This window comes from Aegilops tauschii, chromosome 4, assembly GCF_002575655.3.
Source record: "Aegilops tauschii subsp. strangulata cultivar AL8/78 chromosome 4, Aet v6.0, whole genome shotgun sequence".
NCBI lineage: Eukaryota > Viridiplantae > Streptophyta > Magnoliopsida > Poales > Poaceae > Aegilops > Aegilops tauschii.
This window is the reverse complement of record NC_053038.3, coordinates 22,298,065-22,370,153: the sequence shown is the minus strand read 5'-3', so window position 1 is coordinate 22,370,153 and position 72,089 is coordinate 22,298,065. Positions and strand designations below refer to the sequence as shown.

Sequence of the window (72,089 nt, the reverse complement as noted above, 5' to 3'; positions counted from 1 at the left end):
TTATAGGAACAAGAATCAACTAGCATAGGAAGGCAAAACAAGTATAACTTCAAAACTTTAAGCGCATAGAGAGGAAACTTGGTATTATTGCTACTCCTACAAGCATAGATTCCTCCCTCATAATAATTTTCAGTAGCATCATGAATGAATTCAACAATATAACCATCACATAAAGCATTCTTTTCATGATCTACAGGCATAGGAATTTTTCTACTCTTCACATACGCAAAATTCTTCTCATTCGGAATAGTGGGATCACTAATTCCCAAAGTTGACACTCTTCCAAACCCACTTTAGATGATGGTATTATGCATACTCCAAAAGATATAAGTGAAGTTCATGGAGCATTCTACAATTAATATAGACTAACCAATATCCAAGCTCAAAATGTATAAGTGAAGCACACGAAGCATTCTATAAAACCATACTCAAAAGATTTAAATGAAGCACAAAGAGCAATTCTATAAGATCATAATTAAAAGATATAAGTGAAGCACATGAAGTATTATATAAATTTATGAAGGGGCATCTCATACTAGCATGGTTCTTAAAGAAATAGAAAAAGACAAAGGACACAAATCATGTGAACAAAACAAAAACCGAGGTATATCGATAATTGTTGAGGAAGAAAGATGGGATGCCAACCGGGGCATCCCTAAGCTTAGATGCTTGAGTATCCTTGTAATATTTACTTGGGGTGCCTTGGGAATCCCCAAGCTTGAACTCTTGCCTCTATTTATTCTTCTCACATCAGTAACTCCTCGTTCTTCGAACACTTCATCCACACAAAACTTAACAAAAACTTTGAGATCCGTTAGTGTAATAAAGCAATCTACCACTTTAAGGTACTGTAATGAACTCATTATTTATTTATATTGGTGTTAAACCTACTGTATTCCAAATTATCTATGGTTCATACCCCCCGATACTAGCCATAGATTCATCAAAATAAGCAAACAACACGCGAAAAACAGAATCTGTCAAAAACAGGACAGTCTGTAGTAATCTGGAAGTTTAGTAAACTTCTGTAACTCCTAAAATTATGAAATAAATTTGAAAATTTGAAAACTTTTTACATAAGTAATGTGCAAAAAGTTTCAGACCCATTTGACCTTCCAGTAAAAAATGTAAATTCATGCACTACAGCCAAAGTTTCTGTTTTTGTTCTGCACATAGTAAACAAGCAATCTAATCATCCTAAAACCAAAGCTTGGCACATTATTTTTATAATACAATGGATATATACAAGGGTATAATTATTTACAGAGAAAATTCCATGAAAAATTCTACATTGTTTCCGTTAGCATGAACACAAGTGCTCAAGGTCGACCCTCACTTCTTCAATGCATAACTTTCCAATCACTTCTCTTTTTGAAAAACTTTTTAGGCATGAGAGGCAAGTAATAATTTTTTAGTATTTTAATTATTTAAAAAAAAATTGTATGTTTCACCCACAACTAAACAGAAACAAAAAAGGAAAAACAAAATCTACTTAGTGAAGAAAGCAAACAAGCACACACGAGAATATCAACCCCACGCTATTGCTCCCCGGCAACGGCGCCATAAAAGAGCTTGATAATCCCCATGTGTAGGGAATCATCGTAGCAATTTCCAAAGGTGGAAGTGATAAGTATGGAGTGTCGAACCCAAAAGGAGCTAAAGGTAAGATCAATATTCTCTCAAGCCCTATCTGCCACTGATACGACTCTACGTACACCGAACGTTTGCTTCCAACTAGAAACGAGAAATAAAACTATGTTGTGAGTATGAAGTGGATAACTTTGCATGATATAGGAGAGCTAAAATATAAAAGTAGTTGCTGTTATCATAAAGTTAGAATATACTACTAAATATTATATATAGCGAGTGTGGAATAATGATGGATCGGTGTGCGGAATTGTCCTAGGCAATTGTTAATAAGACCGATAGTCGTCATTGCAATTTCATATGAGGGAGGGGCATAAGCTAACATACTTTCTCTTCTTGGCTCATATGCACTTATGATTGGAACTCTAGCAAGCATCCGCAACTACTAAAGATCATTAAGGTAAAACCCAACCATAGCATTAACATATCAAGTACCCTTTATCCCATACGCCACAACCCCCTTACTCGGGTTTATGCTTCTGTCACTCAAGCAACCCACTAAAAGCGAATCATGAACGTATTGCAACACCCTACAGCGGGAATCCCTCACGCTTGCGCGACACGGAGGGCACAATAGGACAGCACCAAAATAAAACATAGAACTCATACCAATCTAGATCATCAATCAACCCAAGGACAAAAGATATCTACTAAAAACATCATAAGATGGCAACACATCATTGGATCATAATATGTGGCATAAAGCACCATGTTCAAGTAGGGATTACAGCGGGTTGTGGGAGAGTGGACCGCGTAAAATAGATGAGGATGGTGATGATGATGGTGATGTTGATTAAGACGATCACCGCGGCGATGATTCCCCTCCCGATGGCACTCCGGCGCCACCGAGAGAGAGGAGGAGAGCTTCTCCGCCTTGTGCTTCCTCCTCCATGGCCTCCCCCTAGATGGGGAGAGGTTCTCCCTATGGTCCTTGCCCTTCATGGCGATGATAACCCCTCCGGGATCCTCCTCCATGGCCTCCGGTGATGATGGCCCCCTCCGACAGGGTGCCAGAGAGGGTCTAGATTGATTTCTCGTGGCTACAGAGGCTTGCGGCGGCGGAACTTCCGATCTAGATTATTTTCTGGGGGTTTCTGTATTTATAGGAATTTTTGGCGTTGGTTTCAAGTCAGGGGGGTCTCCGAGTCGTCCACGAGGCAGGGGCCCACGCCCAGGGGGTGGGCGCGCCCCCCACCCTCGTGGACAGCCCGGGACTCTTTTGGCCCAACTCTTTTGCTCCAGGGGCTTCTTTTGGTCCATAAAAAATCAACAAAAATTGGCACGTCAATTGGACTCCGTTTGGTATTCCTTTTCTGTAAAACTCAAAAACAAGGAAAAAACAGAAACTGGCACTGGGCTCTAGGTTAATAGGTTAGTCCCAAAAATCATATAAAATAGCATATAAAACATCTAAGATGGATAATATAATAGCATGAATACTTCATAAATTATAGATACGTTGGAGACGTATCATGGACGAGACTGTTGGTGAAGCCCCAACGGCCTCGGGGGGCGGAGGTGCGACGATGTGCTCGGTGAAGTAGCCCCGGTGAGGCGGGAGACGGCGTTGGTGAAGCGGAACTGATGTGGTGGAAGTCGGTGTCTGTGAGGCACGTCGGTTGCGGCGGCCGACCTTGTCGGTGGACCACCCGGTGCGGTGGACGAGGACGTAGATGAGCTAGCTCCGGTGCGGTGGTGAAGCGCGACCGCCGTCGTCGTCCGGCACAGAGGTGGGGAAAGAGACGATACGAGGGGTGATTCGAACTTTGCTTGGGTTGGCGGCGAATTAGGGATTTGAGCAATCTGGGCGCGGAAGGGGACGGTGGAGAAGGTAGATTTTGCTTGGGGCCGCCAGATATTTCAATCCGAAACGTGGAAGCGCGAATGTATTTTGGGGAAGGAGGGAGGGGGTAGGTGGCTGGGTACTAAGCGTCCGTACGACACACACGACCACCACGACACGACCCTGGTCTGCCTGGTGCACCTACATTTGAGAATGCAAACGAATCTTCTTTCATTTGCAAACGAATATGTATGTATTACCATGCCCGTGTTTTCCTTGCACATAATTAGTCATTTGAAATGAGATACTATAAATTAATTACTGAGGAGTTATTTGAAAAAAAATCGAAACGGTATCCACGGTATCCACGCTAACGTGGATTAGAGTGTGTGTCACATAATTAGTTATTTGAATTAGAGTGTGTGTCACATAGCGATCTCCAATTCTAACCATGGAGTCTTCTAGATTGTACATGTGGCAGAATCTGGTGAAATGTAGATGATATCCAACTGCCAGTAGTGCTCGGATTTGCCATCTCTGTACCGTCGGATCGACTTCATCCAACGACCAACTTTCCAAGTTATTCGCACACTATATAGGGGTATAGATTAAAAAACTGAGTTGGTGGTGATGGTGTGCCTTCCATCTTGCAATATAGACCGTCCGATCTATATCTCACGGATAGAAAGCAAACTATGACAATTTTGCAAAAAGATACCCGCACCCCTCTCCACATTTGCAGATAAGGACTTCCCTCGTTCATCTTCGTCTCCCATATAAACAGCTCATATAAATGCATCTTGATGTTCCATGCAACGCATTGGCATCTTGCAAGTAAATAGCACAACAATCGAGTCAATGTCAACTTTTCCAAACCTAGTATGGCACGAATTCGAAATAATTACCCATATGCATGGTCCTCAGTTCAAATCTTACAATGTACACCGAATTGAAACATTGATATTAAGTCTTGTACTATCTACATTCAAATGTTGTTTTTAGCCCCCCCCCCCCTCGGCACACACGCTACATACTTCCTGTATCGGTCAATCTTCCTCTCCTGACCATATTAGGAAGCTATCGGTTTCCGACACACGTTAATTCTTTCTCTCCATGTTTCGATCTCTAACTCTCTCAACTACACAACCCCTTTTTACACTCTGTTACCAAATGTATTTACCTCACACACCCGCCATTGCACCCCATGCTGAGCTCTCTCTCTCTCCCTCCCACCCTCTCTCTCTAGATACATGCATTGCCTATCTAGCCCCCCAACCTCTCGTGCGCACGCACGCACGTTGTCTATCTAGGTCACTCCTCGAGACTGTCTCACTCTTTCTTACGCACGGCGGGCCACACTCGCTCAATCTCGCTCTCTTTATCTGAGTCTCGATTAACCTAGTTTTCTTCCACACACAAATGATATATCTCCTTGTTCGGGCCTCGATCGACACACTCTATACTCTCTCACGCAGATTGTCTATCTAGGTCAGTCCATCCAAACCACCCCCGCTCTTTCGACCTCATGGCGGGCCACGCTCGCTCAATCTCTCTCTCTCTCTCTCTGTGTGTGTGTGTATGTCTCGATTGACCTCACTCTTTCTTGGACACAAAAGATATATCTCCATGTTTGAGCCCAATTCGACATATTCATATTGTACACTCTCTCACTCACATTGTCTATCTAGGTCACTCTCTCCAACCCGTCTCACTCTTTTGATCGCACGACGACCCACACTCGCTCAATCTCTCTCCCTTTGTGTATGTAATCGATTGACCTTGCTTCCTCCCACGCACAAAATATATCCAGCCCTCACTCTTCCCAAAAGCTCAATCGGACAATATCTCTCCAGAGCATATATATCTTTTCAATGAATGTCGGACCACACTCACTTTGTATCTCTATCTATATGTCTCTCGATTGACCTCGCTTTCTCACGCCGTATCTTCTAGACATTGAAGGTACCTCTCCATCCCTCGCAAAGCCGGAGATATTTACATTGCGAGGGGGACTCCAATCTTGTGTCGTGGTTTTGTCACGGCAAATGTCCTAGAGAAAGGACTTAGTCGTGGAGCCATCGCGACGGGTTAGCTTAAAGGGGTTAAAGTGGACAAGGGACGCAGAGAGTTTATACTGTTCGGCCCCTTGCGGTGAAGGTAAAAGCCTACGATCCAGTTGTTGTGGGATTGCTAGGTTTCGATGACCAGGGAGCGAATACGCTTTGCCTGGGTCTCGAGTTGGTCTGTCGTCCTTAAACCGCCGCCGGGTCGTCCCCTTATATACATGGGTTGACGCCCGTCGGTTTACAGGGTCCCGAGGCCGGCTCATAAACGTGTCCGGCTCGGTCTCTGCTCTTTCTATCTTACAACACAAGTTTACATATCAATGTCGATTTATCACTACAGGTCTTAATCCGCCTTTGGGCCCTGGGCTTACTTAAAGCGCCATCATCTTCGTCTTCATGGGCTTCAAGTATAATAATTCATTATGGGGATAACCCGGCCTCTCCGGGCCGGTTTACGCCCTGTAGTAATATCCCCAACATTAGGCCCCAGATTGATTTGAACTGGTTCATGTCAATCCTCAATACTTAAGAAAATTTCTTCTTCAGCACCTTCGCATAATCTTGTAAACCGTCGCGACGTCACTTTCCAGGACCATGATAAATCGCCATGACGTCATCTGTTATTAAAAACTACACATAACCCACCTTCATTAATGAGCCTCCGACAATCGAGGCAACAAAGCTGTCACATATCCCATTTTTTGGGCTCCTCGGTTCTCGCGCCTGCCACTTATCCATTCACCTTATAAATAAGGCCGAGGGGTCGTTTTCACTTCTCCCCTTCGTGCCCCTTCACATCGTCCTCTTCCTCGCAACGCCCGACCATTGGAGCTCTACCACCTCCGTCGTCCTTCGCTTCCACCCCAACGACGGCCGCTGCATCAACCTGACCGCACCAGAGAAACGCGGCGCTCCTCCGCTGTTCCCTCAGCATCAGTAAGTTCTTCATTTCCTCGCTCTAGATCCACCATTAGGGTTTCAGTGTTCATCGGAGTTTATTGAAGCTCCGGCGCCGTTCTTCCCTGTTCTTCTTATTAGCACAAACGACTAGCTTGGATCTGATATTTCTTGTGCGGCTGTAGCCATAATCCATTTTTTCCTTATTGGATCTTCTCCTTTATATAAAACTCATCTGAACTTGCTGAACTGTTCAAGCACTTGAAATTAGGTCTGAATACTTTCTAGTTTTCTGTCACACTGCAGAGCTGAAATTATCAAGCCTTGCTGTGAAACTTGTTTTTCCTTCACTTATGCATCTTAGATCTGTATCTTCTATATCAGAGTAGACGGTTTAATCTTTATAGAAAAAGTGATAATCCGGTAGGTACCATTAGTCCCCTGTTGAACCGCCAAGCAGCTTTTACCGCTGTACATCTCCCATGACTGATTCCGGTTTAACAATGTGTACATATTTCTGTCTTCTTCTGCTCTTGCACCGCTTTATACTTATTCAATATAAACCTTAAACCGACAATAATCGTGTTTCAGCTTTCCATTGATATGGCCAAACAAGTCTATGAGTGCAATTGGGCTCCTTCCCGAGTCACTGAAGATCAATTAGACAGATGCGTCGCAACTGGCGCTTTAGCCAAGAAAGAGGTCATCCACTGGAGGGCCCCCGGTCCGGAAAATCCTCCTGAACCCAAGGACGGAGAAGTAGTTGTTTTTGTTGACCATCTGGGTCGAGGCTTTAGCCCTCCTGGTTCAAAATTCTTCCGAGATGTGCTTGCTAGCTTTCAGCTCCATCCTCAGGACATCGGTCCAAACTCTGTGTCCAACATCTGCCATTTCCAAGTCTTTTGTGAGGCTTATCTTCAAGAGGAGCCCATAGTTGAATTGTTTAGGGACTTCTTCCACTTAAACCGTTGCACAGAGTTCACAGATGGACCCAATACTGAGCTCGGCGAAATGGCGGTTCAAAAGAGGAAGGAAGTCAGTTTCCCTCACGCCAAGCTTCACAGTCACCCCAAGGAGTGGAACCAGACTTGGTTTTACTGCAAAGATACATCTCCAATTGATGAAAATCCTTTGCCGGGTTACCGCCCTCACCGTCTTAGCAATACACATCCCTTTCCTCAGAGGTTGACTGCAAAGGAAAGGGCCACTTATGCTCCACAACTGTCAAAGCTTAGAGCCTTTATGGCGAATGGTTTAACAGGTGTTGATTTTGCTCGTTGTTGGATAACTTGGAGCATATTGCCCTTAAGCCGACGCCCCGGTCTAATGTGTGAATATACCGGGAGCTTGAAGGACCCTCAACGACACATTGATATCCAGCTTATAGATGCTGAAGTTACTGAGGCTGTGAAGATGAACCGGAGGCTGTGTGTAGCCAGACCGGATTAAGTCCTTTCTATGTTTCCAACAAACCTCCAAAGGTAAGGGTCACATAACTTTTTTTTGTTTTAACTTGCTTCTTTCAAATATTCTCTGAAAATTGTGTCCATCTTTGTCAGGGCGATGATCCGTTCTGGAAGAAAAAGCACATGATAAACCGGCAAAACCGCAAGATAAACCGGCAAAGCCACTTCGCCCGAAGACCAAGGTTGTTAAAAATACCTGCCAAGAAAAGGACCACTGCGTCTTCCGAGCCAAATGCATATGCCGATGAGGCTAATCTGGACTCAGAGGTAGAACTTGACTCTCTTGGTTCATTTTTTATACACCTCATTGACAATGACTATTATCAGGACGACGCTGAAGGTAGTCAAGCTGATGACGTTGAGGTAATTATTCTTTCCTCCGATTCAGATCCTCTGCCAACCTCAAAAATCCGTCGAGCAAACCGGAAAGTAAAATTTTCTCACCCCCTTGCTCACTTGGACCCAAACTTTCTTTTGAAGACGCAGCAACACGAAGCTCGCCGCACAACCCGGCACAACGGCCAGGTAGTTACCTCCGCCGGTTAACCGAACACTCCGGTTCGGAAACGCCGATCAGAGGTCTCTTATACTCTTGATACTTCTTGCCCCAAGGCGGGTTGTTTCCGGCAGCCTCTTAATCCGTCTGATTCAAATTATCAGGGAACACCTCACTCATCCTCTGGCGAGTCAACCGCCACACAACTTCCAGCCCTCAAGACAGTTCCTGGGTGAGTCATGCCTTTAAACTTATTTTCAATGCTTTATGTTGTACATAACTTATTGACTTTTATATTTGTTCTTCAGTGCCAAGCCAAGACCCAGCAAGAAGGCTCGGTTAAACAAACCAGCTGACGAAAATGTGGTTGTTGAACCGGAGAAAACCCCAGACCCAGTAGAAACCAATGCTGAATTTTTGCTTGATGATCCGCCGCAACAAGATTATGACTTCGTTGTTGAACGAGTAGAAGTTGACACCACAGGTCATACGGACAAACCGACTAGTCCGGCTCGCACAGATGATAAAGCGGCCAGTCCGGCTAAGGCTGCTGATAAGCCGTCCACTCCAGTGAAGGCCACTGATGATAAAGAAGACGATATTATGATTACTGGTGTCAGCCACACTGCTCCTGGCAACCCGGTCGCTTTATCCAAGCATAGCGCCAAGGATGAGCTTTCTGCTATGGGCAAGGGTAAATGGAACACTGATTTATCCAGCTACACCCATCTCAACGCCCAAGACATTCACTCTGGCTTCTTGAACCATCTGTATACTAGCCGCGACTATGAAGCCGGTTTAGTAAATCTGATGAAGGAGCGATATGAGGTAACCACACAAATGTTTTCTCCTATGTCCAATTTCCAATGTCAACTCTAGTAGCCCCCAAGGGCCGGTTTATGATATCAATCCAAACCGGGACTTAGTAATAACTTTATATTTGCAATACTGTATCTTTTCACAGGTGTAGCCCCCAAGGGCCGGTTTAACTTTATAAAGATGAACCGGGACTTTTTTTTAAAGAATTTCCATGTCAGTATTTTGAGCAAACATACCTTAGCCCCCAAGTGCCAAGAGTAATACTTGTATTGTGCTTGGGACTTGTAGAAATTTCCGAGAACAAGCAAATATGCATTAGCCCCCAAGTATCAGGTGCATAACTTGTTATGTGCTTGGTACTTCAAATATATACCGTCAACTCATAATATGTCTGTTTCTTATAGGCTGAGCTGAGCAAAAAGGAATCTCAAACCGCCGATCTGCAAGAAAATATCAAGTCCCAGCAAGCTGAAACTTCCAAGGCAAAGGATGAGCTGACTAGCGCTTTAGCCGCTATGGAAAAGCTAAAGGAGAGTTTCAACAAGGAGCGGGCGGATTGGAACACAGAAAAATCCGCTTTGCAGAAAAGAGCCGAGGACGCAGAAGCAGCTCTTAAACCGGTGGTAGACGAGCTGACTGGTGTAAAGCGGCAAGTACATGCTATGATTGTTGCTGTGTTCGGTAAGCCTCCTATCTTTAAATCCTCATCATATCATCTCATTCATTGCCGATTTACTGATGTTTGGAACGATACAGGGACTCGCATTAGCCACCTGGGCTCTGATGTACAGAAGAAGCTGAAGGCTGCCTATACTCTTATAGAGCAGTTATATACCGGCGCGCAACGGATTATCTGCACCGCTTCTCACAACAAACCGCCCCCAACTTTAATCAAAGAGACCTTAGAAAGGCTGTCAATGCTGCCTGCCCGGGTAGAAGAGTTAAAGAGATCTGCTGCAAGAGCTGGTGCTCTGACCGCGCTAACCCGGGCAAAAGCATGGGTGCCCGATCTTGATCCGGAAGATGTCAGCAAAGGCTATCGAGCTTGAAAGAAGACGGATCAGAATTTGGCAATGAGGACCTCCGAGCCATAAACCGGGAAGTACGTCCGCTGGCTTGCCAATTAGGTGAAGAAGCTGATCTTTCACATTATCAGGCAAGTTATGACGTTAACAACAAACGGGTGGCCGCACCAACTCCTGAGGTTCAAAATCTCATCCCGCCAATTCGTAAGCACACGTATGCCCCTGACATTGAACCGTCCACCCTTATAAGCGACGAAGCTGTGTTCCAAGCCCTAACTGGGATCGACTGGACAACTATTGACTTCCAGCAGCTGGGTAGAGACGAAGAGGATGAACCGGTGCAAGATGATCCGCAGCCGTCAGGTCAAGCTGGAGACGAATCATGATCCAGAGGCCGGTTTAGTCTTCCACGTGCTGCAATGCTTATTAAGAAACAATTATCCTTTTGGGCACTGAAACGCCTTGTAATAGGCTAGTTAAAACACTTGGTCTGTTATGCCTTCGTGCATATTTATTTGTGCCTGACACTTGTTAATCCGCCATGCTTAAGACATATTATGTTCATAATCCGTAGCGATCTATCCCTGCACATAGAAAGTTGATAGTGTCCTGGCGGTTTACCGTCGGACGGGTCATGATGCCCAGATATATAGCCAGGGTTTATAACCAAGGCTGAAAAAAGTTAATCAAATATGAAAATAATTGATACCTGTGATCTTGAACCACAACGTTGGCTGACCAACGTTGGTAGTGAGGGTGATAACCCCAATCTTGAGTAATGATAACTCCTTTCATACCGTGCCGGTTTATGATAAAACCGTGCCAGGTTGTGATAAATACCAGTGTATTCAATGCTGGCGACTTAGAGTCGAAACCAGACCGGGTTAAAAAACTCTGGATTATAAGTGATTACGTACTGACAACTTGTAGTTGACAGCCTAGCCGGGTTGATGAACACCGGTTTATCAAAAAACATCATAAGTCTTATCAAAAGAGAGAAAAACGTGGCAAAAAGCAAATGAAAACTTGTAGTCGAGGCTTTTCACGGGCTGCCAGGCCCCAATATCGAGGCTTTTCATGGGCTGCCAGGCCACTGAGTTAAACCATTTCACAAAGCCTTTTAAGATGGTCCCCAATCCTTAACCAATCGTCGTTTTAACTTTGACAAGTTCAGGGTCTCATATAGATTGACTTGTCATAGTTCGACGGGTCATACCAGGTTTACCTGGACGGAGTGACTTACTTAAAAAGGCAGGCTAACCCGGGGTTTTAGGTGTATACACCAGGCTTCCAAGCCGTGGCTTGATAGCCTATTACAAGTGTAGATTCTTTGTTCATTTTCGATAGCAAAGAATCCCCAAGCAATATTTTGAGCTGTGCTCAGTGGGTGCCTATGTGTGAGTTGTTCTTTTGCAACACTCTCTTTGGCCCCTAAATAATTTTCTGGCGTAGCTATGGTTCGAACACAACCAAGCCCCCAAGTGATTTTTCTGGTGGCCTTGCGCCGATCAAGAGGTGTAGCTATGGTTCGAGTACGACCAAGCCCCAAGTGATTTTTCTTTGTATAAAGCTTTATAAGCTGAATCAAAGGGTAAACCGGAGGCCGCTTTACAAACAGAAGCCCCCATGTAACCACACATGATGTAAAAAACAACAGATACCCTGCTTTAGCTGAAGCTCCGGTTTATTATATTGATCATAATATATACATTGTCATAACTATGTACATGAGCAAAGCCTATGGCTTAAGTATAGTAAGGCCGAAGATGAGCGATATTCCACGGCCTGTGGGTCTCCTCCTCCGATTTACGTGAGTCTTTGCGCTCTCGAACATCTATAAGGTAGTATGACCCATTATGCAGATTCTTGATGACCACAAAGGGTCCTTCCCAAGGTGGGGATAACTTGTGCATATCCGTTTGATCCTGTATGAGTCGGAGCACCAGATCGCCTTCTTGAAAAGTTCTGGTTCTAACCCGGCGGCTGTGATAACGACGCAGATCTTGCTGATAAATCGCCGAATGGGCTACTGCAATGTCACACTCCTCATCTAACAGGTCAAGTGCTTCTTGTCGTGCCTTCTCATTGTCAGCTTCAACATACGCCGCTATACGAGGTGAGTCATGACGGATGTCACTAGGGAGAACCGCCTCCGCTCCATAAACCATGAAAAAAGGCGTGTAACCCGTCGATCTGTTGGGTGTGGTATTGATGCTCCATAACACAGAAGGTAACTCCTCTACCCAACAACCCGGCGTCCGTTGCAAAGGAACCATAAGCCGGGGTTTGATGCCTCTGAAGATCTCTTGATTGGCCCTCACCGCTTGACCACTGGACTGGGGGTGAGCCACAGATGATACGTCAAGCCGGATGTGCTCACGTAGACAGAACTCCTTCATGGCACCTTTTGACAGATTGGTACCATTATATGTTATAATGTTGTGCGGAAAGCCAAACCGGAAAATCACCTTCTTGATGAATTGAACCGCCGTGGCCGCATCACACTTACTAACTGGCTCTGCCTCCACCCACTTCGTGAACTTATCAACCGCCACCAATAGGTGGGTCTTCTTGTCCTTGGATCTCTTAAAGGGCCCAACCATATCCAGCCCCCAAGTTGCAAACGGCCAAGTGATTGGAATCATTCTCAATTCCTAAGCCGGTACATGAGCGCGTCGTGAGAATTTTTGACATCCATCACACCTTTTGACCAAGTCCTCAGCATCAGCATGAGCCGTCAGCCAATAGAAACCGTGACGAAACGCCTTGGCTACCAGAGATTTTGAACCGGCGTGGTGACCACAATCTCCTTCGTGGATCTCACGCAAAATTTCACGGCCTTCTTCAGGAGATACAAAACGCTGAAACGCCCCTGTCACACTGCAATGATGTAACTCTCAATTGATAATAGTCATGGACTTGGACCGCCGGATTATCTGCCTGGCCGAAGTTTCATCCTCTGGTAACTCGCCCCGGTTCATATACGCCAAATATGGAACCGTCCAATCCGGGATAATATGAAGAGCCGCCACCAACTGAGCCTCCGGATCAGGAACAGCCAAATCCTCTTCGCCAGGGAGCTTGACGGACGGATTATGCAGCACATCCAGGAACACATTGGGTGGAACTGGTTTACGTTGGGAACCCAAACGGCTCAGAGCATCCGCCGCTTCATTCTTCCGCCGGTCAACATGATCGACCTGATAACCTTTGAAGTGACCTGCAGCAATATCCACCTCTCGACGATATGCTGCCATGAGTGGGTCCTTGGAATCCCAAGTACCAGACACTTGTTGAGCCACCAGATCCGAATCACCGAAGCACTTAACTCGGCTTCGATTCATCTCTTTAGCCATCCGAAGACCATGGAGTAAAGCCTCATATTCAGCTGCATTGTTAGTGCAAGGGAACATTAAACGGAGAACATAACAAAACTTATCACCTCGTGGGGAAGTTAATACGACTCCAGCCCCCGAGCCCTCCAATTGCCTGGACCCATCAAAATGAATAGTCCGATAAGTATGATCCGGCTTCTCTTCTGGTGCCTGTAACTCTGTCCAGTCATTGATGAAGTCCACAAGTGCCTGAGACTTGATCGTCATCCGGGGCATATACTTCAACCCGTGAGGCCCAAGCTCAATAGCCCACTTGGCAATCCGGCCAGTCGCCTCCCTATTCTGGATTATATCCCCCAAGGAGCAGAACTGACCACAGTGATGGGATGACCCTGAAAATATTGCTTAAGCTTCCGGCTTGCCATGAAAACTCCGTACACCAGCTTCTGCCAATGTGGGTACCGCCGCTTGGACTCAATAAGTAATTCACTGATGTAATAAACCGGCCATTGAACCGGATATTCCTTTCCAGCTTCCTTGCATTCCACCACAATAGCCACGCTGACAGCCCGGGCATTAGCAGCCACATATAACAACAAGGGCTCCTTATCAACAGGAGCAGCAAGGATAGGCAGTTCAGCTAGCTGCCGCTTTAAGTCCTCAAACGCTTCATTGGCGGCGTCACTCCAAACGAAGTTATCTGTCTTTTTCAGCATCTGATATAAAGGGATGGCCTTCTCACCGAGGCGACTGATAAACCGGCTCAAGGCGGCAATCCGGCCTGCCAGTCGTTGGACGTCATTGATGCACTTCGGTTTAGCCAAAGAAGTTATAGCTTTGATCTTCTCCGGATTAGCTTCAATGCCCCTGTTAGACACCAGAAAGCCCAAGAGCTTGCCTGCCGGTACACCAAAGACACACTTGGCCGGATTAAGCATCATTTTATAAACCCGGAGGTTGTCAAAGGTCTCCTTCAAGTCATCAATCAATGTCTCCTCCTTTCTGGACTTTACCACAATATCATGCACATAGGCATGAACATTGCGGCCGGTCTGATCATGAAGACAATTTTGCACACAGAGCTGATAAGTCGTCTGGGCACTTTTGAGCCCAAAGGGCATAGATACATAGCAGAAGGCTCCAAAGGGAGTTATGAAAGCTGTCTTCTCCTGGTCCTTAACTACCATTTTGATCTGATGGTAACTAGAATAAGCTTCCAGAAAACTCAAACGCTCGCAACCCGCCGTAGCATCAATGATTTGATCGATACGAGGGAGGGCAAAAGGATCTGTTGGACAAGCCTTGTTCAAATCGTGTAATCCACACACATACGCCAAGTGTCGTTCTTCTTAAGTACCAGCACTGGATTAGCCAACCACTCAGGATGAAATACTTCAACAATAAACCCAGCCGCCAAAAGCCTGGCCACCTCTTCACTAATTGCCTTGCGCCTTTCTTCATTGAACCGGCGAAGAAACTGTTTGAACGGTTTATACTTGGGATCAACATTAAGAGTGTGCTCAGCGAGTTCCCTCGGTACACCTGGCATGTCAGAAGGCTTCCACGCGAAGATGTCCCAGTTCTCACGGATGAACTTGATGAGCATGCTTTCCTATTTCGGATCCAAGTTAGCGCTGATGCTGAACTACTTGGATGCATCGCCTGGAACAAAATCAACCAGCTTAGTCTCATCAGCCGATTTAAACTTCAATGCCGAATCATGCTCTGTAGTTGGCTTTTTCAAAGAAGTCATATCCGCCGGATCAACATTGTCCTTATAGAACTTCAACTCCTCTGTTGCACAAACCGACTCAGCATATGCCGCATCACCTTCTTCACATTCCAAGGCGTTCTTACGGCTTCCATGAACCGTGATGGTACCCTTATGACCTGGATTTTGAGCTGCAGATAGACATAGCAGGGCCTTGCCATGAACTTAGCATAAGCCGGCCGTCCAAACAAGGCATGATACGAGCTCTTAATTTTCACCACTTCAAAGGTCAGTGTCTCTGATCTCGAGTCATGCTCATCTCCAAAAGCCACCTCCAGAGCTATCTTTCCAACAGGATATGCCGATTTACCAGGCACTACACCATGGAAGACCGTATTGGACGGCTTGAGATTTTTATCTGTTAACCCCATGCGACGGAAGGTTTCATAATAAAGGATGTTGATACTACTCCCCCCGTCCATGAGTACCTTAGTGAACTTATAACCTCCAACCTGAGGCGCCACCACCAATGCCAGATGACCCGGATTATCAACCCGGGGTGGATGGTCCTCTCTACTCCACACGATCGGCTGCTCAGACCAGCGTAAGTAACGGGGCACCATCGGTTCAACGGAATTCACTGCCCTCTTATGAAGCTTCTGATCGCGCTTGCATAGACTAGTGGTGAAGACATGATACTGCCCACTATTCAACTACTTCGGGTTGCTCTGGTAACCCGACTGCTGCTGTTGCTGCTGATTACCCTCATGATTATAACCACCTTGGTTACCCTGATTGCCTTGATTACCATGTCCGCTTTGATTACTGTGAAAACCTGAACCGGAACTGCCTCCACCGTAACCCGGCCCATGAGATCTAGGGCCTGAACCGCCGCCCGGTCCGTGATCATATCGAAAAAAGTCAGAATTTTTGAACTCCTGCATGATATAAAAATCTTTCCAGAGGTGCGTGGACGGTTGGTCCTTCGTCCCGTGCTTTGGGCAAGGCTGGTTTAACAGATAAGATAGGCGCTCCGGATTAGGACTTGTTCCTCCAGCACGCTGGGGCGGTTTACCCTTACGCCGCTGGCCTTTGTCCTGTGTGTTGGTGTTAGCCACAAAATCTAGGTTGTTATCCGCTTTACGCTTACCGCCGTTTCCATGACCCGCCGGGTTATGTTGCTGCCCCTTGGTGTTGCCGCTCTTCTTTCCCTTCCCTGTCTTGTCATCATCAGACTCGGGGTCCTTGGTACTATCAAAGTCGGCATACTTTACCAGAGCTGCCATGAGTGTTCCCAAGTCATTACAATGACGTTTGAGCCGTCCGAACTTCAACTTCAGAGGTGCAAACAGGCAATTGCCTTCCAATGTCAAGACTGCTGTATCAGCGTTGATGCGGTCCGATGAATGCAAAATCTCCGAAACCCGGCGCACCCAACGGGTTGTTGATTCTCCTTCCTCCTGGACACAGGCAGCTAAGTCCATGATCGACATGGGCTGCTTACATGTATACTTGAAATTCTGGATAAACCGGGCCCTTAATTCGGCCCATGATCCAATAGAGTTAGCCGGTAAGTTCTTCAACCAAGTGCGAGTTGTCCCCTCCAGCATCATGGTGAAGTATTTAGCACACGCCGCATCATCCACATCCAGCATCTCCATTGCCATCTCATAGCTTTCAACCCATGACTCGGGGGATAAATCGGTGGTGTAATTCGGTACCTTACGTGGGCCCTTGAAATCCTTGGGGAGACGCACATTGCGCAGCGCTGGGACGAGACACGGTACTCCCAAAGAGCTGGAAGTAACCCCTGGTTCCACCGCCGTGGTCGGACGAACCGGAGTAAGTTGGCGAGCTTCATCCTGTGCCGCTAACTCGGCCTCTCGACGTGCCCTAGCCCGATCCACCACATCCTGGGCATCACCACCGCCACCTGTCGGGTTGTGGCCACGGGGCGGATTACGGTTTCGCACGCTGCTTGACACGGCCGGTTCATCAATATGCCTGCTGTAACTCCGGCTTGGGTGGGGAGTAGAATGGATCCTTTCGCGACTATATGAATAAGCCTGCTGCTGAGTCAAAGTTGTCTGAAGGAGCTCCCTAGCCCGTCGCGTCTCGACCGCTACTGGGGACTCGCCTTCGATCAGGAGAGCTGCTAGTCGTGACGCGGCAGCGACAATGTTATCCATCGGGTTAGAGTAATGACCCGGTGGTGTTGGGACATGCTGTGATGGAGCGTTGCTCTGACGAGGCGGGTCCGTGGGACGCGGCTGAACCGGCGCCCCCGTTCCAGGTGCTTCCGCCCGGTTTACCACCGGCGGATTACTAGTCCCTGCTCCTGGGGTATTAAAGAGGTTCCTGGCCTCATAAACCAGTGGTAGGTGAGACCGGTATCTTCTCCTCATGACATCATTTGATGCGCTCTGATCCAACATAAGTCGGTAAGCCTGTGCATCCATTGCGGCTCGTTCCGCAGTCATCCTGGTATCCTCAGCTACTAGGTCCTCCTTGGCCTGAGTTATCTGATCCTTTACCTTTGCGATTTCCGCATTATGCGCCTCCTGATTCGCCGGATTAACTTCTGCTAGCAACGTTGCCAAAGCATCAAACAGGTCGGACAGAACCTGAGCCGGCGGTCGCACAAGGCATCCTGCCCCGGCTGCCGTCGCCGCTACTGATCCGGAAAACATCGCTGCTGCTATCGAGGAGTGCAGTGCAGGCTGTGTACCGGCCATGAAGATCGCCGCCCGGTTCGGCGGATCAAAGGGGTCCGGAATACTGTCACCATCGGCAGCCCCCAATCCGGCCATCTTGCAGTTGGTACAATGACTAGGTCTCTCCGGTTGATAACTCGTCGCCGGAATAAACGACGGTTTCACCACCAGATTCCGATCTATCCTCAGATTCCACTCTGTGGATGACTCCCACGAAGGCACGCTTCATGGCAGGCTTAACCCGGGCAGATCTCGCACGCTGAGCCGTCTCGACGATGTCGGTGCAGATGTCTGGCTCAGGGCCCGGTTCGCCGATCTTGCCAATGAAAACGTGGATGCCGCTGAAGGCGACCCGGTACCCGTACTCGATTCAGCCGGCCTCGGGGCCCCAGCCTGCATCGTCGATGTAGAGCTTGCCGCGACGACTCTTGGTCATCCGGCCCACGGCGTATCCCTTGAGTCCTTCGAAGCTGCCCTCTAAGAACTCGAAACCATCGTGCGATAGCCCCACGGTGGGCGCCAACTGTCGTGGTTTTGTCACGGCAGATGTCCTAGAGAAAGGACTTAGTCGTGGAGCCATCGCCACGGGTTAGCTTAAAGGTGTTAAAGCGGACAAGGGACGCAGAGAGTTTATACTCGTTCGGCCCCTTGCGGTGAAGGTAAAAGCCTACGATCCAGTTGTTGTGGGATTGCTAGGTTTCGATGACCAGGGAGCGAATACGCTTTGCCTGGGTCTCGAGTTGGTCTGTCGTCCTTAAACCGCCGCCGGGTCGTCCCCTTATATACATGGGTTGACGCCCGTCGGTTTACAGGGTCCCGAGGCCGGCTCATAAACGTGTCCGGCTCGGTCTCTGCTCTTTCTATCTTACAACACAAGTTTACATATCAATGTCGATTTATCACTACAGGTCTTAATCCGCCTTTGGCCCTGGGCTTACTTAAAGCACCATCATCTTCGTCTTCATGGGCTTCAAGTATAATAATTCATTATGGGGATAACCCGGCCTCTCCGGGCCGGTTTAAGCCCTGTAGTAATATCCCCAACACCTTGGATTAATTTGTGTAGGCATTTATTCCGGTGGGTTTAGATTATATTTTCGTAGCATTCGGCCCACAACTACTCCAAACACCGTTGCAACCGCCGCACCTCCCCCAATTGATTTCCCTCTGGCTCGGTCATCACTCTCTCGCACGTCCTTTTTCGCCTTCAACATCGCACCATGGTATTATTGCAAAAAAAATCTGTTGTTCTCTTTAATTATTACAAACTAGAAGAATGCCCCGCGCTTTGCTACGGGAGTTTGTATGAAATAAAAAGTGGTATGAACTAATCAACCAAGCTAATGGCTTTACAATTTCTCCTAGAAGGATAATTTGTTTATCAATATTTTTAAAAGAAATAAATAAATTTACATCTCTATGTATAAGTGCAGAATTGGATGAAAACAAAACAAAACATGCATCCATGCGTCACTTTCTTTCATAGTGCTAGTATTGGAGTATGAGCCGCATGCATGCATCCGTTTTTAATTGATTAAAACACTCTTTAGGCATCATTTACTATATGCATTGCATGCATGCGTTGGTGACTCTTAATGGGTAGATCCAATGGCTAATGTAGTCCGATCAAGTATATCCAATGGCTAAATTAATTCAGGTCATGTGGCTCAAGGAGAAGCAAGAGAATTCCTAGTAGTGGGGGCTAGCTATTTAGATATAGTAGATAAGCTACAAAACTACACACTGATAGTCCACCTGGAATGGAACAAATTTCGACCCACAAATTAAAGTGCTACAAACTACACACCGAGGGGCCCACCTGTCATGAAACAAATTTGGACCCATATACAAATTAAAAAATAAAGGACGAGGATCGAACATGCGACTAGGGCCTTCAAGCCGCACGTCAATAGGCAACATACGTAGAACAACAATGTTTGGTGTACCCCCTTTGTTCATATAATGTTTTTATATTACCACAACCTATTTAATGGATAACATGTAATATTCATTTTAGTACATTAGTGAGACCGGCTCGTTAGCACGTACTATTCGCCTTCACTTACTGGTGGGTTCCATGTGTGCTCTCTCTCTCTCTCTCTCCTCCCCTTCTGTGTTTAGACGCACGGTCAAACACGGAAAACTCGCGGGCGATGTTGCCGTTGACTATATCTGGACGCGTTCAAGTTACGCACCAGTTTCACGTACTATTAGTACTAGTCAATGTGTACGTGCAATGCACGTTAATTTGGAAGTATACTAAGTGCATGCGGATATTAAGTAGGATATTATTTGTGTGTTATTATGTGATTAGCACTATTTTGGCATGAAATTAACTGCACGCTAAACATGTTGAGCGTTCGACATTGAAGCAGTCTAGGTCGTTGAATGAGAAGGAACATGTGGCTTGATGACGTTTTATATTTAATTAGATACGGCTCTAGCAGAACATTCAATCGATCAAACTTTAGATTTCATTCAGTCTGACTCCGACTTTACATTCATACGACGATCGATTTAAAATAAACGGAAATGATAAACGTTCGGATTTTAAGCATGGCAATTCGAACGTTTTTCATGGAAAATTTAGATTACGTGGCGGCGGCGGGGGCATCTTGCGGTGGGGAGCGGCTCCTCTGTCGTGCTTTGTGTGTCGTCGGGCCACTGACCGACCGCGACGGCGACGGCGGCGTCTTGCGCCGTTGTTGGCGTACTCCTGGACGTTGGCCCTAGCTTCAAGGAAGGACACAGTCTTCTGGACTTCAGTCTCCAAGAGCGAGTCAATTGGCGGGAGGAGGCGACTGGCGTTGGTGCAAGGAAGCGGTCGACGGCGGCCATCCATGCCGCTGAGGGGGGCACTGGCACCCGCGCGGCGACAGGCGCTGGCAACAACGCGACAGAGACATTCGTGTGCACGGGCACCGGCACGGGCGCGCACGTCAGTGCATGCGTAGGCGCATGCGCTGGCAGGTGCATGGCCACCGGCACGGGCGTGCGCGTCTGTGCACGCGCAGGCGCATGCGCTGGCAGGTGCACGGGCGCGTGAAAGTCGGCGGGGACCTCGTGGAACCCCGTGGCATTAAGCTCGGCGACAATGTGCGGCTCCCAGCCCATCAATGTCACGGGAATGGGCGCTGGCGCAGACGGGGCGACGGGAGCCGGAACAGGATCGGGGACAGGCGTGGTGTCTTCCCGCAAGGCCGGTTGAAGCTCGTCCCACAGCGCCTTAAGTTCTTGAGACTCCGGCTGGGTGTCTTCCTCGGGAAACTGGAAGACTAAGGGTAGACCATCATGATGCGGCATGGCGTACGTTAGGTCAGGCTGGTTGGAGGTAGACGGCATGAGAATCGGAGGGGAAGAGAGAAGATTGTAGCGATACCGGGTAGTGCGGGGTTAATTTTAAACTGCGGCACCGGCGACATTAAAAGTGGGAGCAGTTGGGATGAAAGTGGGCGGCGGAGCCTGGTCAAAGGGCTCGCCTCCTGGTGAGCCTGTGCAGCGGTCTGCTCGCACACCTCCCTGTCAACTGGCGCAACGGTCTGCTCACACGCCTCCCGTCGACTCACACGCTTGCTCGGACGGCACCTGCCGATGAGAAGCGGGACTCTTAGCGGCACGAAAACGCCCACGGTTTCAATAGTGAAAGCGTTCGCCTTAACGTGATAGGTCTTTGTTCCAAAATACCTTGGCTCTTCATTTGTGCAACTTCTCATAATCAGCTTGTCTCAAATTGAAGAAAAGAATTACGTAGGAATATTTGTGCCATATCACATGACCATGCTCAGTTTCATGAATTTCTGGTCACTTTTGGATTTTCTGAAATGTAAAATCCAGGATTTGAAACAATATCATAACCTGCATCATGCAATAAATTTTCAAGCGATACATCTTTCCTGTTGTATTTCTTAAGAAAGGATTTGGTCAAACATTTTGCCTAGTTAGACTTCAGACAAGTTATATATGCAGAGTAAAAGGATAATCCCTTCATACCAGTGCATTACCTGATATATTAACTCAAATTTTTTTAGGGGTATATATTAACTCAAGTACGAGTAGGCATGAATCAACGGGCTCAATTCTGTGCTCATCCTGGTGTTGTAGTAGTACTAGGCAATGCAGTTGACGGGTGACCTTGGTAGCGGCGACCGAGGGAATTGAACCTTGCTCGGCACGGTAGGTAACATTGTCTAGTTACTAAAGCATCCCTCCATTGTTCATCGGTAGTCATTATGGACTGGGGACATGAGGGTAATTTCCAAGGGCTGGAATTCTGGTCACCAGATATTTCGACTCGAAACGCGGAGGCTCGACTGGTTGGGGTTGGCTAATGTGCGTACCACGCACGCCACCAGAAGGACACGAGCCCTTTTTTTGAGGATCAACACGAGCCAAGGTCTGGCTGGTACGCCGTTGGGTCCTACCATTTGAGAATACGAAAGGATCCCTAAAAAAGAATACGAAAGGATCCCTCAAAAAAAGAATACGAAAGGAATCCTTTAAATTTCCGAACGAATCTATGTGTATTACAATGCCCGTATTTTCCTTGCAAATAGTAATCTCAACGTGGTAATTGATTTATGACGAGTTCTTGAATTAGAGTGAGTTTGTGATATAGTGATCTCAACGTGGATTTCACATTTCATGGTATCCCTAGTAAGTTTTTCATTGCAATTCAAATTTAAAAGATGAACGATATGGTGGTGAGAAAACTTTGTATATATCAAGCACACACGCGCGCGCGCGCACGCACGAACACACACGAACACAACAGCAATCCAATAAGTATAGTGCATCTATTTTTCCAAACCATGCATGTATAACACGAATTCAAAAATACTCCTTCTGTTCCTAAATATTAGTTTTGTAGAGATTTCAACATGTGACTACATACGGAGCAAAATGAGTGAATCTACACTCTAAAATATGTTTATATGCATCCCTATGTGGCAGTCCACTTGAAATCTCTAAAAAGACTAATATTTAGGAACGAAGGGACTAAAATGAAAGACATGCATAGTCCTCAATTCAATATTTAAAATGAACAGGAAACTGAAACCTGAATATTAAGTCTAGTACTACAATACATGCAAATGTTGTGTTTAGGCGGAGCTATGTAGATTGTTGGGGGTTAACCCCTCGACCCTAGATAAAATTGTGAAGCTATGTTTAGGATTGTTTAGATTATACTTGTCCCCACCCTCCCAAACACCGATTGGTTGTGCACCCCCCCCCCTCCTCCCCGGGAGAATATCATGTGCCCCCACACCTTAGATGCTATATGCTGATACGAGTTGCTTGGAGCTTGTTGATCTGAGATATAGCAGCTCACATGATGTCTTAATATTTTTACAGGAAACCTTAATGAGTTTGAGAATTGCACACAATTTGTACAAAACTACTCAGATGCCCATGGATCCCATATCCAATGACCTCGAAGCTCGTATCACCGTAGCATCTAAGATGTAGGAGAACATCATATTCTCCTGTATGTAAGAATATCATGTGCTACCACACCTTAGATGCTTTGGTGATACAAGCTCTTCGGAGCTGTTGGATTTGTGACCCAACAACTCCTCGGTGGTTCGATTTTTTTTGCAGAAAAGCCCCCAAAGAGTTCGACCACTGCTTACAAGCACAAAGACTGCTCAGATGCCATTGGATCTCAGATCAAACAACCTCGAAGCTCGTATCACCGTACCATCCAAGCTGCGAGAGCACCTGATGTTTTCTCGCACGGGAGAATATGAGGTGCTCCCGCACCGTAGATTCTATGGTGATACGAGTTCATGGAGATCTGACGGCTCACAGTAGGAGGTTTGAATGTTTTTGCAATATACGCCTGAGAGAATTTGAGAATTGCGCAGAAAGTACAAGTACAACGCATGTGGCATCTGATCACAGATCATACGACCTAGATGCTCGTATCACCGTAGCAGCTAATTAAGCTACGGGGAGCGCCTAATATGAGCAACGGGGAGCCGTTGGATCCAAGATGCAGCGGCAAACACGAGGCTTGAATGTTTTATTTGCAAAAAAAACCTTCAAGAGTCTGGAAATTGCGCATAATTACAAAGACTACTCCCAATCCATTGGATCTCAGTTCCAATGATCTAAAAACTTGTATCACCATATCATCTAAGTTGCGGGGTGGATGTGATATCCTATGCCGCTGTCCTTTTTGTTCGTAAACTTGCAAAATACGTGTAACTTGTGCCGTTACTTGTCTAACCGCGCAAAGTGTTTGTTCAAAAAACCATCTTACACTGAAATATCGGAACAACACACGGGGGTCCCACTTGTCATTGATCAAATTTGGACCTAAAACTAACAAATCTGAAAGACGAGATTCGAACTGGCAACCTGGACTACAAAGTGTAAGTCGATAGACTGAAACAACAACGGTTGTTGGCTTTGTCCTATAACTTGATTTTATACAGTATTACGTTGAGTAGAGTAGAGGGAGTGCCTCGTCAACACGTGCATGACCGTTGACTCACTTACTGGTGGGTCCCAGGTCTGCGATCTCTCTCTCCTCTCCATCGTCTAACCTTTAGACGCACGGGCACACACGAAGAGCGGCGCTAGCTTGCCGTGGTGTTATTATAACTAAAAAAATCTTGGAAAATAGAAGAATCGCCAAGAACAAGAGACGTTGTGGCTGGTCGAGAGGGAGATAACCACACCTATCCTCCCTGCCATGTTAGCAAGATGAAGCTGTGTGGCTAGTGGGGTGTTTTCGACCGACTGGCTGGGTCCCGAGGTCGAACCATAGGTACTACTATGTCTAATACAATATATTTTTACACGCACATTTTTCCTCCGTGCCGAGACATGGCACACCCTACCGCGCGGTTTCGGGGTCCTCCCGGGTGGTGCACGCACATATTCTTCCTTGCCGAGACGTGGGACGCCCTACCGCGCGTTTTTTGGGTCCTCCTTGGTCATAGTGCCAAAGCAAGTAAATGAGTCGTCAAATCACGAAAGACCACCTTTCCGGCCGAGTACATCAATGAAGCACGGTGGCTAGCTAGTTGGGCTAGTGTGACCGATTAGCTAGGCCGCTGCCACATTTGTTTTTTCACCCTTTTTTATCTCCTTGCCGGCAGGTAAATTTAAATATACACCGCGGCGTTGCTCTAGTCTTTGTGTGCGGCAGGCGCGGCAGGATTTTGAATTTTTTGTTTGACGTGAGCAGGCACGGCAGGATTTTTAATTTTTTTGATTGACGGGAGCAGGCGCGGCAGTAATTAGTCACGACGACTCCGCCTGTAAAACCCACTATTCCCTGATGTGAGACATCGTCGACTGGTGTTTTCCTATGGTGAAAACCAAAAGATTCCCCGCTCCTCGGCTGGCTCCCTCCGCCTTCCCATAGATTGCATTGTGTTTCAGCCGTTTCGCCCCCTTTGCTTCCTCTCCCCATTGCTTCTACCTGGTGCCATGGCGGTGCAGCAGATCATGGAGTCTGAGGGGAGGCGCCTGACACAGGAGCTCCAGGCCAAGGATGCGGAGCTCAGGGCCAAGGACGTGGAGCTCCGTGAGCTCAAGGAGGAGAGGAGTGCCATGCTCCTCCGTTATGTGCGGGAGTTCACGGAGCTTCAAAAGCAGCGGGCGTCCACCACAAAGATGCTCGAGGCGTCGGCGGCGTTGCTGCAGAAAGCGGGAGATACGATAGGCCGTCTTGGGAGGCGGCTGGAGCGCGAGCGGGCCGATCGTGACGAGGTCCAGGATCGCCTCAGCCACTTGGTGGACCAAGTTGCCACGCACGTGTTGCAGCTACGTGATGCCTACCGTCGTGCCAGCGCGACCATGCCGGTCGTCGGGCTAAACCCGTTCGACCACCCCGTCGACTTCAACGAGCTGCGGCTTCCTGACCTGGTCTCCTTCACCTATATCTCCGAGGAGCTGAGCCGTCTCCGCACGATGGTGGGGGCGGAGCTGGACAAGGAGGGGTTGCAGGCTGCCGTCACCGTTGTCGGGCGAATCCTCTCAGGGCTCCGTCACCGGAATCCATTCGTGCCATCGGACGCCGTCTTTGACGAGCTAGCTCCCGTCGACCAGGAGCGGACTCTTCGGGCTGTTGCACCCTGGATCACCAACGTCGTGCGCCTCGAGAAGCAAAGCGACTTCGGTGGTGTTTAGGCGTCCTCTGCATGGGCATGTCCATGTCTCGGCGCAACATCACCGTTGGATCAAACTCAAACGGCGCAAATCAGTCACTGTAGCACAAAGCGTGTGGGTGTGTTTGGTTGCATTCTCATCTCAATATAGTTGTTCCCTCTTCGTGTATTTGTGTTAACCTACTAGTGTGGACTCATGCACCTCACCCAAAAGTGGGTCGAGAAGGGAACTTTTGCTCCCATCCCGTGCACCCTTCATACACCCTGCCTAACACTGAGTCGTGCTTCATATGGCTCATGTTTCGTGGAGTACTGTAGCACCGTACTCTTCGTGCGCTGTAGACCTAGTTCTGTTAACATTGACCTCACCGTTCAGTCTCGACCGGACAGTCAAAAAGTAGTACTATGTTACATTACTGTTCATATAGTTGACATGCGCACAACATCATTTGTTATAGTCATATCTTACTACACTAGCAACAAGATTATGTAGTACTGACGTATGAACCACTGCACATGCCTAGTAGTAGGAGCACTGTGTATGTTCAAGTGGCTACCGTCTTTTGCACTCCTCCATCGTAAGAGTAGAAACGCTTGGTGTAATCATTTTTTTTCTTCAGAAAAAACAGTGGACTCGCTCTACCGTGCGGATCCTCCTCGACGGTCGTCGGGAACCTTGCTACTCACTTTCGCCGACGTGTGGGACAGCTAGCATGGGGGGCCACCAGCCATGCACTAAATTACTCCGTAGTAGAGTGCCCAACTACACGGTAGATTACCTCGATCGAAGCGCCGCAGTAATGCCCAATGAGCCGTCAAATCACAAAACCCCCTCCTTTCCAGCAGTAAGTTGGACGGACGAAGCAACCATCATTTCACTCTTCTCTCTCAACTTCCTCTCTACCCAACCCTCGCTTCTCCCTCATCTTGTTCCTCATTTCTTCAAGAAAACCCTGACCTGCTTCTGCCATTGTTCTTCTCTCCCAAAGAAGGAAAGGTGAGCGCATCAATGGTGTTGATTCTGGCCAAGGCCCGGTCTTGCAACCCCAAGACTGATCCTATAACTCCCTCTCTGTTCTTCTTTTGGGTTTGTGATTATGGTTTCTTTTCTTTTAGTTCTATTTGACAGTTTCTTGATGGACGCCGGAGAACCGGCCGAAGTGATGTCTATGGCTCTGGCCAAAATCGTCGAGGCTCATGGTACGAAGAAGCGCAAGCACCCCGCCGAGACTACCGCAGACAAGCTCAAAGCCATCGCTCTATCCAAGTCCCCCCCTCTCCGGGATCCCTCATTAAGCAAGTCCAGGTAATATCTCTTCTTGACGATCTTTTTCTTGATCTTGATCGTGTTTTTTCATCTAACACGCAGTACTAGTACTAGTAGTACAACTTTTTGGGTGATCTTGCATGTGATTTTTGTGTGCCAAATGACGGTTCTAAATTCCTCTTTTGACCCAAACATGTGAGAGGTTGACACTGATTTCTTATAGATTACTTTCAACTACTTTATGAACATCAATGCTACCTTTGAAGAGGGTATATTTGCATCAGTAACTTGTGTTATCGATATTGCAAGTAATCCCTCTGCTCTCATGTCTTTGAAGACATTATCTAGGGCCAGTTCTTTTAGGCGATTCTCCCAGAATCGCCCCCTCCCCAGCTTCTCCTAGAATCGTCACTTCATATATTTTTTACAATCCTAGCTAATTAGACCTTAACTAGATAGGATTGTAAAAAATATATATAGTGGCGATTCTGGGAGAAGCTAGGGAGGGGGGCGATTCTCGGAGAATCGCCCAAAAGAACTGGCCCCTAGTGTCTTTGTTCACTAATTTCTATGCGTATATGTAGTCATATATGGAGTAAAATATCGAATATCATCTTATATCTCTGAATGGAGGTAGTAATAAAATATTTGGTTTCTGTTTGAATTAGAACCAGGTCCGCGGTGGAGATGAAGTTCTCAAAGTCATGCTGTGTGAACTGGAAGACCTGAGGATGAGTTCTATTGCTAAACTATCCAGCTGCTGTGTCCTTGTCACCACGTGTCCTGAACTAGTGTTTTCCTGTAGCATTGTTGTCAGGCGTGTTCTCGAGGCTGTACTTGACCACAACCACAACAATTTCCTGGTTGTGCCTTCGATTACGAAGGGTGTGGTTCTTGTAAAGCTTCGCGACAAATCTGATGGGGCCTGTCTTCATCGTCATGTTTATGAGTGGAAAGACCACTCTGTTAGGTTCTCCAAGGTTGAGGAGATGGTGATGGTGCCAGTAGACATCTCTCACGAAGTCCATGGCCTAGTCAATTATGCGGGGTTCATCCCGTTGGTCGGTGGCAAGAAATAGTTTGCAAAGTTTAATTAATGCAACTTTGCTTGTCTGTAGTAAGTACTATTGTTCAGTACTTGATTTGTGTTTATGAACCTATATTGTTTAGTGCTGCCGCTTTTGGTGTGTGGTGAGTCCTGAGAACAATCTATGTTAATGTCTGTCCACTCAATTTAGTCTGTATATTTTGAAGTATCCAGATCATCTTTTTTGTGAGGGCGGTTTATCAATTATGGTTACACTCCAATATCTGTATGCATTGCAAGGTTTATCGCACCCACCAGGATTTCCAGTCCTGTGGATGTTCGGTCCATATGATTTGTCACGACCTTTGGACTGTCCTGCTTGTGGGAGTAGGCGGGGGCCCTGCATGCCACGCGTAGTTGGACGACCAATCTTCTGTTTAGTACTTCAACATAGTGATTTCCTGGTAAGGATTCACTCGTGTCACATCAAGTAAATCTTATTGATTTACTGTCTAAATCTTATTGATTTAATGTCATGTTTTCTTTTTCTTTTGCTGCAATTTTACGATGCAGGTTTTGCCATGTGACATTCATCACAGAATAAACCGTTTGGTTTGCTCTACGATGGATATTTTTGCAGGTTTCACTTCTTATGTCGTGTCAGTAACGCAGGCACTGTCCATCACTTATATTACTGGAAAAAATTGGATCAGTCCGTTGTCTGAGTACAAGCTGAATCCCTATGATGAACTGCAGTTTGGTTTAACAAACACGCCACAATTAGTCCTTCTCGCGTTTAAAAGGAATGAAGAAAAAGACTGGATCACGGTCACGGAGCCTGCTACCTCTTGAGCATGCATTGGTTTTCCCTTGAAGAGGAAATGGTGATGCAGCAAAGTAGCGCAAGTATTTCCCTCAGTTTTTGAGAACCAAGGTATCAATCCAGTAGGAGACTACACACAACTCGCCTAGTACCTGCACAAACAATCAAGAACCTTGCAACCAACGTGATAAAGGGGTTGTCAATCCCTTCATGGACACTTGCAAAAGTGAGATCTGATAAAGATAATAAGATAAATATTTTTGGTATTTTTGTTGTATAGATTGGAAAATAAAGATTGCAAAATAAACGGTAACAGAAATAACTAGTTGACGGGAAACTAATATGATGTGAGATAGACCCGGGGGCCATAGGTTTCACTAGTGGCTTCTCTCATGATAGCATATATTACGGTGGGTGAACAAATTACTGCCGAGCAATTGATAGAAAAGCGCATAATTATGAGAATATCTAGGCATGATCATGAATATAGGCATCACGTCCATATAAAGTAGACCGAAACGATTCTGCATCTACTACTATTACTCCACACATAGACCACTATCTAGCATGCATCTAGAGTATTAAGTTCATAAGAACAGAGTAACACATTAGGCAAGATGACATGATGTAGAGGGATAAACTCAAGCAATACGATATAAACCCCATCTTTTTATCCTCGATGGCAACAATACAATACGTGTCGGTTCCCTTTCTGTCACTGGGATCAAGCACCGCAAGATTGAACCCAAAGCTAAGCACTTCTCCCATTGCAAGAAATATCAATCTAGTAGGCCAAACTAAACCAATAATTCGAAGAGACTTGCAAAGATATCAAATCATGCATATAAGAATTCAGAGAAGAATCAAATATTGTTCATAGATAATCTTGATCATAAACCCACAATCCATCGGATCTCGACAAACACACCACAAAAAGTATTACATCGAATAGATCTCCAAGAACATCGAGGAGAACTTTGTATTGAGATCCAAAAAGAGAGAAGAAGCCATCTAGCTAACAACTATGGACCCAAAGGTCTCTGGTAAACTACTCACACATCATCGGAGAGGCTATGGTGTTGATGTAGAAGCCCTCCGTGATCGATTCCCCCTCCGGCGGAGCGCCGGAAAAGGCCCCAAGATGGGATCTCATGGTACAGAAGGTTGCTAAGGTGGAAAAGTGGTTTTGTGGCTCCCCTGGATGTTTTCAGGGTATGAGAGTATATATAGGTGAAAGAAATAGGTCGGTGGAGCTGCGAGGGGCCCGCGAGGGTGGGGGCGCGCCTACCCCCCCTTGGCGCGCCCTCCTACCTCATGGCTTCCTTGCTGCTTCCTTGACTTCCACTCCAAGTTTCTCCACGGATCCGTTTGATATTCCTTTTCTACGAAACACTAAAATAGGCAAAAAAAAAGCAATTTGCACTGGGCCTTCGGTTAATAGGTTAGTCCCAAAAATAATATAAAAGAGCATATTAAACCCATTAAACATCCAAAACAGATAATATAATAGCATGGAACAATCAAAAATTATAGATATGTTGGAGAGGTATCAGAGCCTAGTCAAGTTAGAAAGCTGATCATAGCAGACCAGACACGATCGCCGCTGTCTCGCACATCGGTACCACCTTCAGCAACGGATCGAGCACCGGCAGTTGCTCTTGCAGTGATAGCGGTAGCAACTCAGTCTGATCTAGCTGAGGATTGGGCACCGACCGCGTCAGCGGATCACGCTGATCTACCGGAGGATCGAGCATCGACACCGGCACCTGCTCCGACACCGGCACTAGCTCTACAAGGAGAACCATATCTAGTAGCAGCGGCGGCACTACCAGTCGCACCGGCACGGGCACCAGCAACGGCTTCGGCACCTGCACCAACACTTGCACTTGTATCTGCTCCGGCCCGTGCAGCGGCAACGGAACCAGCAGTTGCACCAGCAACAGACTGGGCTGCAGTTCACACTTCATATACCAAAGTCCTTACAAAAACCGACATGTCCACCTTCTTGGTAAGCATTGGCCACCCAAGTGCTTCGTTCTTTTTTCTTTCCATGTTGTTTCACATGATTCACTGTGTTGATCTAACTGTTTGTGTATGTCTTCTTGTTTGCAAACAGAGAACTCCTAGAGCAACGAGGGAGTCGTTCAACAATCCGGCGACCGTGGCCAAGTTTCTCTTACCATGCGCAGCCTTGGTGTGAATGAACCTACTCAATATACCATAAGTACAAAGGATGGTCGCAGGATGATTGATGCTAAAGGATGGTCCAGGTTCAAATCTAAATCATATCTTGCGGTAGGGGATGATGTCAAAATCGAACTTTCTCGGCAAGGAGAGCTCGTCCAAATCACCTTTGAAATTCTTCAGTAGCAACACGCAACTGCTGAACTGATATATCCTCCGAGAGATTTTGATGTAATACTCTGGCATGGTGAAACAAGTGTCCTGTGTGTATAAGTAGTACGGCAGTATCGTTGATAGAATTGCAACTCTGATTGCTGGTTAGGAACTATCGTTTGATTTCATTCCAATAGCTGTCGTGCTTTATTCAATTTTATGTATTCGCCTTGCGACATCATCTAAAACCAGCGCCGTACCGACCGCTTGCAATATGAAAAGCGCCGAGGTAGAACACATGGGCCCCCAAACATGCAGGCCCACCGGCCTGTGGCCCAAAGTCCAGGACTGTGAGCCTATCTGAGTATTTCTCAGCTAAACCCCCATAATGCCCGTGCGTTGCACGTAACATCAAGATGCATTTGTATGAGTATTTTATCTTGTGAGAGAAAAGGATGAACGAGGGAAGGTCTTATCTGCAAATGTGGAGAGGTGTGTGGGTACCTTTTTGCAAAATTGCCATAGTTTCCTTCCTATCCGTCAGATATAAATCGAACGGCCTATATTGCAGGATGGCAGGCACACCATCATCACCAACTCGTCTATACCATGTTAAAAAACTATGTTTTTTATAATTATATATGTCATATATATTCCCCTTGATTTTTCTTATGTATAAAGTTGTGATATAAAAGATCTTTATATTTCTTTACAAAGGGCATATCTCTCTGTCAAAAATATATTTATGTGTAATAACTAGTTACTCCTGTCTTTCTACTTCCTTTCGCTGATACGTGGGGCATCCGGCAACGGGGTCCACGTGCCATATGCACCAAATTAGAGTCCACAACTGCACGGTAGACACACCCCGGTCGAAGCGCCGCATTAATGCTCAATGAGCCGTCAAATCACAAAAACCCCCTACCTTTCCAGCTTTAGCAGTAAGCTGGACGGACGAAGCGGCAATAGTTCACTCGGCCTGAATCCGCTTCTCCTTTGTCTGCTTGTTCAGAGAAAAACCCCGCTCGGCGATTGCATAGGGTTTTCTCATGGAGAACCTGGTACAAATTCTTCATCCATCCCCGATAAATCCAAGTCCCTTGGTCGCGGGTACTCCTAGGATGGCAGCCGCCGCCGTTGATGCATTTTTCTTCCTACTGAATCTAGTGTGTTTCATTTGCAGTGCCCAAAGTGCGAGGACCCTACAGGTTTCTGCGCCCTCGGCGAGACGCCACACTTGTTCCTTCTCATCCTAACACATGATTTTAAAACGTGCACAGTATGTTCCTAGAATCCTCTTTTCTATCTAGGAGGGTGGGGTTTTTTGAACATGCTATCGACTAATTTGGAAATTTGGATTGCTATATTTGGATAAAAGGTACTAGTACCATGGTCAACACTAACGTGAAGGAGGAAATTATTTCTAGATTTGGATATAGGGAATACATTGTGTTCTCATATTATTTTTCCTGCAGTGCATTCCTTGCTCTGCCAGAACACATGTACTCAAGATGCTCGGCCTTGCCATAACTGAATAAACCAGTTTAATGGTAACAGTGAAGACAAGCCATGGATATAAGTTTCGAGTTGGGTTCATGAACCAAGAAGATCGCTGCTTTTTTTATGGCCGAACTTGGATAAACTTTCTCAAGTGTTACGGACTGAAAGTTGGCGCACGAATGTTGATGGAAATAGCAGATGCTGGTCTCATCTTCACTGCGATCTTCCACCCCGACGTCGTTCCAATTGTTCATCCATGTTAGTTTTGTATCTGGTTCTTGCTTCTTGCCTCCATTACTTCTTAATCCACTTATTTTGTCTAACTAATCACAATTTAACTTTACAAGTAGCAACGAATCTCTCACGAAGATGCTACTTCTAACTAATATTTTCTTATAATTGATGGCACGTGTAGGTTTTTTCAGAGTTAAGCAGGCTACTCGTTTGTTATTCTATAAGAACTCGGTTGTTACTCATGGCACTGAAGTTGACTTGGACGACATCCATAATTTCCTACACTTTATTGATCGTCTTGAGGTCCTTGTGGGGCGTTTCAATGGTGGAAGGCCACGTGGGATATGTGTGCCACTGCTGCACTCATTGAACAGGTCCAACTGTGTTGAGAAACTTATGGTACGAGCTGTTTTCTGTTATATATGTTGTTCATAAACTCTTGCTTACACACAGTTTTACAGCTGTGATCTTCTTGAAACAGGAATTGCCCAGTTCTATTGTTCCTATACAGATGCTTGACCATGGTCGGGTCAGACTTGCGCTTGGTCACAACATGATGTTTATGTCGACCTACTCCATTCCCCTTGGAGGTGAAAAGATACTTATTCATGGGCGGTCTCAAATAATGAAGGCCTGTCCATCTTGGAGAATAGGACAGAAGATTATGTTCCTGCTTTTCCATGGCTCTAAAGCGAATATCCTGTTTATTGACCACATTGCGATATGAAGCCGCTTTCAGAAGGTTGTGGATGCACGGGGTGGCACCTGGGGCTTGGCGGCCTCACCCTTTGGTTAACTGTAGGCAAAGTAGCACTGTTCGAGGCGTGCTTTGTACGGTTGAACCTGTATAAGTACTCATACTGCTTTCAGCTATGGTTGTTAAGTGCCCCTGCTGGTTACAGTTAAGGTTGTTAAGTACTCCTGCTGCTTTTACAGTCTGTCGTGTTTCTTCAGTCCTATCTTCCTCCAGCCGTCAAAACCAAACCAGCGCTGGCGGGGCCGCCTGCTTCCGCCTCCCACGGCTGGTTGTGCCTCAGCGCACGCATCGCCGCCCCACCGTCTCCCAAATCGTTAACGCCGACCTCCGAGGCCTCGCCGTCGTCCTCCGCGCGCTTTGCCGCGCTCGCCGCGGCGCCGCCCTCCCGCGTTGTCAACATGGTCAACAAACAAGAGGAATCGACAGAGGACTATACGTGGAGAGGATGACAGTAGGGGCCCACCATGTCCATGGCGGGACGCAAGGAAGTTCCTCATTTTTTGTTATATATATATATATACTCCATTGTCAGCGTATGGAAAAAGAAAATGCTTCCTGCTAGTGGTTTCTGGACATCTGGGACCCACGACATTGTGAGCGTATATAGTCAATAGACAAGAGAACAGCATAAGATCGGCTGACACCTGGGACGTAGCTGCTCGAGCAGTATTTTTTTTGTTATTGCTGAGACGGAGCAGGGTTTCAACTGGGCTGTGGCCCATCTAGCCCAGGCTTATACTTTATGTTCACCACATGACCAGCCCAGCTATTTCCTTTTGTGAAAATGAGCCCAGTTTATTTTTTCTGAAGAATACCCAATCCAGGCCTACTTATTTTTCTACGCCCTGATGGGCTACAACTCTTTCAAGATGCTTGTAAATCTTGAAAGTAATATGAAATGGGCTGTAAATATAAAAACATATGACAAATTGGCAATTACTTTATAATTTCTGAATTTTTTCACATTTTCAGATTCCAATTTCACTGGGCTTTAACCTAATTTAAATATATCTTCAAAGTACTTTAAATCCGGCTCGACATTTCGGTATTAAAAATAGTTTGGAACCCACAGAAATATGCGAATTTCGTTTAAATTTTTGACACTGGCCCTTGCCAACAAAAAAACGGACTGCAATCAATTGCATAAGAAGTTGCAATGAGCTATATATAAATTATTTAAGAAAATAGGGAATGGTCTGACTTGTGGGCCTATTAAGTTGACGCATATGCAAGATTTTTTTTACTTATTATATACGACAACAAACGATTCTAGCAGACGTAGCCGTTGGATGTCAATCCAACGGCCGTCGTGTTTCTTCAATCTCTGATCTTCTTGCTCCAGCCGCCAAATCCAGCACCGGCGGGACCGCCTGCTCTCGCCTCCTGTGGCCGGCTGTGCTGCCGCGCAGGCCTCACCGCCCCCTACTACTCCCACTGCTGGCCAGGCCATCCCTCTACTCACCCACATCCCTCCACTGTTGTGGCTTCGCCGCCTCCGGGTCATTCCCTTCCTGGGTCTCGCCGTCGTCCATCGCGCTGGTGTTCTCGGCACGGCGTGGTCAACGTTGTCAACAAACGACAACATCGGAAGAGGGACGTACATGGAGAGGCTGACAGTTAGGACCCACATGGTCCATGGCCGCACACAAGCAAGTACCTCCTTATTACGCCAAAAAGAATGAATACTCCCGCTGACAGCTCGGACCCACCAGCAATATCTTCGCACGCAAGAAAGTGCCTCCTTATGACGCACAAAAAAATGAATACTCCCCCTGCTAGCTGGGACCCACCATAGTGGGAAGCTAACTTGTGGGCCTACTAAGTTGACGCGGACGGAGGGCTTTGTCAACTTAGTCAACAAACGATTCTATCACCACTGACCGTTGGATTGTTAACATCCAACGGTCGTCCTGCTTCTTCAACCTCTGATTTTCTTGCTCCAGCCATCCAAACCACCGCGTGCTCTTGCCTCCCGTGGCCGGCTGTGCTGCCGCGAAGGCCTCACTGCCCCCTACTACTCCCATCGCTAGCCAGGCCCTGCGGCGACGGCAGCCTCACACCGCAGCCGAACCAGTGAACCCTCGTACTCCTCTCCGCGTGGGCATCCACTGCCGCGTCTTTCCCGGCTCCGCGCCGTTCCCTTCCTAGGCCTCACCGTCGTCCACCGCCTTGGTGCTCTCGGTGCGGCGTGGTCAATGTGGTCAACGAACGACTTCCATCGGAAGAGTACTGTACGTTGAGAGGCTGACAGCTGGGTCCACGGCCGCAGCAAGGAAGTGCCTCCTTATTACGCGGAAAATAATGATTCCTCCACCTGACAGCAGGGACCCACCGGACGGGCCACCGTATTTCACAAAAAAAATGATTAGCCCCCGTGACTGCTGGGACCTACCAGCTACATCTTTGCACGCAAGGAAGTGTCTGACAGTCGGGACCCACCCGGTAAAAGCGTACGTAGCGTTGTCATTCTGGTCACGAACGGGTACGTACATACTGGTCGATCGGTCTGTCTGCAGGCTGCAGTGATGAACCGTGGCCGTGTAAGGAAGGGCACGTGTGGTAGTAGAGGCGCGCACGTGTCGTAGTAGAGGCGCGCACGTAGCATGTACACGTACGTACAGGCCAGGGTGCAAGAAAGTAAATACGGCCACGTATGTACATACGAGCGGGGTCTCGAACGCCTACTCGTGCATACGTACGACCAGGGCTCGTGTACATGGCTATGGCTGGGTCGGGACGGAGAAACTGCGTCGTCGTCGTGTTCATGGGGAGGCAACGGAATGCGTCGTGTTCATCAGGAGCCAACAGAACGCGTGCTGTTCATCGGGAGCCAACCGGCTTGGACCGAACAGCCGATGGAAACGAGGCCTGGCGTACCGCAGAACGGAGGAAACGGCCTTGTGTTCGATCGGCCACGATGGAAACGGGATCCTGTTCATCGGGAGGGGTGTGGCGTACCGCAAAACAGAGGAAACGGACCTCCTACAGTCGAAACGGGGTCCTGTTGATCGGGAGGGGTGTGGCGTACCGCAAATGGAGGAAACGGACTTGTGTTGGAGCGCTACGGTCGAAACAGGGGTCCTGTTCACCGAGAGGGGTGTGGCGTACCGCAAAACGGGACTCCACGGGATACTGTTCATCTCCACCGCCGACCTCCTCCAGCCTCCACGGGCTCCTGTTCATCCACCGTCGACCTCCTCTAGCCTCCACCTGCGACTATTCATCCAGCCACCACCGCGCGCTCCTCCACCGGCTACTGTTCAACGAGCCCTCCCCCCGTGGTCCTGTTCAACCACCCCTCCATGGGCTACTGTTCATCCAGCCCTCCACCGGCTACTGTTCAACCAGCCCTCCACCGGCTACTGTTCATCCAGCCCTCCGCGGGGTCGTGTTCATCCAGCCCTACACAGGGTCATGTTCATCCACCGGCTCAATTGATCGGGGTCCTGTTCATCCAGCGGCAACGGCCTCTACTACCACGGGGTCCTGTTCATCCAACCCCCCACCGGGAACTGTTCATCCAAACCCCCCAACAACGATCACTGTTCATCCAGAGGCAGCATCGATCGGCTTCAGTTAGCAGTAGTAGCGAAGGAATCACTCGGGTTCAGTTAAGTCGATCGATCACTCGGGTTCAGTAACGCGTAGCCTGCGGTGCAATCGCTTGAGTTCAGTTAGAGCCCAACGCCTCGCTCGGGTTTAGTTAGAGCGCAACGCCTCGCACACACGCGCGTACGTACGAGAGAAACGCGAATCGCTCGGCCCCCGATGACCCACCGTAACCGGGAACTCTCCCGATATTTTCCTCGCCCTCGCTTCTATCACGGTTTTCTCCGTCATGGACGGCCCAAAGAATGTCATGCAGCTGCGTCTCTGGCCCGCCCAGGACGAAAAGCCCATTTTCTGTCATGATTGTTTGTCATAGAAGTAGGAGCCCACCACATCTATGATGATACCGGGTTTTGTCACAATTATCGTCATAGAAGTGTCGTAAGCATGACAGAAAAAAAAGCGTTCGGCCTAAAATGTCACGGATGTGTCTTTTTTTTGTACTGCATGTCTATGGTTTAGGAAACATAACCATCTTTGATAAACGAGCTAGTCAAGTAGAGGCATACTAGGGACACTTATGTTTTGTCTATGTATTCACACATGTACTAAATTTCTGGTTAATACAATTCTAGCATGAATAATAAACATTTATCATGAAATAAGGAAATAAATAATAACTTTATTATTACCTCTAGGGCATTTTTTCTTCACAAAGATGGTTAAGTTTCCTGACCATAGACATGTGTTGTCATTTGATGAATGGGATCACATCATTAGAGAATGATGTGATGGACAAGACCCATCCGTTAGCTTAGCATAATGATCGTTTAGTTTTATTGCTATTTCTTTCTTCATGACTTATACATGTTCCTCTGACTATGAGATTATGCAACTCCCGAATACCGGAGGAACACCTTGTCTGCTATCAAACGTCACAATGTTACTGGGTGATTATAAAGATGCTCTACAGGTGTCTCCGAATGTGTTTGTTGAGTTGGCATAGATTGAGATTAGGATTTGTCACTCCGTGTATCGGAGAGGTATCTCTGGGCCCTCTCGGTAATGCACATCACTATAAGCCTTGCAAGCAATGTGACTAATGAGTTAGTTACGGGATGATGCATTACGGAATGAGTAAAGAGACTTGCCGGTAACGAGATTGAACTAGGTATGATGATACCGATGATCGAATCTCGGGCAAGTAACATACCGATGATAAAGGGAACAACGTATGTTGTAATGCGGTTTGACCGATAAAGATCTTCGTAGAATATGTAGAAGCCAATATGAGCATCCAGGTTCCGCTATTGGTTATTGACCAGAGAGGTGTCTCGGTCATGTCTACATAGTTCTCGAACCCGTAGGGTCCGCACGCTTAATGTTCGTTGACGATATAGTATTATATGAGTTATGTATGTTGTTGACCGAATGTTGTTCGGAGTCCCGGATGTGATCACGGACATAACGAGGAACTCCGGAATGGTCTGTAGATAAAGATTGATATATGGGATAATAGTGTTTGGTCTCCGGAAGAGTTTCGGAATTCACCGGAAGGGGTTCCGGATGTTTCCCGAAATGTTTGGGCACGAGAACACTTTATCTGGGCCAAAGGGGAAAGCCCACGAGGTTTTTGGAAAGCGCAAAAGGAAGTTGTGCGGAGTCCAGGGGCCAGACGCTAGGGTTCCTGGCGTCTGGGTCCAGACGCCGGGAACCCGGGCGTCTGGCCCTGGAGTCCGAGAAGGACTCTTGCCTTTCGGGTGAAACCGACTTTGTTGAGGCTTTTACTCCAAGTTTCGACCCCAAGACTCAACATATAAATAGAGGGGCAGGGCTAGCACCAAAGATACATCAAGAATCACCAAGTCGTGTGCCGGCAACCCCGTCACCTCTAGTTTATCCTCCGTCATAGTTTTCGTAGTGCTTAGGCGAAGCCCTGCGGAGATTGTTCTTCACCAACACCGTCACCACGCCGTCGTGCTGCCGGTACTCATCTACTACTTCGCCCCTCTTGCTGGATCAAGAAGGTGAGGACGTCATCTAGCTGAACGTGTGTTGAACGCGGAGGTGTCGTACTTTCGGTACTTGATCGGGACGGATCATGAAGGTGTACGACTACATCAACCACGTTAATAAACGCTTCCGCTTTGCGATCTTCAAGGGTATGAAGATGCTCTCCCCCTCTCGTTGCTATGCATCTCCTAGATAGATCTTGCGTGAGCGTAGGAAAATTTTGAAATACTACGTTCCCCAACACTAATTATGTTATCATTGTTGAGAGAACTTGCACTAGTGAAAGTATGAACCCTAAGCCTTGTTTCCAAGCATCGCAATACCGTTTTTGCTCACTTTTACCACTTGCTACCTTGCTGTTTTTATATTTTCATATTACAAAAACCTATATCTACCATCCATATTGCACTTGTATCACCATCTCTTCGTCGAACTAGTGCACCTATACAATTTACCATTGTATTGGGTGTGTTGGGGACACAAGAGACTCTTTGTTATTTGGTTGCAGGGTTATTTGAGAGAGACCATCTTCATCCTACGCCTCCTGCGGATTGATAAACCTTAGGTCATCCACTTGAGGGAAATTTGCTATTGTCCTACAAAATTCTGCGCTCGGAGGCCCAACACAAGTCTACAAGAATAAGGTAGCGCAGTAGACATCAAGCTCTTTTCTGGCGCCGTTGCTGGGGAGGCTATGTAACCGGCACTCACATCCCGTCAACGAAGCTATTTTCTGGCCCGTTGCCGGGGAGGTTAGTGCTTGAAGGTATATCTTTAGATCTTGCAATCGAATCTTTTAGTTTGTTGTTTTATCACTAGTTTAGTTTATAAAAGAAAACTACAAAAAAATGGAATTGAGGTTGCCTCATATGCTTCATCTTTTTAATGTCATTCGTGAAAATAAGGATTCCGACAATTGTGCCAAAGTGTTAGAAGAAGTCTATTAAATGTTTGGCACTAAATCTTTGAATGATGACAATGATTGCAGTGTTGTTAGTATCAATTCCTTGAATATCCATGATGCTAATGATATGCAAAGCCACAAGCTTGGGGATGTTATGTTTGATCAAGATGATATTTTTTGTCCCCCAAGTTTTGATGAGCAAATTTATTATGATGAAAGCATGCCTCCTATTTATGATGAATATTGTGATGACATGTATGCTATAAATAATAATGATAACCATGAAACTTGTCATCATGATTTTAGTTTTCAATTGGATTATGCCTCCCATGATAGTTATTTTGTTGAATTTGCTCCCACTATTCCTAATGATTAGAATTTTGCTTATGTGGAGAGTTATAAAAATTCTATGCTTGTGGATCATGAAAATAATGCTTTACTTGATAGTTATATTGTTGAATTCCTTCATGATGCTACTGAAAATTATTATGAGGGAGGAATATATGCTTGTAGGAGTTGCAATAATATCAAGTTTCCTCTCTATGTGTTAAAAATCTTGAAGTTATGCTTGTTTTGCCTTCCTATGCTAGTTGATTCTTTCTCCCATAGATTGTTTGCTCACAAAATCCCTATGCATAGGAAGTGGGTTAGACTTAAATGTGGTATTCTTGTGCTTCATGATGCTCCCATTATGTTTGATTCTTATCTTTTATGTGAGCATCATTGAAATTATCATGCCTAGCTAAAAAAGGCACTAAAAAAAGCGCTTGTTGGGAGACAACCCAACATTTACCCCTACTATTTTTGTGTGTTCACATGATTAAGCTACTGTAGTAATCATGTTTTATAGCTTTTGTTTCAATAAAGTGCCAAGCAAAGCCTTTGGGATAGTGTGGATGATAGTTGACTTGATTCTGTGCAAAAACAGAACCATTTGCTTCCAGTCACAGAATTGTCTAAATTCACTGGAACGTGATAAAATTCTGAATTTTTTACAGTATTTGATATACAAATTGCCCAGGTTGTCCTAATTTTTCAGAATATTTGGAGTAACAGAAGTATGGTTGTTGTTCAGATCATTACAGACTGTTCTGTTTTTGACAGATTATGTTTTCAATGCATAGTTTGCTTGTTTTCTAGTTTCTATAGCTTATATTGGTCAATATAAATTGTAGAAATGATATAGTACATTAGGCATTGTGTGAGAACAATTTTGAATCTTGTCTTGACAGTACCAAAGTGAATGATTTGTCTTTATCATACTAACCCATCTCACGAAGTTTCGTTAAGTTTTGTGTTGTGAAGTTTTCAAGTTTTGGGTAAAGTTTCGATGGACTATGGAATAAGGAGTGGCAAGAGCCTAATATTGGGGATGCCCAAGGCACTCCAAGATAATATTCAAGGACAACCAGGAGCCTAAGCTTGGGGATGCCCCGGATGGCATCCCCTCTATCGTCTTTGTTAATCGGTAAATTTACTTGAGGCTATATTTTTATTCACCACATGATATGAGTTTTGCTTGGAGCGTCATTTTATTTTGATTTGCTTGATGCTATTTAGAATAATGTTTTGCATCTTTTAGTTCAATAAAAAGTCAAGTGTAGCCTTAACCATGCTTATTTTGCAAGTCTATATGTTGCTATTTTGAAAACAGAAAGTTTTCTATCATTGTCTGAATTCTAATGGAAAGTCAAAATGTGATAAAGTCTTGAAATTTTTACAATGAGTAACAACAAATTATCTACAGTGTGGTAATTTTTCAGAATTTTTGGAGTTAGGGAAGTATGATTCCTCTTGCATTCTTTACAGGCTGTTCTGTTTAGATAGATTGCTGTTATGTTTGCATTTGTTTACTTGCTTAGTGATTCTATTTGAGGATAGGAGTATTAAATATTCCGAGGCATTTAGTATGCAGTGTCAAATAATAATTTTAGTGATTTTCTACAGTAGAGAATGATAAGGTTTATGCGTTGATTTATAGTAACTTATCTCACGAGTTCTTGTTGAGTTTTGTGTGGATGAAGTTTTTAAGATTTAGGGAAACCGCGATATGAAAGGAATTAAGGAGACACAAAAGCTCAAGCTTGGGGATGCCCAAGGCATCCCAAATTAATATTTCAAAAAGTATCAAGCATCTAAGCTTGGGGATGCCCCGGTTGGCATCCCACCTTTCTTCTTCAACATGATCGGTCAGTTTTGGTTGAACCTAAGTTTTTGCTTCTTCAGATGATATGTGCTATCCTTGCAATGTCATTTTATTTTGTTTTGCTTGTTGTTTGAATAAAAGTACTTAAGATCTGAAATACTTAAATGAGAGAGAGAGTACTCACATAGCTAAATAATTATTCGACTACTTATTGATCTTCACTTATATCTTTTGGAGTAGTTTGTCATTTGCTCTAGTGCTTCACTTATATCTTTTCAGAGCACAGCGGTAGTTTTATTTTGAAGAAATTGTTGAACTCTCATGCTTCACCCATATCATTTTGAGATTCTCTAAACAGCATGTTAATTTGCTTAGGTTATGAATTTAGTCCTAATATGATAGGCATCCAAGAGGGATATAATAAAAACTTTCATATAATGTGCATTGAATACCATGAGAAGTTTGATTCCTTATGATTGTTTTGAGACATGAAGATGGTGATATTAGAGTCATGCTAGTAAGTAATTGTGAATATGAGAAACACCTCGACCACGGCAGTTGCAAACCTGACCTTGGCATCTCCAAATGTGCTCTCCAACGTCGTAGATTCTCGTCCCATGAATCAGCGGTTGTGCCATATGCAAGCATCTGTAGTGTGGCTGTGCACTTCTATTAACCAGAGAACCCAATCGTTCCCACAACGTCCTTCTTCAAGATGAAGTATTCGTCAAAGGACCAGGCGCCATGCTAGATGATCAACGACATTTTTGCGCATCCAGAAGCGCCGGCAAAAAATGCTAGCGAAGAGGGCATCGGGGGCAAAGTAGTTGTCCATCAAAGTTAAATGTCCGTGCCCCCGGTTGTGGTTGAGCACTCGACATCGATCCCTTGAAATTGAGAACATGCTCCTCTGCACGCTCCGTGTCTGCAAGCACTGCTTGCATCATCAAAGTATCATCCGCGTAATCCTCCTCGTTCGACGAGCTGTCGGATGACTCAACATAGTGCTCGTATAAGTACTCCATATATGAATCCATTGCTTTAAAGAAGAAGGGACAAAAACAATTAGCTCAGACAATCCACCAAACAGTTGACGGGCATGGTGAGCATCGTAGGAACGGATGGTACCTGCATGACGGTCGAACGAGAGGTGTCAAACGGCGCCGGAGGAGAAGCGGCGTGGAACCCGGGTGTACCGTTGGAGGTGACAGACTCGTCGAGTTTCGGCAGGGGTGTGGTGTGGCGGCTGATGCGGCTCGAAGCTACGTCGGTATGTCCCCAAAGACGAAGGGATGATGCAGCACAGCAGCGGTAGGTATTTCCCTCAGATATGAAACCAAGGTTATCGAACCAGTAGGAGAACCAAGCAACACAACGTAAACAGCCCCTGCACACAGATAACAAATCCTCGCAACCCGACGTGTTAAAGGGCTTGTCAATCCCTTTCGGGTAACGGCGCCTCAAGATAGGCAAACGGACGTGAGATAAATTGTAGTAGATTGATAGATCAACGCCAAATAAAATAAATAAGAATAAAACACAGCAAGCTATTTTTGTATTTTTAGTTCAATAGATCTGAAATAAAAGCAAATAAAATAGATCGCGAATGCAAATAATATGAGAAAGAGACCCGGGGGCCGTAGGTTTCACTGGTGGCTTCTCTTGAGAAAAATAGCAAACGGTGGGTAAACAAATTATTGTTGGGAAATTGATAGAACTTCAAATAATCATGACGGTATCCAGGCAATGATCTTTATATAGGCATCACGTCCAAGATTAGTAGACCGACTCCTGCCTACATCTACTACTATTACTCCACACATCGACCGCTATCTAGCATGCATCTAGTGTATTAAGTTCATGGGGAAACGGAGTAATGCAATAAGAACGATAACATGATGTAGACAAGATCTATCTATGTAGAGATAGACCCCATCGTTTTATCCTTAGTAGCAACGATACATGCGTGTCGGTTCCCCTTCTGTCACTTGGATCAAGCACCGTAAGATCGAACCCACTACAAAGCACCTCTTCCCATTGCAAGATAAATAGATCAAGTTGGCCAAACAAAACCCAAATATCGGAGAAGAAATACGAGGCTATAAGCAATCATGCATAAAAGAGATCAAATAAACTGAAATACTTTCATGGATATAAAAAGATAGATCTAATCATAAACTCAAAGTTCATCTGATCCCAACAAACTCACCGCAAAAAGAGTTACATCATATGGATCTCCAAGAGACCATTGTATTGAGAATTCAGTGAGAGAGAGGAAGCCATCTAGCTACTAACTACGGACCCGAAGGTCTACAAAGAACTACTCACGCATCATCGGAGAGGCACCAATGGAGGTGGTGAACCCCATCCGAGATGGTGTCTAGATAGGATCTGGTGGTTCTGGACTCTGTGGCGGCTGGAATTGATTTTCGTCGACTCCCCTAGGGTTTCTGGAATATTGGGGTATTTATAGAGCAAAGAGGCGGTCCGGGAGGCACCCGAGGTGGGCACAACCCACCAGGGCGCGCCCTGGTGGGTTGTGCTCTCCTCGGAGAACCCCCCAGGTGCAGCCTTGGCCCATTAGGTGTCTTCTGGTCCATAAAAAATCTCCATAAAGTTTCATTGCATTTTGACTCCGTTTGGTATTGATTTCCTGCGATGTAAAAACATGCAGAAAACAACAACTGACACTTCTCACTATGTCAATAGGTTAGTACAAAAAATGATAAAATGATTATAAAACATCCAAGATTGATAATATAACAGCATGGAATAATAAAAAATTATAGATACGTTGGAGACGTATTAGCGGCCGGGGTGGTGGAGCGGCAGCGAAGTCAAGAGAGAAAAACTGAAGAAGAGAAAATGAGAGGATAGAGGCGCAGTGTCAGGGAGGGGTTTTGGGTGGGCCGGGGTGTCGGAGTCCTACATGGTTGATGTCCGGACTCCTGCAAAGCCCCCCCCCCTCTTTGTCTCGGGTTTGCCGAAAAAAGTACGTCTGGACCGCTCGGTGGACCGATACAGGCCCGCGTGAATGGTTCAAGACGTCCGGACGGTTACGGGTGGTTCGAGGGTCCACTTTGAAGATACCATTACATCCTTATGTACATGTGTATTTTTTTTAGAATTTTTTAAAACTAAAAAGTCTGAATTTTGAAGTTTTCAAAATTCAAACCTCCGTAGAGCTCGGTCTTCAAAATGCACAACTCAAAATATGTGCTCAACTTTCCATGCGTCGAAGAAATAGTCGGTTGGCATTAGCTTTTATTTTTTGCAATCAAGATGAGAATAGGGTTTTGTACATATCTTAATGTTCCTCACGTTTAAGCCATAGAAATATTTGAGTGGCGCCTGGTTTTATTTTTGCTTGAACGTTTTTCTTTTTATTTTTGCAAGTGAATGGACGGATATTTTTAACTTAGTTCAACTTGGCCATCCAAAGGCTGCCCATAGCGGGTAGTATCATGCATACGGTATGATACTATATCCATAATGCATATCATAAATTAGTATCTTACATTATCTTATTTATTGACATGCAAGATATATAAGAGTATAATATTTATTATGTTACAGTATCATGATAAGATACTTTATCCTATCTTTTTTTATTTAATTAATTTATTTCACCTCATCAAAGTTGCTTAGTTAGATGCATGATAGTAATTATGATTCTCCCATTACGAGCAGCTTTACGGCAATTTTTTCCATTAAGCACGCATACAGTATACCCTACTCACAAAGTATTTATTCTCTGACTGAAAACTCTCCCATATACTATCACCGTCCTGGTTTATTGGTCTTTCTTATTTTGTGACAAATTTTGACCATTGATTTTACTAACAAAAGGTTGTTCTGTGTTTGCAAAAATCATGTTGTTGAATTCATATATGAAAATAGTTTCCGATAATATTTTTTCTCCTGTGTTTAGCTTTTACTTTATTAGTTGAAACTATGGTCAAACTATGACCTTAATTTTTTCCTTTTTTTAAAGGGGGGCTAATAAATTAAAATGGAGGTTGTTAGCAGCATTAATCGCACTTGGTAAGAATGTCCAGCTCCAATAAATAAGTTAATCAGTATTCCTGTTCCAATAAATGGGTCAATCCATATTTATGTGCCTTCAAATCAAAGAGAAGATATCTACTGTATACTAGCCCACATTTTCCGAATGTAAAAAAAAATCTTTTTTTTTAGGGATGTAAAAAAAAATCTTCTTTATATAGACCTGACGCCACTGCGTCCAATCGCTTTAACGCCGCCCTTTCTTTATCGAACAAGAAAAAACATCTCGTCCGTCCGTCAACCTTATCCTGTGATCGGTGTGACGGCCGAGTTGACGCGGGCTCCGGCGCATTTCCCCTGCAGTGGTTCGAGCACAAGCCAGCCAGGCCCCTGACCCGCACCACCCCGTCGCATGTGCGCGCACCACCACACCGGGTCACATCCACCGAATCGATCCTCCCACCCAACCAACCGCCATCTCACCCTCGCAGCAGCGTGGCCCATCGCCAGCGGAACCTCACGGAATCCCACGCGCACCCATGCACGGACACGCTCACACGTCCCCCCGCCGCGCCCAGCGCAACAAATTCCATGCGCCGGTGCGCCCCCGTCCCCCCGCCGCGCCCAGCGCCGGCCGGCGGATAGGACCGACCTCGTGGCGCGCCGCGGGATAAGAAAACCGCCCATCCCTCGGCATGGCCGCGACGGGCGGATAGCAACGAATTTGTTGGATGGGTCAGGTCACCGGCGTGGTCCGTGGGCATGTGGGGCGAGCAGGGCGCCGCCGCCGAGTGCGGGGCGGGCTACACGTCGCCGCCGCGGCGCGCGACGGAGCTGACCCGGCGACCGGGAACGGCGAGGCGTGCGCGGGCACGGCACGGGGGCGCCATCACCGCGTCCGTCGGGGTCACACTCACGCCCCACGGCGCCGGATCGGCAGCGCGGGCCGGGCCCCCACCCACGCTAGAACTATTTCCCCTCTCCTTTTCCGTTTTCTTTATCCGCGGTGGGACCGGGCTGTCCCCGGGCCGAGCAGGAGAGGAGTCAGAGGCCCAGAGCTGCTAGTAGCCAGCCAGCCATGGCTAGCTAGCTGTGTGTGTGACTGGGATCGACAGGGAGGGGCAGAGGCCGACGTCCGGGGCCCGCCGCCACCATCTCCCTGACACGCCCACCTGATCCCGATTGGACAGCTGTTGCTGCCGCCCACCTCCTTTCCTTTCCCCCGCCCAAACTTCTACCGCGGCCTCCCATTGGCCGCCGGGCCTCGCCTCGGGCCCGGTTAAATAAAAAGCTCGCAGGCCCGACGTCACCGGTGGGGATTTGCGGCCACGCACGGCAGATCTCCACGGCCCATACATACACCGCCTTTTTTTTTTTACTGCTGTCAGAGGACGTGGGTACACAAGGGACGACGGGGGCCGGCTGGCTGGCTGGTGATGCACGCGGGTTAAATGTTCTCTGTGCTGGAGCTCAGCCCCACACCCACCCAACGGACAAACATTTTACCGCGCGGCGCGGTGAGTTTCGATAGGCCACGCTGGTCACTGTGCAGAGAGAGAGATCATCAACAGAAGTGGCAATGCGCCCCACTGTGCTGCGCCACTCCAGCCAGCAGTGGCCTATCAGGTTTCCACTGCTCCTCCCGCCTCTGCGCCAATCCCATCCAGTAAAAGTTACTGTTCCCCGACCCTCGACGCCCCAGATTACGATTACACGGTGCTGCTAAATACCCCAAATTAACAAGCCGATTCTTCTCCAGATTAATTACTTCTAATAGTAGTACTATTACTTCCAAGGTCGAGGTGCACTGACTGACAGTGGCATACACAGTAGTGTTGCACTCCAGCCCACCAGGCAGTGTCCAGTTTACTCTTTCCGTTACGGCTTCGGAGCACCGATCAGCAGTGGTTGGTGCGGCAAAAGCTTTGGCTTTGATCATCCAACTGATTGCTATGGCTGTGCGGCATTCAGACGGCCGGCCGTTGTGCAGAAACAGTATTCGGTTTGATCAACTGATTGCTACGGCAGCAGGGCCGAACCCTTGACCGATTGGTGGGTGGTGATGCGCCCCTCTCTCCAACTTACGTGCAGGTTCATTTTTAGATCGGAAACAGCCAGCGGCGGGGTGACCACACACCCAGCCGGGCACCCCAGGGGAAACTACACGAGATCTTTCCAACAAGCCGCATCATTTGCAGCAACTCCTAGATCGGGAAACTTCGTTCGGCAAGCTCTCAAAGACGGCAACGGATGGCTAATCTAATCCGTGATGTGAATCTCATCCCATGCACCACCACCAAGTCCCCAAGTCAAACGTTCAACAATTGCAAAGCCACCATTGGAGGCACCATCATGTTCATCAGAGCAGTGAGCACCATGAACATAACAGAACAGAACAAAGCTCAGCCCAGTTTTGGACGTGCCTTGCGTACAAAATTCATTTCATTCTCATTGGAGCTGCTAACAAAGTCCGGCCCGTGCTTATTTTGATATGAGCGGTTGGAGGAATTACACATAGCAATAATAGACATTTAAACATAATAGTAGTAATAATAGGGCTTAGGAGTTTTACGGGTGATCATGGAGGCGGTGGAGAACTGGGAACGAAGAAGGGATTACATTACTACATGCCGGTGGTGGTCGGCTCGGAGTTCGTCGTCCATCCACCTCTTCACGCCGGACGGACGGAACCACCCGTAGCCCGATCGATCGTAGCCGGTCGCTGCAATTCAGCGCTCACTGACATGACATTTAGCTGCTTCTTCTTCAAGTGCGTGCGTGCGTGCGTTCGCCGGAGAGCCGGGGCGGCCGCCGGGGCTGTGTTGTCCTCCATGCTCACGATGTGTACTTACAGCGTTCAAAACTCGCGAGATCACGGCCCGGCCAGGCGCCATGCCGAGGTGGCGATCAGCGGGCGCGTGTGCCACCCCAGCGTCAGGCAGCCTTCCTTCTCCTCCACCTTGTAGCCGTCGCCGCCGGCGAAGAGCGCCAGCAGCGTGCTCGCCTGCTTGTAGGCATTGGAGCCCAGGTGGACGGTCTCGAACCCGGCGTTGCCCAGCCGGTTCCGCCACTGGCCCAGCGTCTCGTGGCGCTCTGTGCGCTCCGCCCCCTCGCAGGCCACCACGTTGCAGATCTGCCGGCCGAGGTACACCTCGGACATGACCTGGTCCGTGCCGGCGGCGGCAGGAGCAGCAGCAGCCCCCGATGAGACTTCGGATGGGCCGCCGCCGGAGCTGCCGCCCTCGAGGGAATCGAACATGGTGGAGTAGTAGTGCAGAGACTCGGTGAAGCGGTCCAGGAATGTGCCGGAGTTGTGATTCGCCTCCTGCTCCACCACGGTGACGATCCTGGGCCGCACGGCGCGCACGGTGCCCAGGACCTTCTCCAGGGCGCCGGGCTGCGCGAGCAGCCGGTGCATCTCGAAGACTGAGTTGACGGCGATTACCTCGGGCTCCTCGTTCGGGTCCTCCTCGCCCTCCGGCTGCAGCATGAACGGCTCCAGGTCCGCGAGCGTGGCGGCGACGAGGCCGCGGTACTGGAAGTCGACGCGGATGGTGTGCGCGAACTGGGCGAGCTTCCAGCCCACCTGCTGCAGGGCGTCGGTCTCGTCCGGCTGCGGGGGGCCGACGCCGGTGAGGCGGAACGAGGGAGGGCCGCCGGGACGGAGGGCGAGGGCCTGGAGAAGTGCGGGCCACTGCATCCCCTGCTTGATGCCGAAGTCGACGACGTGCACGCGGCGGCAGCCGGCGAACGCCTCCAGGATGGCCTGGTTGGCGGTGAAGTGCGCGAACTTGAGGTAGGGGCAGGACTCGTAGAAGTGCGCGTGGAGGAGGTCGGCGAAGGCGGCGTCGAGGAGGGAGCTGTCCGGCTGCGGGCGGAAGCGGAAGACGCGGCGGGCGAGGGCCTCGCCGAAGTAGGCGGCGACCTTGCGCATCGCGCCGCCCTGGGACGCGGCCAGCAAGGGTATCTGCTTCACCAGCGCCTCCGCGGCGGAGAGGTTCTCCTGCTGCACGGCCTCCGCGCACGCCAGCAGCGCGTGCACCAGCCGAATCCCGGCCTCCTGCGTGTCGACCACGACGACCGGCAGCGCGGGCGTCGCGTTGGCCGCGGCCGCGACCGGCGGGGCAGCCTCCACCACAGAGCTCCTGGCGCCCCCACCGAGAGACGACGAGGAGGAGGATGACGACGAGGTGCTGCTCCCGCCAGTGCGCATCCGCTTGGGATCCCGCACGGAGTCGGCGGACAGGTCGGCCGGCGCGACGGCGCCGGCCGGGGAGGGGATCGGCCGCAGCGCGTAGATGCTGCTGGAGGAGTCGACGGAGGGCGGGAGATCGAAGTAGCCGCCGCTGCCCGTGACGGTGGAGGAGGTGGAGGCGTTGAGCTGCGGGGCGGGCGGGAGGGGCGGCGGCGGCGCGTTGAGCTCCGACAGCATGCTCTCGACCCAAGACGACAGGTCGGTGGGGTTGTAGTGCACGGTGTCCGTGGCGAGGTGGGTGGCGAAGCTGTCGTCGGGGGCGGCGCCGGCGCCCACGCCGCCCATCCCCATGGCCATCTCGAGCTGCTCCAGCTTCTGCGCCACGTCCGCCATGTCGGAGGCGCGCACCTTGTACCCGAGCGCCGCCAGCAGCTCGTCCACCTCCTCCCCCTCCCCCGCCGCCGCCGACACCATCATCTTGTCCTCGGACGAGCCCATGCCGCCACCGCCGCCGCCGCTCCCTCCGGCGTCCTGGTACTCCCGCTTCATGATCCGCGAGCTACCTCGCCTCTCTATCTATCTCTGGCCAATAATTGCGCGAAGCTTTTGCTTGCCTCGGTTCCGGTTCTGGGGCGGGTCGGGATTTGGATCCAGGGTCGGGGGGCGGGGGTGGGAGAGGAGGAAGAAGGAGGAGATGGAGATGGTTGGGGTGGGAACTGGGAGGAGAACGAGCGAGCAGAGCAGCGAGCGAGCGGCAGCGGGAGCGAGTAGTAGTAGTTGTAGACGGCATCGGGTGATGGGAGGGGGGAAGGCATCTGGGCGGGGCATAGTGGTGGGTCGCTGGCGGGCGGGGCCCCGGCCAGACACGCGCACAGCGTTGGATCGATGGACGGATTCGTCGCGCCCATCTTTATCACCAGACAAACTTCGCCATCCAGTTACAAATCTTGCGCCCACCACCCCAGAAATCCCCACTAATTAAAAAAATGCTGCGGGTGATGGGGCTCTGCTACGTCGACTCCCTCTCCGTGCGCTGCGGCCGTGTGGCCCTCTCTGTGGCTTGCAGCGCTCATGGCAAAATGGATTCCAAAACTTTGAAGCATCTGTGTATTGCACTGTTGAGGGCCTCTTTGAATCGAAGGAGCCTTTTTAATCCTTGGGATTTTTTTCCATGTTGACCGTTTAGTTTGTAGGATCGAATCCAGCACGAATATTTACCAAGGATTCATTTTGTATTCATTCCATAAGGAATCTAGCATCCACTCAAAAACTCCTAAAAACAATCCATGTTTTTCCGGCGATGCAACGAAACCAAAAACCGTGCATGATTCAAATGGGCATAGCTTTGCAATCTTTTTACTTCATGTGTTTCTAGAATCATGTGAATCGAAGATGCCCTAACTTGTCTACCGATGATCAAATCCAACAACCAACATTTCTCCTACCTTCGATTTTGTCTCACATGACACATACATAGCTAATGCGACACACGGTTATGATACGGGGCAAGCCATAGGGTTGGCCGATCTTCATGATTGGAGGAGAATTCAAGTAAGAACACGATGAACAAAAGGGGAAAAGCGGAGGGGGGGGGTGGCACAAGAGGTGATCTCAAGTCAGCAATATTCACCACCAATATCCACTCATAACTCAAGTAAATACAAAAGAACCTCTAGATCCAACAAGCAAATAACATAAGTACCCACTTGAGCTGGCGGTGGGTGCATGGTGATGACCGTGGGATGCTCCATGTCAGGTTAGCTATGTGATTCATCTTGTAGAATGACTATTATTTGTCATTGTTCATACCTTGTTAAACACGCGCTATGTCATTCCAATCCGTTGGAGACTGTTTTCACATGCAGATTATTGATCAATGGATCGGGGTTCTTATGTTTTTTCTCTCTCACAAATGTATTCTATTTGGAGGAAAATTTATCATCGACTCAAGTCTTTTAGATCATGTACTTATGCTACACATGTCATTAAAAAAGACACACTATCTCTTGGTGTTAAATCGAACTATTAATGCTTGCATGCTCCATATGTGGGATGATTAAAATTAATATTGAAAAATATATAGCTAAATATGACAACTAGTACTATAACATATATAATTGTCGTATCTTCTCCACTAAGAGATCATCTCTTGACTAAGATAAGGCAACCCTTTTTTCCTCGTTTATCTCTTCTATGCCAACGATTATTTTAGGTGGCATTGCTAATATAGCATTGTTATACTTGCCATTGTACCTCCTTTGCTTCTCTCAATGTTTTTCTTTTGCAAGAAAACTCCTTATTTTCATGATGTATCAACCACTCTTCGGTGCTAATTGATTATTTTTTTGCAACAGCTATATATAAGTTTGCTAAATTTATAATTTGAGTAAGTCAATTTTGTGGGAGAAGAAATAGTTGAAGGAGGAAAATACCTGGAGGAACAAGAAACAAAGGCGACCATTGGATCCTAATCTAATGGCTCAGAAAATCGACTTACCCAAAAAAAATCACGTGTCTTAAATATAGCCGGCACCTTGATTTTTTTGAAGATTTTTTTACATGGATTTTTTATTGCATTTTTGTAGAAATGAAGATTACATGATATTTAATTTTGACGTTGTGTATATTCTCATATTCTGAAGAAACCAGGAAACAAACAAAGCCAATTTTTGATTGAAGGAGCTCAAAGATCTCGATTTTCATTGTCTGGAAATGATAAACAAACAACAATATTTTTTGTCCAGCATTCCAACGCGTACACACTCAGCGAACATGACCATTTATCAATAGAACACCATGCAACCTTAGCTCTATGACTACTAACCAATATCTAAGGACATAAGCCATCAACCACGCCAGATTAAGTTGTCCCACTGAGAAGGAACTCTATAAAACTTCAACCACTTTTGATCCGGAGCACAGTCGGACGCCAACTTTGTTTCCTGCTGAAAAAAATCATTGGCCACCGGTTCAAAAGCTTTGCAGTGTCGCGATTCAATTTTTAAGATCCTAATTTCTGCAATTCAGACCAACAATCCAACCACTGGGCAACTAAGGAAGTGTCATAAGGAGCATGCAACAGTACTCATCAAAACATGTTCTGCTCCTAGCTTTCCCCATCGGCCAGGGTACTGCAGAAACTCCACTAGCTAAACCCCCTCTCATTTCATTAAAAAAAAGGTAAAACCCCTCTCACATTTCACATGGAAACTTTGAAGCCATGCAACTAATCCATCAAAAGAAAGTGGATCACAACATTCCAAATGTATCTTGCTACACAACAAGTAAAAGGTTACTGGTCAATACTCATATCTAAATTACAAAATAAGCACCTAGAGCTACCACTTCATCCTCTCTGCAACAATAGATATTTAGTTTTTTTTTTTTGCAAGAAAACACATCTTTAGTTAGAATACCTCTTTTACACACTAATGATAAGAACATTTTTAATTTTAAAGGAATTTTAACAAACCAAAATTTACAAATAGGACAAATTAAGACCCTCGCTAATATTGCACATAGAGCTAACAGTAAAATTAGCACTCTTAGTAACAGTCCAAACACATCTATCTTGGTTAGTTGTGAGCTTCACATCCACAAGGCATTTTCAACAAATCTCACATAATAGCCATAACTCTTTGCAAAAAATCACAAATAATTTTATCGTACACTTTCTCAAAATCAACTTTAAACGCTACAGTACTTTTTCCTTCGATTTAACCTCATGTAGAATTTCATGCAAGAGAACCACTGCATCCATAATAAACATCCCCTTCACAAATGTGGTATGACTGACAAAATCACTTTCTTGGCAACAGATATAGCTCTATCGTTACCTACCTTTGTAAGATAATTTAAAAGGCAAATTAATCAAGCATATAGGTCTGTTTTTTGCATCAGTAAATTAGGCAGAACAGAAATGACCTCATGGTTAAATCTAGCAATGTCCATTCCACCATTATAAAAGTCACAAAACCAAACCATCAGGTCACCACAAACCAAACCCCCAAAACCCTACATTACAGGCCTAAATTAACACCGAAATAGTGATTGATCTAAACAGATCGTGAGTGTGTTTCCTGTACATATTTGTCAAAAGCCACAAGTCGGCACACTGGACCCGGCGGTACAGAAAACGGAGCAGGAATGGGCTAAACCGGATTGGACCCCGACTCCCACTTATTTTTTCTTTTTTCTTTCTAGAAAAAACGTACTTCTGTTTATTTATTCTTTGGCGCGCATTATCATTTTCCACCCCGCGCGCGTACAGTTGCCGTGGGCCACCAGACTTTCTTTCAGAGACGGCTGAGCTGCCGTGGGCCACGGACGGTCGCCGCGGGCGGATCCCACGCAGGCCTCACGATTCGTGCAGCCGATCCTGGTAGGTTCACGAGGCCTAGTAAAAAACCCTTATCGCGGAGGGCGAGCGGGGTCCCGCCACGTGCCGCTTCCTGTGGGGGGGTCACCGCGGGGATACCACGGGTCTTCGTGGACCAGAGCCGCAGCGCAGGTGGGGGCCGGCATCGGTCCACGGTGCACCGCCCGCGCCGGGGGAATAATTTCCGTCGTAGTACAACCGCAACAGAAGAAGTGTGGAGGGGGTAGTGAAAATCGTTTGAGATCGGTGGTGCGCCCTGTGCGTGACTGTACGAGCGCACGGACCGGGTAATCGCTACGCCCACCCGCCCGCTCGTGTGGTACGCGCGAACAACAAGTCCTGCCGGTTCATGCATATCCTCTTTTCGAGTGACTGAATGCATTGGATACATGGTGATGCAAGCCGATCCTCCTTTTCGAGAGGAATTGGCCCTATATAATCAATGGACCAAATCGGTGGAGCTTTGAGGTCATATGTATACGTGTGTGCAGTTCGAATTCGGCTACAAACTACAACAAAATAAATACGCCGCATTTTTCTTGCACATTTGCTATTGGTAAGTGGCCTTAGAGTCGTTGTAAGTCATTTGTTCTCGAAGAAGAAAGGGAGGCGAGGCGAAGATACGAGGCCGAGTCAGGAGCGGCCCATAGTCAGGGCCGATGCGGCAAGATGTAGGGTAGTAAGAGGTTGATGGTTCGGGGTGCGAAGTGGACTACCGATGCACGTAGCAGGAGAGTGGTCAGTGGTGGTGGGTTTAGAGGGATGCTTCAGCCAGGGAGGGCGATGACAGCGCCGCGTCTTCGGCTCGCTTCAGTGCTTAGTCCTTGCTAGGTGGTCCAAGGACGTAGATGTAATTTTCTACTTTTAGTGTTCGTTCTACTACCTTAACAGTTGATGAACAGACTAAATGTTTTTTCGTAAATAAAAAATACATCATCAATATTTCAGATAAATATCCTGGCTGACAAGCGGTTAGGCCGTTGAATCCTGTCGCAAGAAGAGAAACCAGCCTTTGGGCTTTTCTTCACCATGCAATATAAGACAAGCAGTGCATATACAAGTTTTCTATAATTAGCGTCTAGCATTGAGACAGATGATTTTATGATTGCATTCCGTTCGGAATTAGTTGACGCTCAAACGGTTGATCAGAGGAAACATTTCCTTGAGCGCCTATAAAAGTGAGATCTGCGTTGACGATGGCCTTAAGAGATATCTTAAGGCTGCGCTTGGATGCGGTGTGTCGGAAGGTGTCAAATTTACAAGCGTATTATACCGAACACGGATGATTTCCGGCTGGAAACGAAACCAGCGGGCGGAGGCGTGTATTTTTTCACAGATGTATTCGATAGAAACACGACAATCCAAACATGGCCTAAGAGTAGTTTGTCATTGTAGCCATCATGGGCACATCTGAGTTTGTTCGCAGCGGCAACTTTCTCGCATCGACTTACTTAATTAAACGAGCGGCCAAGGTGCAAGCAGCGCAGTGCACGTAGCGCGGGCGCCCCCCGGCTCCGACCCCCATGCCAGGCGGAGGACCCCCACGGAGGGAGTAGGCCTACCTCCCCCGGGCCGGCCGTACGGAGGCACGGGGGGCAGGGGAGGGCACGCACGAGGCCCTGACATCCGGGCCCCCCTCCCGCCCATCCGCAGCAAAGCCGCGCCACCCGCGCTCCCGCTCACGTCCCCGTCGCGGTCACCGCGGCGGCCGGCCTCACGTGGCGTGCCGCTGCGCCAGCCAGCCGCGACGCCGTTAGTTTGAGCCCCTGGCTGGCATGCATCGGGGCGGCCACGCCGGCGAGCGGCCACGCCATGCGTGGGGGCTGGGGGGGACGAACGTGGATGACGGCACCCGTCTCAACGGCCTACGGCGCATGTGGCGTAGCGCGGATTCTCTCCTCTTCTCTTCTCCCCCATGGCCTGCATGCAGCCTATCCGCACCCGCTGGTGCGTCACGTCACATGGGCGGGGCGGGGGTGGTGGTGCGCGCGCCCGGCGCACGGAGCGGCTCCACGTACGGGGCGCTTTACACGACGCGCGCGGGGAGGCGGTTACATGGCCGATACGTGTCCGCCCTGCATGGGCCGGACTAGCAGTAGCAGTAGGGCGTGGAAGTGGAGGCAGCAGCAGCAGTGGACCTGGACCAGGCGCCAGCCTGTGGTCCGCCGCGCCCGCACCGGCATTATTGGTCTCTCCCTGCCTGCGCCCATCGACCGACCGACCGACCGACCGATGCATAATGCGTTGCACCGGCAGCTGCGGCTACTAGTTTATTTACTAGGTCTAGGGTGGTGCGTCTCTCACCGCCATCTACAGCCTACGTCGCCCGCATCGAAACCGTCCCGGCGTAGATTGCTAAATTTAGCACCACCTTGAGCCCTATTAAAACCGGCGTGTAAACCGTAGGCGCGCCGCCGATCGGCGCTTTGCTTAGCATAATCCGGATATGCTGGCTAGGTAGGTACTACGAGTAGACCAGTCCATGGCCGCAGCTCTACTATAGCCGGCGTGACCACTCAGCATCCATGCAGTGCATCATATTTACTTTCGCGACGGACCACTCACCATTCATGCAAATGACCGGCTAGGAATGGCAACTTGGAAGCTTGGATACGTACGTACTTCCAGCGACTATAGCCATCACTAGCCATGTACGTACTGCTACGTAGGTTTAGGTTCGCACCACGCTACGCCGCCGCTTGGTCCCGCTTCCCCTGGCACAATCAACATCTCGTCCTGTGCTCCTCCCCATCTCTAGCCGGGCAAGGGAATATATGCTTCTCCATTCACCACAATATTTAGCTGACATCCACCCATAGAGACCCCAAAGAAAAAGAAAAAAAAACTATTACCAGAATCTTCCGGAAGAAATACAGTGAAACCACTGTTACAGAGACCCGCACCCACCCTATGTTATGACGCGTGTATTTATTGCTTTCTGTTGAGGCTGCACTGTTTAAATGAACATCATCATAGTTTCAGCTGATTGAGAAATTAGGCGCCAATAATACGTCTCCCTCAGTTCCTAAATATAAGTCTTTTTAGAGAACCCAATGTGGACTACATACGAAACAAAATAAGTGAACCTACACTCTAAAATATGTTTATATACATTCATATGTAGTTTATAGTGCAATCTCTAAAAAAAATTATTTTTGGGAACGGAAGGAGTACTACTTTACTGCTTTAGGATAAGAATAACTACAGTGGTGAAGTTTAGGGTTATCCACGATCAAATTCTCATGCTCGACAGCACCCCGTAGGTAGACTGTCAGCTGCGTAGTGTTAACAAGCTCGCGCCCCAAACGAATAAGACTAGCCACAATGGGTATTAACATAGAGTAGTAATATGCCCATGTTACTACTCTATGTTACTACCTCTATAATGGGAAGTAACATATGTGTGATAACATGCAACATTTCATTTATTAGACTATAGACTCATCTTGTCTTGATATGTGTGATGTTACTCCTACTAGTAGTAACTAGCTATTTTACCACATGGCTCTCTTTCTTCATTTATTGCTTGCCACATCATCTATTTTATCTAGATATGTGTGATGTTACTATCTATGTTACTCTCATTGTGGGTAGTCTAAAGGTGATGGCCCTCCTTAATCACATCAGCAAACAGTAATGTGACTGTTTTACTTTCCAGGTCAGGAATAGTATACATGACTGTGTTGCTTTTATATGCAAAAACTCCAAAGCATCGGGCGGCTAATGAGAGCATATTTATCAAGGCATCCTACTTTTTAAAACTAATTAGGACTTTCAAACACAAGGGCGGAGTATAGGTTATCTTCGATATTGTCAAATTCGCCTTTCGTTCAAAAGATACTTCCGATTGTATCATTAGGGCCTAAGCAGCTCAGTGGAGCACAAGCTTTTAAAATTACAGAACACATAGTAAAACGTACGATCGAGTTGTCGCATTTGTTAAATACTATAATTTCAAAAAACCGCGTGGATTTGCATAATATGGTTGGTTGTTCGGATAACCCACAATAAATTTGCAGCAATTTGTAGAGTAGAAGTACAGCAAAATATGGAGCTCGATCTATTTGGTAATGTTCAGTGACGAAGCTAGCACGGAGTTACGCCTAGAGTTGAGCTAGCTTGAACAATAAATTCTCAAAATTTTGAGTACTACGTAGAAAGAAAACAGAAGGGATCTTGCTACTAGGCCTAGGGCTATAGCCCTAGTTGCCCTAGACTTGTCTCCGCCACTGGTAATGTTCCATTCACCCGAGGCCTTACTAGAACTATCTAGATTGAGGAACCCCCCTCCCCCCGGCTCCCTCACGTCGCCCTCTCGAGGGCGACTCGGGGGCGGCCAACCTCCCCGTCCGCCTCCCCCTCTCTCGATTTCTTCCCTCGCCGCCGCCGGAGACGGGCGCCGGGTCCCCCGCGCAGCCGCCGAGGAGGGTGGCGGCGAGGCCCTCGGCCGCGACGCCGCTCGGGCTTGGGCCTAGGGTTTGAGGCGGCGGCCTCTGCTGGTGAGGGTGGCGTCGTCCTGGCGGCGGGCGGCGCTGGCCGGTGTTGAGGGCCGCCTCTACTCGGCCGCGCGGGCGGCGAGTCGGCGATGGATGCGGGCGCCGCGTGGAGGGATCCCCTGCTACTCTCCTTCGCCAGATCTGAAGACGGCGCCCCCGTGCTGCTGCTTCCTCCTCGTCAGTCCGGCCGGATCCGGTGGCTGACTGCGCGGATGTGGGGTTGGGAGCTCTGGATCGGAGTAATTTCTTGGCCGGCTGCGGCGGCCACGACGCGGCGGCGCTCCAGGCGCTGTTTCCTTCTTGAAGGCGGCTTCGAGATCCAACTCCCCCCCTCGTCCTCCCCCTGCACCCGGGTGAAAACCCACAACTTTGGTTGGGCGGCGGCGGTGCCTGGCTCCGTCACCTTCTTGAAGGCGCCGCTTCGGGTCTGCGGGGAGGTGGGACAGCTGCAGCGCGTTCTTGGCGTTCTTGATGGCGGCGGTTCTCTCTTCTTCGCCATGGCGGTCGGCTTCCTCTTCATGTCATCATGCCCTCCTCGCTGTGTGGTCCGGTCTGTCCGGCGGGTCGACGCCCTCGGCCTGGGCAAGAGGGGATAGTGGTCCCCTCTACGGCGACTTGGACGCGTCGGCGGCTGAGGGATGGTGTCCTTGGCGAGGTCCGGCTCTCGTGGTGACTGTGGTGCTCTACTCTTCGCCGTGTCTTCCTGGGGTGCTTCCGTTCAGAGGCTAGTGTCTTCGGCGTGCTTCTTGCTGTAGGCTGCGGCTTGTGTTTCCAGTAGCTTGCTTGGGCTGGTGGTCACGCTCGGTGCCTCTTTCTTCTTGCTTGCTCTAGTGGGAGCAAGCCCCATTTCCTGTGGCGCGACCCCATCAAGCTCTCTGTTTGGCCCCAAGTTGTAGCCTTTCTTTTTGGCAGTAGTATTTTAGCCTTCCTTCTACGCCATGTATCTGCTGCTTTGTTTATGTTTGTTGTACCTTGTTGTAATCCTGGCCGATTGATGGCTTTGTTAATTAAAAGCCGGGCAAGGTTCGAGCCTTTTCTTAGGCTCGGCCTGTGCCTTTCCTCAAAAAAAAACTATCTAGATTGTGCTTTTGGCGATCTCAAACCCCTGTGTTAGATTTATGATGCTATGAGATCTTATTGAACTACTCCCTCTGTAAACTAATATAAGAGCGTTGAGATCACTAAAATAGTGACCTAAATGTTTTTATATTAGTTTACAGAGGGAGTATTTATTTTGTACTTTTGCCAACCCTTTAACTTCTTCTATTGGATTTGTGAGTTTTATTGGATTTGTGAGTTTTGCACCAGAACATTGATCCGTCCTTGTAAAATATGACATCAGCATCGATAAAATCATGGATATGCCACCATGTTCAACTGTTGGTTTTCCAGGGAAGGAAACTCACAAACTAGGGGCTCAAATTGGCGAGAATCTGATGGGTTGCTTGTTGGTATTTTGTCGGTTTCAAAATACAATGCATGTTCTCGTGCTATGTTAGGGCAAGCCTTTAACAACTATGTATAATTTTAAATATCATCCTAATGAAACCTAATACACAATATATGTTAAGAAAAGGGGTTGGGTATGTGCAAGTATGTGGTAATTTCCATCCCTCCAAACAAGAATATTGACCTGATCATCAACTATGTATTTTGGCCTGATGCGATAGGCAAACCTAGAGGATGATTTTGGGTGCGCAATTCAAGTTACTACTCCCTCCTTCATAAATATACATTGTACATGTTTCCTAATATGTATCCCCGTTAAAGGTTTTGTTTGTCGTGTGTAAAATGGAAAATAATTGTCGGTTTTGTATTAAGGTATACTTTTCGCCGATAACGAATTTGTAGAAGATACTAGGATCCTCGGCGCTGGGCGAAGCCGGGGTTCCCGTCGTGTGGCTCGAGGCGTGCGGCGCGTATTCCTCCCCTCGGGGCTATGGCGGACCGAGGTGCGGGTGTGCCGCCTGGGAAGAAGCAGCCGGCGGCGGCTCCCGTCGCTCGTGCTGGTGTCGCGCCTGGGGTCGGACGTGGTGCAGCGGCGCCGGCTGCTCCGCAACCACCGGTGTGCCTGCTGCAACACTCGCTGCCGCGGTCAGTCTGGCCAGAGACCGCCGGCGCTGGCTCCAGGTGTTGTGGCCACTGCGGGTCGGGGCGGGGCTGCCCTTGGTCCTCGGCCGCCGGTGCAGGGCCCGACTGTGGCCGCGGGACGGGGCGGCGCTATGCACGGGCCACGGCCGCCGCAGCCTAGGCCGGCCGTTCCGCCTGCTCAGGTGCCAGTCCATCAGCCGCGGGCCGTGCCGCCGCCACACCACGTCGCGAGGCCGACGCAGAAGCAGGGGCCAGTGCAGACGCAGACGCCGTCGCCTCAGTCAGGTGCTGGAGGGGCGGGTTTGCCTTGTGGCCCAGTCAACAGTGGTGCTAACGGACCGCCCCGGGGACAATGGGGTGATGATGGATATAATGCATATGGTGATGGTCAGCACCGAGGGTCGTCGTCGACGGGTGGCAGCCGGGGTTATGCTTGGCAAAGCGATGGCACGGCTGAGCGACCTTTTTACGGCCCTCCGGGTGGCTTTGTTGAGGGAGCATCGGGCCCTGACTATCGGCAGCGAGACGGGTACCGTGGTCACCGTGGCCATGGTGGCCGAGGTGGCAGGTACCGGCAACGTCATCCTCCCCCGCCTGTTGTCGTTGAACAGACGGACTCCGCGGAGGCGGCCGATGCTGGTCACACGCCGAAACTATCTGGTCAGGCCATGGAGGTGGTCACCGCGCTGGCGACCGCTGTGACTACTGCGACAGGTTCAGTTGACGGGCGTGTTGGAAATATGCCATAGAGGCAATAATAAATAGGTTATTATTATATTTCCTTGTTCATGATAATCGTTTATTATCCATGCTAGAATTGTATTGATAGGAAACTCAGATACATGTGTGGATACATAGACAACACCATGTCCCTAGTAAGCCTCTAGTTGACTAGCTCGTTGATCAATAGATGGTTACGGTTTCCTCACCATGGACATTGGATGTCGTTGATAACGGGGTCACATCATTAGGAGAATGATGTGATGGACAAGACCCCAATCCTAAGCCTAGCACAAGATCGTGTAGTTCGTTTGCTCAGAGCTTTTCTAATGTCAAGTATCATTTCCTTAGACCATGAGATTGTGCAACTCCCGGATACCGTAGGAATGCTTTGGGTGTACCAAACGTCACAACGTAACTGGGTGGCTATAAAGGTGCACTACAGGTATCTCCGAAAGTGTCTGTTGGGTTGGCACGAATCGAGACTGGGATTTGTCACTCCGTGTAAACGGAGAGGTATCTCTGGGCCCACTCGGTAGGACATCATCATAATGTGCACAGTGTGACCAAGGAGTTGATCACGGGATGATGTGAGTTACGGAACGAGTAAAGAGACTTGCCGGTAACGAGATTGAACAAGGTATCGGGATACCGACGATCGAATCTCGGGCAAGTAACATACCGATTGACAAAGGGAATTGTATACGGGATTGATTGAATCCCCGACATCGTGGTTCATCCGATGAGATCATCGTGGAACATGTGGGAGCCAACATGGGTATCCAGATCCAGCTGTTGGTTATTGACCGGAGAACGTCTCGGTCATGTCTGCATGGTTCCCGAACCCGTAGGGTCTACACGCTTAAGGTTCGATGACGCTAGGGTTATAGGGAATAAATGTACGTGGTTACCGAATGTTGTTTGGAGTCCCGGATGAGATCCCGGACGTCACGAGGAGTTCCGGAATGGTCCGGAGGTAAAGATTTATATATAGAAAGTATGGTTTTGGCCACCGGAAGTGTTCCGGGCATCACCGGTAGTGTACCGGGACCACCGGAGGGGTCCGGGGGTCCACCGGGAGGGGCCACGGGCCCCGGAGGCATACATGGGCCAAGTGTGAGAAGGGACCAGCCCCTAGGTGGGCTAGGGCGCCTCCCCACCAAGGCCCATGCGCCTAGAGAGAAGAGGGGGCAAACCCTAGGGCAGATGGGCCCTAAAGGCCCATGCCTGGTGCGCCTCCCTCCCCCCCCACTTGGCCGCCACCCCAGATGGGGATTGGGGCTGCCGCCACCCCTAGGGAGGGAACCCTAGGTGGGGGCTCAGCCCTCCCTCTCCCCCTATATATAGTGGAGGCAAAGGGGCAGCCCAACGCACGAAGTTCTTCTTCTCTTGGCGCAGCCCTTCCCCTCTTCCATGTCCTCCTCCTCTCCCGCAGTGCTTGGCAAAGCCCTGCAGGATTGCCACGCTCCTCCACCACCACAACGCCGTCGTGCTGCTGCTGGACGGAGTCTTCCCCAACCTCTCCCTCTCTCCTTGCTGGATCAAGGCGTGGGAGACGTCACCGGGCTGCACGTGTGTTGAACGCGGAGGCACCGTTCTTCGGTGCTTAGATCGGAATCAACCGCGATCTGAATCGCTACGAGTACGACTCCTTCATCCGCGTTCTTGCAACGCTTCCGCATCGCGATCTACAATGGTATGTAGATGCACTCCCCTTCCCCTCGTTGCTAGATTACTCCATAGATTGATCTTGGTGATGCGTAGGAAATTTTGAATTTCTGCTACGTTCCCCAACAGTGGCATCATGAGCTAGGTCTATGCGTAGTTTCTATGCACGAGTAGAACACAAAGTAGTTGTGGGCGTCGATGTTGTCAATTTACTTGCCGTTACTAGTATTATCTTGATTCGGCGGCATCGTGGGATGAAGCGGCCCGGACCGACCTTACACGTACACTTACGTGAGACAGGTTTCACCGACTGACATGCACTAGTTGCATAAGGTGGCTAGCGGGTGTCTGTCTCTCCCACTTTAATCGGATCGGATTCGATGAAAAGGGTCCTTATGAAGGGTAAATAGAAATTGGCATATCACGTTGTGGCTTTTGCGTAGGTAAGAAACGTTCTTGCTAGAAACCCATAGCAGCCACGTAAAACTTGCAACAACAATTAGAGGACGTCTAACTTGTTTTTGCAGCATGTGCTATGTGATGTGATATGGCCAGAAGATGTGATGAATGATATATGTGATGTATGAGATTGATCATATTCTTGTAATAGGAATCACGACTTGCATGTCGATGAGTATGACAACCGGCAGGAGCCATAGGAGTTGTCTTTAATTTTGTATGACCTGCGTGTCATTGAATAACGCCATGTAAATTACTTTGCTTTATTGCTAAGCGCGTTAGCCATAGAAGTAGAAGTAATCGTTGGCGTGACAACTTCATGAAGACACAATGATGGAGATCATGATGATGGAGATCATGGTGTCATGCCGGTGACAAAGATGATCATGGTGCCCCGAAGATGGAGATCAAAGGAGCAAAATGATATTGGCCATATCATGTCACTATTTGATTGCATGTGATGTTTATCATGTTTACATCTTATTTGCTTAGAACGACGGTAGCATAAATAAGATGATCCCTCACTAAAATTTCAAGAGACGTGTTCCCCCTAACTGTGCACCGTTGCGAAGGTTCGTTGTTTCGAAGCACCACGTGATGATCGGGTGTGATAGATTCTAACGTTCGAATACAACGGGTGTTGACGAGCCTAGCATGTACAGACATGGCCTCGGAACACATGCGAAACACTTAGGTTGACTTGACGAGCCTAGCATGTACAGACATGGCCTCGGAACACAAGAGACCGAAAGGTCGAACATGAGTCGTATAGTAGATACGATCAACATGGAGATGTTCACCGATGATGACTAGTCCATCTCACGTGATGATCGGACACGGCCTAGTTTGACTCGGATCATGTATCACTTAGATGACTAGAGGGATGTCTATCTGAGTGGGAGTTCATTAAATAATCAGATGAACTTCATTATCATGAACATAGTCAAAAGGTCTTTGCAAATTATGTCATGCGCTTTAGTTCTGCTGTTTAAGATATGTTCCTAGAGAAAATTTAGTTGAAAGTTGGTAGTAGCAATTATGCGGACTGGGTCCGTAAACTGAGGATTGTCCTCATTGCTGCACAGAAGGCTTATGTCCTTAATGCACCGCTCGGTGTGCTGAACCTCAGTGTCGTCTGTAGATGTTGCGAAACATCTGACATACACGTTTTGATGACTACGTGATAGTTCAGTGCGTATTGCTAAATTTTTAGAATTGTCGCACCAAAGACGGTTTTGAAACGTCGCAGAACATATGAGATGTTCCGAAGACTGAAATTGGGATTTTAGACTAGTGCCCACGTCAAGAGGTATGAGACCTCTGGCAAGTTTCTTAAGCCTGCAAACTAAGGGAGAAAAGCTCAATCGTTGAGCATGTGCTCAGATTGTCTGAGTACCACAATCGCTTGAATCGAGTGGGAGTTTATCTCCCAGATGAGATAGTGATGGTTCTCCATAGTCACTGCCACCAAGCTAGTAGAGCTTCGTGATGAACTATAACATATCAGGGATAGTTATGATGATCCTTGAGCTATTCACGATGTTTGACACCGCGAAAGTAGAAATCAAGAAGGAGCATCAATTGTTGATGGTTAGTAAAACCACTAGTTTCTAGAAGGGCAAGGGCAAAAGGGATACTTCATGAAACAGCAAATCGTGTGCTGCTCTAGTGAAGAATCCCAAGGTTGAACCCAAACCCGAGACTAAGTGCTTCTGTAATGAGGGGAACGGTCACTGAAGCAGTACTACCCTAGATACTTGGTAGATGAGAAGGCGGGCAAGGTCGACAGAAGTATATTGGATATACGTTATATGAATGTGTACTTTACTAGTACTCCTAGCAGCACTAGGGTATTAGATCCCGGTTCGGTTGCTAAGTGTTAGTAACTCGAAATAAAAGCTGCGGAATAAACGGAGACTAGCTAAAGGTGAGATGACGATATGTGTTGGAAGTGTTTCCAAGGTTGATGTGATCAAGCATCGCATGCTCCCTCTACCATCGAGATTTGGTCTTTGCGTTGAGCATGATTGGATTATGTTTATCGCAATATGGTTATTCATTTAAGGAGAATAATGGTTACTCTGTTTATTTGAATAATACCTTCAATGGTCTTGCACCTAAAATGAATCTCGATCATAGTGATACACATGTTCGTGCCAAAAGATATAAAATAGTAATTATAGTTCCACATACTTGTGGCACTGCCATTTGAGTCATATTGGTATAGAACGCATGAAGAAGCTCCATGTAGATGGATCTTTGGACTCACTCGTTTTTTGAAAAGATTGAGACATGCGAACCATGTCTATTTGTATATATGCATGAAGAAACTCCATGCAGATGGATCGTTTGGACTCACTTGATTTTGAATCACTTGAGACATGCAAATCATACCACATGGGCAAGATGACTGAAAGTCCTCGTTTTCAGTAAGATGGAACAAGAGAGCAACTTATTGGAGTAATACATTTTGATGTATGCAGTCCAATGAGTGCTGAGGCATGCAGTGGATATCGTTATGTTCTTACTTCACAGATGATTTGAGTAGATGCTGAGTGTATTTACTTGATGAAACACAAGTCTGAATTATTGAAAGGTTCAAGTAATTTCAGAGTGAAGTTGAAGATCGTCGTGACAAGAGGATAAAATGTCCGTGATATGATCATAGAGATGAGTATCTGAGTTACGAGTTTGGCACACAATTGAGACATTGTGGAAAGTGTTTCACAATTAATACCACCTGGAACACCATAGTGTGATGGTGTGTCCGGACATCATAGCTGCACCCTATTGGATATGGTGCATACCATGATGTTTCTTATCGAATTACCACTATCGTTTATGGGTTAGGCATTAGAGACAACCGCATTCACTTTAAAAGGGGCACCACGCAATTCCGTTGAGACGACACCGTTTAGAGATGTAACGAAAATTTGGTATGTTATACATAGATCATCATTGCATATCATATTTTATTTCATTTTGACAAATCCTCAATAAATCCTAAGCAACTCAAGGACCCTCGGAGAGAGTTGGGGATTTTCTCGAATTTTCATATTTGATTTTCATCAAATAATAAAACGAGGATTTTGGTTTTAATTATTTTCTCTCCGGAAAAATATTTCATTTTAAAAATAAATGAGAGGAGAAAATATGACTTCTCCAAAACAATTGAAATACTGGAGAAAAAGTGTTAAAATCCTTTATTGGAATTTATTCGGATTTTATTTGCAATATTATTTGCATTAAAAATATTGCATGTTTTAAAAATTTTATTTTGTGTTAAAAAAAATGTTCACCCTATTCTAGATTTTCTAACTAGACGGGGAAAATGTGTTTTATCTTTTTTGGACTTTTATTTATTTTTCTACGAATTATTTTCCGCGGACGTTTAAAAAAAAATGCACTGCGCCCGACTGGGCCGAGCCCAGCCGAGCCGCAGGCTGGCCCGCCCGCGTCGTCCTCCTCGCGCACGGGAGCCGCCGCCGCCCGGAGTCCGAGCCCCGCACGCCCCGCCGGTTTGCCCCCTCCCCCAAGCCACCGGAGCCCCCCTATTTATACCCCCGCACCCCCCTCTCACCTCATCCCGCCGCCGCCCGCCATGCCCCGCCGCCGCCGCCGGAGCCGAGCACGGGAGCCGCCGCCGCCGCCGTTCGCCGCCCCTCGCACCCCCCCGAGCACCCCCGCACCCCGCGCCCTCGCCGCCCCTCGCCCCGAGCCGCCGGAGCCCCGCCGGAGCACGCCCCGACGAGGTACCTCGCCGCCCGTTCGGTTGTCGGTTTTCTTTAAAAAAAACCCATTTGTTAAAAAAAACCCTAGATCGGTTTTTTTCGGTTTTATTATTTTGCGAGCGTTCACCGAACCGTTCGTTTTACCGAACGCGTTCGTCGGTTTTTCTCTGTTAACGAACGTCCGTTCTTTAACCGTTCGTCCGTTTTTCTTTTTCGTCGGATTTTTCCGCTATTTTCTCAGATTCGATTTCTGATCGAATCTTCGTTTCTGTTTAACTTCTCGCTCGTTTATCGGAATCAGGCGATTCAAGCGCCCAGAGTTTCGTCTCGAAATTCTCTTTCCGTTTAACCTACTCAAACAAGTTTTTGCTACTGTAAATTTGACCTAGATCCAGATTAGTAAACGAAGCTTCTTTCTTTCGCAGTTTGACTTTCGTTGCTTCTTTCGAGTTGATTCTTTTTGCAAACCGGAGTTCTTAAGTTGAACTTTCTGGTTGGATCTTTCATTCGAGTTTTACCTGTGCATTAGATGAGTACTTATTGTTTGCTTGTTTGTTTGCGATAGAGTACCCGGAGTGTGCCGCTTGTTACTTCGAATCGCTAGGTTTTGCGGATCATCAGCAAGGCAAGTAACACTTTGATCATACCTTTCCATACCCAGTTTTTATTGCATTAGATCAATCCTCAAACATTGCATGGTTAGGATCTAATTAAATTGTGGGTATTGGGAAGTAGTTGAGGTAGTACCTATTACCTGTTTTATTTATCAAACCCTTGGGAGTTACTTCTACGTTGCTATTATATGGCCATGCTATGCTCGTAGACGTGGATTGGGTTTGAGAGATTTCCATGACAGATGTGAGATTGTTAATTAATGGTTTACTTAAGGTGGCAACTAAAACTCACATCTGGGTGGATTGAGGTACCTGGGTATTCCAGGATTGCCTGTTTTTCTTTTGGACCGCCACCCAGGTTCAAAGGGATCATGAGATTATTCATGCTAGAAACTTCCGTGTGCAGCCGCAAGCTATTATGGGCTCTAGCATAGTTGACTAAGTTGTGTGAACTCTTACAGTGGTAGACTAGCAGATGTAGGGGAAAGTAGGTGTAACTGTCTACCCATACGTAAGGTGCAAACACTTCTGAAAGACTGTGTCTCGGTCATCCGTTACTCAAACACCATGTAGTGCGAGTAATCCAACGGAGGAGATCGAGTCTTGTGGGGAAAAGTGCACAAACCTCTGCAGAGTGTACAAACTAATCATGATTAGCCGTGTCCCCGGTTATGGACAACTTGAGTATCTAGTACTTGGATTATCATGTGAATCTCATCACCATGTTACTTTTAATTAATTTTGTTGGGTTAATGATGATTCTTAATTGGGATTGAGATGCTGTCAACCATCTCAATGTTTCACAACCACCATGATAGTTAAATAAAATTTATTCCTTTGAAGTAGGGTAAAATTGGTTTTTTCGCAAAATTGTAACCATAGAGCTTTCCACCAGCCATATATGCATGTAGTATAGCCTTATTATTGTTCATTATCCTCTATGTGTTATTTTGCCAGCATATTCTATGTGCTGACCCGTTTTCGGGCTGCAACGTTTCATGTTGCAGACTTTTCAGACGACGAGTAAGGTGCCTTAGGTCGTGGTCTTATACTCAGTGATGCCGCTGGAGTTGATGGACTCACTTATCTTCCAAGTCTTCCGCTGTTATCGTTTTTAGATGGCCTTAAGCCATGTTTATCATACTTATTCTCTTTGGAGATATTCGGTGTAATAAGTGTGTGATTGCTACTCTGTTATAAATCCTCCATTTGTACTGTGCGTGTCAGCATTACTGATCCAGGGATGACACTGGTGCACAGCAGCACAGACTATTTGAGGTCTGGTCGCTACAAAGTTGGTATCAGAGCACACGCTGACTGTAGGACACGACCACTAAGCTTAAGCCCTAGAAAGCTTCTCTCTTCTCATTTCTCACCCCTCTCCTCCTTTCTACTCTTTTAGGAATGGCGGATGCAAGGAGCAAGTTCATGCAACCAGATGAAGACACGCCGTTTGGTCGACACTTGAAGGAATACCAAGCATCACCGGAACCTACAACGCCACATTACCCAAAGAGGAGAGCTGGAAGATTCAAGTTCACATTCCAGGAAGAACGTTTGTGCCAGTTACCGAACCCATAAGATTGGTTTTTGAAGCACCAACTTGGAGTTTAGGGAAGAGCATGGCCGCTCACATCGCCATGGGACGCATTGGAGAAGTCTACTACCAGGAGCTTAAGGATACAATTTATCAGATTTGCGGACGCCGAGACGCGCAATGGGAGATGATCAGAACCAAGAAGGATGGATCAATCGCAGCTTTCATCCAGGAGCAAAACCAACATATTCGTCGCCAGGAGAACCAGATGTGCACGGACAAGGAAGAACTGAAGAAGGCATTAACCAAGATCAAGGAGCTCCAAGAAGAACTCAAGGCTACACGCGAGGATTATATGGAGGAAATCATCGCACTAGTAGGAAAGAATGACGACCTGGAGAAGAAGATTGGAGTATTCATGGGAAATCCAGTGCCAAAAGTAGAAGCCGACGAATGCACTTGTCCGGACAACTACATCATCATCAACGACACTGACTCGGAACCAAGTGAAGATGATTGGGTTGACGAAGCTGGAGCAGACATCATGGAGTCTTCAACGGATCAGAATTTCTAGTAGACCACCATATCAGTAGTAGTTTTCCCCCATTTAATAGTATAGTTCAAGCACTTTGTCACGCTAGTTAGATCGATTGTTTTGCCTTGTTTGAATTGATTGAGTGATATTGATTGAATTTGTCTCATGAGCATATGGGTAGTGTTTTCTCTCTAGACCTCATTCTATTCTTAACTCTCATCTCTTCTAAACCTATCAGATGCCTCCGAGACGCGACACCGGATTTGTTTTCCCACCAGAGATCACCCAGTTGATTCAGCAACAGAATGCCCTGATGCAAGTGTTAGTGCAGAACCAACGCAACAACAACAACCCACCGCCACCACCACCTGTTGATCACTTAGCCCGTTTCTTAAGGCTAAACCCGCCGGTGTTTTCCAGTAGCACCGAGCCGATTGTTGCAGATGATTGGCTCCGCAAAGTTGGAAGGGAGTTGACCACTGCAGGATGCACAGATGCGGAAAGAGTGCGTTTTGCCGCACATCAGCTTGATGGACCCGCAGCATCATGGTGGGAGAATTATACAGCCACGCACCCTATTGACACTGTCACATGGGACCAGTTTCAGCAAGCTTTCCGTACAGCTCATGTTTCAGCAGGAGCTATGGCTATGAAGAAGCGTGAGTTTCGCAACCTACGCCAAGGAGGACGCACCGTAAGCCAGTATGTGGAGGATTTCAGTAAGTTAGCACGTTATGCACCAGATGACGTTGCTACAGATGCAGCCAAGCAGGAGAAGTTTTTGGAAGGGCTGAATGATGAGCTGAGTATGCAGTTGATGGTAGCAACCTTCAACAACTACCAGGAGCTGGTAGATAGAGCTCTCATGATTGAAGGGAAGCAACAACAGAGTGAAAACCGTAAGCGGAAGTATGGACAAGGGAAGTATAACTCAGGAGCTCAACAGAAGCCTCGTTTTACCCCGAAGCTGGGAGGACAGTTTCAGCATACCCACGGAGGAGGTAGTTCGCACAACCATAATGGC

At 47.5% G+C, this 72,089-nt stretch overlaps 1 protein-coding gene across 1 annotated transcript; it reads right to left on the bottom strand.

Annotated features, from left to right (window-relative positions):
* Positions 1-49,065: 49,065 nt before the first annotated feature.
* LOC109733020 (DELLA protein RHT-1) lies at positions 49,066-51,616 on the bottom strand. The gene has a single exon (XM_020292221.4). The coding sequence runs from the start codon at positions 51,383-51,385 to the stop codon at positions 49,514-49,516; it is 1,872 nt and encodes a 623-aa protein (XP_020147810.1). The 5' UTR covers positions 51,386-51,616; the 3' UTR covers positions 49,066-49,513.
* Positions 51,617-72,089: the final 20,473 nt, after the last annotated feature.

Coding starts and splice junctions, on each gene's coding strand:
- LOC109733020 (XM_020292221.4), bottom strand. CDS start 51,385: ATGAAGCGGGAGTACCAGGACGCCGGAGGGAGCGGCGGCGGCGGTGGC.